At 34.4% G+C, this 72,089-nt stretch overlaps 1 pseudogene; it reads left to right on the top strand.

Annotated features, from left to right (window-relative positions):
- Positions 1-15,564: 15,564 nt before the first annotated feature.
- LOC118534169 (large ribosomal subunit protein eL20 pseudogene) lies at positions 15,565-28,556 on the top strand (annotated as a pseudogene).
- Positions 28,557-72,089: the final 43,533 nt, after the last annotated feature.

The following is a 72,089-nucleotide window of genomic DNA, read 5'->3' as shown; positions in this document are numbered from 1 at the left end:
TTATAAATCCTGGATAGATTTCAATTAAATCTGAAGAACATAGTTAAAATCACAAATATCAGGGCATCTGGGTGGCTCAGTTGGTTAAGCGTCTGCCTTTGGCTCAGGTCATGATCTCAGGGTCCTGGGATCGAGCCCAACAGCAGGCTCCCCGTTCAGCAAGGGAGTTTGCTTCTCCCTCTCCCTGCCGCTCCCCCTGCTTATACTCTGTCAGATAAATAAATAAAATCTTTGAAAAAATGAAATCAGAAATATCAAGTACTATTAACTGCATAACAAATAAGGACATCAGTTTTTAAAGTTAATTGTACATATAAACTATGTAGGTGGCTTGTGAAAAATATATATAAATTTAAGTATCAAACATCAGAGTATAAGAAAGGAAGGGTAACAAAAGAACAAAAAAGGAACAACATTTTTATTTCTAATAGTCATTTTGTCTAATTTGTATATATTGCAATAAAGATCACTTTGTCCAATACTGTTAATAAAAATATATCAGAATGCCTTAAAATATTAACATGTCCCCAAGTTTTTTAAATCAATTAAACTGATGCCTATAAGTATCATACATTTATTAAATGATTCAAATATATTTTTTTAAAGATTTTATTTATTTATTTGACAGAGACACAGCAAGAGAGTGAACACAAGTGGGAGGGGGAGAAGGAGAAGCAGGCTTCCCATGGAGCAGGGAGCCCGATGCGGGGCTCGATCCCAGGACCCTGGGATCATGACCTGAGCCAAAGGCAGACGCTTAACGACTGAGCCACCCAGGTGCCCCATGATTCAAATATTTTTTGAGTATCTATTAAATCTAAGACTCTTTTTCATTCTATCAGTAAACAAAACACTTAGAGAAAACTAAGTTTTTATTATTTTAATTATCTAAGAGTTCACAAATTAAAATATTTTTTATTAATATTTGGTCTTACATTGGTAAAATATAAAAAATTCAATTAAACAAGTTTATAGAAGATTTCTAGGTTCTAAACACTATGTTTACTTTTCTTTTTTTTTTTTTAAATAATTTATTTATTTATTTGACAGAGAGAGAGAGAGAGCACGAGCAGGGGGAGCAGCAGGCTCTCCGCTGAGCAGGGAGTCTGATCCGATCCCAGGACCCTAGGATCAAGACCTGAGCCGAAGGCAGCCGTTTAACCGACTGAGCCACCCAGGTGCCCCTATGTTTACTTTTCTAATGAAAAATGGCTACATAAATTGCAATTCATCTAGTTGTTAAAAAGCAGCCAATTCATCATACCAGTATTTCTCTTTTTTTTTAATATGGTCACAAGTTTCTTTTGCATACACACACATACACACACACACACATACATGCAATCTTTAAAACCAGGTGTGGAAATATACCATCCCTATTGTTAATTATTATATGTTAACTAAAAAAGGAGTGATATTCTAGAAAAGGATAGTAAAAGGGATTTTTTTCTCCCTTTCTATATGTTTTTCAATTTGAATTTTTGCAATTAAGCGTAATTGATTGATTGACTTAAAAGTATGATTAAACAGAAGTATATGAGTCGATTTTTTTTGGCAATGAAGAATCATGGAGAGTTTGTAGGGTGACAAGCATCATAATTATAGTTGCGCTCTATTTTGTTTTCCTGATGAGCTATATAGGATAGATTGGCAGGGGAAAACAAACAAACAAAAACTGAAGAAAGCAATCCAAGTTAATTATCCTGCTCCAGGGACTAACAGTGAGACTGGAATGAACTGGATGCATATGTGCCACAGACGGATTTTAATTCATCATTGTTACTAAATAAATGTGTGAGATCAAGGGAAAATATATTCAATACAACCATGTTTTTCAGTGTGAACGATTGGGAAGATCTTGCTAATGATAATTTAAAAACAAAAGAGAAAGAAAAATTAGAAATCTTGTTTTTTTAGACTGTGCATGTGTGTGCAATATATGGGAGGAAGGAGAAAAAGAGGCAGGTCATTTTTGACTGGCCTGTAAAATTTCAAGAGAAAGAAGAATTGAACTTCAGGATGATGAGAGCCCATGTATCATTTGTTAACCTGAGTTTTCTGTGGTAAATATAGAAAATAAAGTATAAAGAGTTCACATGTAAACCAGTCTGTGGCAACTCTTGATTTTACAGTATACTTCCATTTATGTTTCTTTTGCACATTGAATTATAATGGAAAATGAAAGAAATACACACTAATTTACACACATATTCTCATATGCTCACATTGCTGTGTGTAGAAGGAACAATTTGTAATAAAATTGACATCTCTAAAGTCATGAAGAGTTTTCTCCTTCCAACTGTATTTATATGCATAGAGTTGATATTTCAGATATTTTTGTGGTGAGATAGTCTTTTGGGACTTCAACTACTGGGGATAAAAGGAGTGTGATGTTGATAGAATTCAAAATGCTGTTTGAAGAGGCATGCAAAAGTGGATCTCTCTTATTACCTTCATAAAAATTGTGGAAAATAGCAATCTTATGTCAATTATATTAAATACACTTATTTTTATATTTTCTGCACAGGGCTTTGAAATTTTAACAAGATTTAAATGTAAATGATAAGTTATCATGATATGATTTTAATAGCACCAACACATCAGAAAAAGATAATTACCATCTTACACTTTCAACCATCCTTGGAAAATTTAAAATATGCAGTTGAGTTTAGGCATTTGGTAGTTGTCTAATATAGAACATATTTAAATATAAATGCTTTCTAAATACAAATCACTGACAGTTGAATATGCAATGTTCACAAATAAGTATTCGGCCTCCAAAACTCTGCCATACATGTGTATATCAACATCTATCTTCAGTCATAAAAATACAGGAATTGATTTAAATACGTTTAGCAAATGGCAACAATGCATTAAGCTAAACTTAATAATAAATATGCAGATCACACAATACCCAACGGTTAAAAAGAACATATATATGTAATTTTAACACAAATTTGCTATCCTCTTAGCAATCTACAATAATCTTCATTCCCATGCTGGTCTCCATAGTAATGGCATATACCTGTATAAGTCCTGTTCATCTTAATACTAGCTAATGAAGAAATGGTCAACATCTGTCAGCCAAAGTGAGCAAAACATTAGGAGAATATTAAGATATAATTGTAAAAAATTTCTGAGGATCTAGGCATACAGTGCTGTCCTTTGCCTTGTTAAAAGACTACAATCATTCAACAAATGCTTATTGAGTTCCCACTCTAAGTAGATACGGATCTATGCATTGGAATATCAGGAGAGGATAAGAAAGGTTACTGCTCTGCACAAAGTTTGTTCTAACAGCTGGAGACATACAATAAATAAGAACAGACAAGATACTTTCATCTAAGTACTATGAAGAAAAAGACTGATTTTGTGTGTGTGTGTGTGTGTGTGCTTGTGTGTACATGCACACACAGTATATGGGACAGAGGGGATGATTTGAGCTTTCATCTAATGATGAGACATGATGGAGGGAACAATGCCCATGGAGAGAATAATGTGTAAATGCCTTAGGATTATGTGTCTGTGCACTCAAGAGTGCATGCCTGCACATGTAACATGTGGGACTGAAGGGAAGATTTGAGCTCTTGTCTAATAACAAGAAGTAGGCAACCATGTAAAGATGGGGTTTTGGGAGCAATGTCCATGGAGGGAATAATATATGTAGTTATTAGTGCCTTGATGCTGGAAAGAGATTGACACGGTTGAAGGAGAGAAAGAGGGCAGTGTTCATAGAACACAGTGAGAGATGGGAAGAGAGGGAAAAAGTATAGGTGGCCATGTCTCACCCAATTCCTGTTTCTAGTATGAAGTTACTATTCCTGTTGAATTCTCAAGTAAATTCTAAGATGACATACTACAATTATTACAGCAGTATATAGTTAATTATCTCAGGAAAATTCTTAATAATATTTTGTGAATATAATAGCAACGCTTCTAAATCTTCCCATAGCTATTCAATCTTTGACTTACAAACACAATTTTAAGAAAGTAAGGTAATAATGTACACATATTGGAATTCTGTCCAAATGTTTAGTGATTCAAAAGACATGTTTAGTACTGGTGTGTTTATTTTACTAAGTTAATCCTTTACTCCACTGTAGTCAATTAAGTAGTTAGATTACATTAACTTTATCACAAATTTTGTCCTAAGAAACTGCCCAAATGGTATCTCTCATTATGCAGAGTTCCTTTTATGTTTGTTATTTAAAATTTTTGGTTAAATTTCTTATGCTATATTTTTTACTAAGAACATCTGGATTAAGAGTTGGAAGACACATTTTCTCCGTTTCCAGTTCATTTTCTCTCTCTCTCTCTCTCATCAGATAATAGAGCATATCCCAACCCTGGATGGAAATATGGAAAAGCCAAGGATGGAATTTTATTCTAAAATTTTAAGCTTAAAAAAAATAAAAGAGGTTTTAGAGTCAACTGATGAAGTTCATAGTAGACTTGAGAGCTCTACAGATAACAGTTTGGGCTAAGTATTGCCCTGATTATGTGAGATAACCATCTGCAACAGTCAGTGAAGCAAAGCAAAACCTCAATAGTTAAAGCATTCTGAAACCGTTTCAAAGAAAAATCAATCTTCCTTTTTGCATATACCTACCTCTCCTTTCCCCCAACACACTTCCCAACTTACTTGTAAGATTATATTTGGCCTAATGTTACTCAACACTTTCAGAATCACTAAAGGTTGTGTCTTCAATTGGTGTTGCACAAATGAAGGGTAACAAGCCCTAAAAGTTTATTCCATGCAAATAATTCATTGCCTAAATATGTCCACTCAGTGTTCCCCTCTGTGACATTTTTACCTTGAATGTACTCATGATAAAGTGAGATTCCATTATATAATAAAACAACACATTTGATATTATGATTCATGATACATTTCATACAATTCAGCCAGGTATCAGGTACCAAGGGGGAGAGAGAGAGAGTTTTGAGAAGTAATTTTATATACATACATATATTGAAGCTGATTTTAAGTCTGTATCTCCAACCTATCAGAACTTTTCTGGGATATATAACAAAAGTAATATAATAATTTATGTGATGTTTATATGATGAAACTAACACACATATATATATATACACAAATAAAAGTTAAAATACTAAAAACGCATTACAGAACAATTTATTAATAACTTTAATGAATGGTATCAATTATGAAAAATAATAGTTCTTTTAGGTATTTTAAAAGGATAAGCTTATGATAATGTATAATTGGAAGAGGGAGGCATTTTACATGAAGGAAATGAAAACATAGAATGAGGAATTAAGTGGTAGACGACCAAATATTTGACTGAAGTAGCAGTGTTAATCAAAGTAATGGCAATTGTTCTTGCCAAATCAGAAATTTTTCTCTCAGTCTACTTTCTTTCAATCTTCTTGAAGTCCTCCTTTCTTTGCTTCAGGGACTGTACACTTCCCAGGCCACCTTTTTTTCTAAGCATACATCTAATTTTTTACATCAAATCTTGTTGCAGATATTGCCTACTGATTGCCTCCTGAGTCAGAGTCTTTAACTTCTCACTTTTGAAGTTTCAACGTAGAAAAAGTCTTGTCATCTACAGTAACTAACAGATCATCTCTCTTCAATTTATTTCTTCAAATGTTAACAGAGTTCATAATCCATATCAGAGCAATTAATTAAAACTGGTACCTATTCCCAACTTCTCTCCTTACATTTTCTTAATCTACTCAACTTAGGAGTTGGACAATAATTTCTTACTCTCTTCCTCATCACAATTAGTATTTAACATTATTAACTTTGCTTTGAAATGTCATCCACCATTTCCAGCTCTAATATAATCTTAATACGGGCATTTATCATTTAATTCCATATTATTATAATGGCCTATGAAGATTTTCTGATTCACTTTATCTTTTCCTTTCTGGTTTACAAATTGCTAATCTATAAATGTGCTTTCTTTTCTCATCATGAATTGATAGTGCTTCAGAGTATTCTCCATTGCCAGGTCACAGAAACCTGTGAGTCAGAGCCAATTGTAGGCTTTAGGATCAAGTATCAGGAGCAGGATAAAATAGTTATCATGAGTCTGAGATCACTGTGGTAACCTCAAACTGACAGTTGAGGCAAGAGTCCAATTTTGAATATATCAGCTAGACTGGTATTCAAATATTTAAGTGTTACAGGGCACAGACAAGACTAACAATTAATTTTAGGGGTAGTAATATAGCCTTCTCACTGCTCTGTCCTCACATGCATGGGTTTGTGTGCACACAGTTTTTCTCTGTAATACTTCTATTTCTGGTACAATTGAATCTTCCAAAAGATAGCTTCCATGTATAAGTCCTTATTAAGCATATATATTTGATTTAGGAAAAGGGACCAAACAACTCTTTTCATTCACAATAGTTTTGATAAATGAATTGGAAACAGAGGCATAAAGACAAAGAGAGGTGAAATTATTTATTAAATATCTCAAAGTAGGTCAATAGAGTACAAACTAGATGCAAGTCACAGGGGAAGAAGAGGTGTGGGAAAATGCATTTAATTTTTTTAAAAAATAAGGTAGCCTAATATTAAAAGTCTCTCTCATGTGGGCCAGAAGTCCCAAACTCTACAAGATTTCAAGATGAATTTATATTGATGGTTAAACTGTGTTGCAGGTAGCCTTCTGGAGCTGCCAAGTAGGGTAAGGGTTGAGGCCAGAGGGGAAAAAATGAGAAGGAACTCCAAGCTACCTATCCTATCTTCAAAATTGCTGAATTGTTGTACTTTTATTTGTGTTACATGTTCAATTGAAGGAAAACAAATTCCATTTATTTAAAAAGAAAAACTTGATAATTATTTCAATGCCTGGGAACTTGTAGAAGTGGTTCCTGAATAATGTTGAAAACTGGGTAAGAAGTTTCTAAGATTTAGTTTAAATTCTACTCTCTGGGATTTATGTTATTCTAGTCTCATAACTCCAATGAATGTACCCATAAATTTTTAAAATGTAATCAAATATCAGGAAGTATTTGAGGAAAGCACTTCATTTTTGCCATAAAATTCCTGATGGATACCTGGTTCTGATCCTTATTATTAAGAATCAGTGAACATTGGTAAATGACCTTAGATGAAGGGTACAAAATGATCTCTTTGTAAGACTAGAAAGCCTTTGAAAAGATTCTAATCATTTAATGACAAAATCAAAATACACAACTTATGTGAAGTTTGACTCAGATGCATCCCTAAGCCAATTTAAGGAAAAATGGAACGTCAAGCAAAGGTTATCTTCAACCCTATCAGTTTGGGCTTCTATACTTCTCTCCCTTTCTATGATGGGTACTTTGGTGTAACAAGTCTTTATGGTTCTTTTCCTTCATACTTGCCAACCATCATACCTGGCATCAAAGTCAGCATTCTCATATATTTAAATCATTATTTACAATAAAAGTATTATAAAGTAACTACATATACGTTAAAGTACTTCACTTACCAGGGATATTTGCATTTTTAATAACAAAGTTTATGCTATAGAAACAAAAGGTCCTGAGCTTTTTAAATTAAATGAGGCTTCTATAAATCTGGTATACGACTATGCATAATGGTGAGGAGTGGGGAAAATTAAAAGTTTAGTGCCACTTTTAAGACACCAAGTAATACAAATCACATCTGAAGTTCAAATATAGAGCTTGGCTATACCCTGTAACTAATAAATGATTCTCACTGGTCCCTAATATATCATGCTTCTTTCAATGAAAAACACTTAGCTTATACTGCAGACCGTTCCAGGATAGTCCTTAAAATTGCCTAAAGAAACAATGATAATAATAGTAACAATAACACCGACCACAATAGCAACAATAGATAGGGATTCCTGCATGTGTTCTATCACTCAGTTACTAATCTGAATTTTAATCTCTCTCACACCTGTATCTTGTCTTCTCATACAGATTTTTCTGCTTCTAAAGGACAACATGCATACATAGACAGCAATGTGAAAACTTAATAGTGGTTTTAAAATATCACCTATTTTCTCTATTAAGAATAATTATGGCTTTTAATTTTAATATATTAATCATACTTATAAGGATTTATGTTTATTTCTACGTTTTGTACGGTAATCATAGTCCAATGATTATTTATATTTATTTCAATGATTAAAGTGTTTGAATGTATATAAACAGGACTTCTACATAACAGTTTTCCTATTTTGGAGTTTTGAATTTTATTAGCTTTTGGTTGCCTGGATGATACCTAAAATTCAGACATCAATCTGCTGAGAAATGTCTTCTTTCATTATATTTTTCATATTGTGTTTCCTCCTTTTATTCTAGTTTATTCTCCAGGAATATCAATTATTTAAAAACTGGAATTTTACTCTTTTAATCTACTGACCTATTTCTCACTATTTTTATCCCTTTTTTCTCTCTGCAGTTTGAGAGAAGATTCTCAAGTTCATCTTCCATAGTCTTTCTGATCAGACTTTCTGTAGTACAGTGTGTCCCACTTGCCCTCATTTTTTTAATATTTGAGCAGAATATTCATTTCCTAACATTCATTTTTGAAATATCCAACTTCTAAGTCATCTGTTTTTTTGCCAACTTTCTTTTGCTTTTGTAGTTAACATTTTTAAAAATGTTTCTCTTGAATGTTATAGTCTTCATATTTTTGTTGTTGAAAAAAATTCAAAGGCTTAATGACATTGTCACTATTTTCCTTTTTAAAAATGTTTATTAATCATGAACATGAGGCCTAGGTTTTCTGCTGAAAGAGAAGAAATATTTCACTGTTGCCTAGGGACTCTTCCAACCATGTGTTCAGCTACAGAGCTGTTTGATCATTTACATCAGTCTTAGGACCCAAGAGCCAGTGGAGACTCTGTAGGGTTCTCACATATGGGCAGACCTACGGAGCAAAGTGTTGTCTCTGGATTTGACAAAACTGCTACACTATTCTTTCTAGTTTTCTGTTTAACCTGACATCAACTCTAGATAAATGGTTTGACTGTATGAGACTCTCATTCTGGTGACACTGCTCAGTGGATCACAGACAAACTTCACTACATCAAGGAGATGTTTCCAACCAGTTCATGTTTCCAGTGGCCATGTGTGCTCTTGGGGCACTCACACCAACGCTGATCTGAAGTGCCTAAAGAACTTCTAAGGGGTGGACACACATCTATCCCAGTTTTCTCTAGGCACTAGATTTTACACCACCAAGTTAGTGATTATTTATAGGGTTCTGTTAAGCCCCTAATGAAAGCCATTCACAATCTTTTTTGCCAATATTTTGCTTCAGTCTGTTCCTATAGGTATTATGCATGACAAACTTATTTAGTCTATGGTATGCATCCCTCACAAAATTCCACAGTTAACATAGATTTTCTTCTTTATGTCCCTTTGAATGTTTTAGTCAGAATTTAGTAGGATGACATTAGGTTTCTATTTTACTCATAAATCCCATATGTGGATTGAGGGGCATAATAAAAGATCTCATAATCTGGGTATATTGAAGTTGGCACAAACTTCATAAAGGAAGTCTCATACAGAAGGAAAGGATAATCCAGTAAACATAAAGAGCACAGAAAAGGGTTATTTAGAAGGAAGTGACATTTAGAGATTCTAGCAGGTAGTAAAACAAATAATTACCATCAGGAAAGTCTATAAGCCATGAACAGACATTTCTCCGAAGAAGTCATATAAATGGCCAAGAGACACATGAAAAAATGCTCAACATCACTCATAATCAGGGAAATACAAATCAAAAACACAATGAGATAACACCTCACACCAGTCAGAATGGCTAAAATTAACAAGTCAGGAAACAACAAATGTCAGCAAGATGTGGAAAAAGGGGAACCCTCTTACACTGTTGGTAGGAATGCAAACTGGTACAGCCACTCAGGAAAACAGTATGGAGGTTCCTCAAGAGCTTAAAAGTAGAGCAACCCTATGACCCAGCAACTACTCTACAGGTACTGACCCCAAAGATACAACTGTAATGATCCAAAGGGACACATGCACCCCAAAGTTTATAGCAGCAATGTCCACAATAGCCAAACTGTGGAAAGAACCGAGATGTCCATCAACAGATGACTGGATAAAGAAAATGTGGTATAAACACTACATCAAAAACTAATGATGTAATGTATGGTGATTAACATAACAAAAAATTTAAAAATATATATATAATCAAAAAAGAAAAGAAAAAAGAAAATGTGGTGTATATATATATATATATATATATATATATATATATACACATATACAATGAAATATTACTCAGCCATCAGAAAGGATGAATACTTACCATTTACATTGATGTGAATGGAACTGGAGGGTATTATGCTGAGCAAAATAAGTCAATCAGAGAAAGACAATTATCATGCGGTTTCACTCATATGTGGAATATAGGAAGCGGCACAGAGGATCATACGGGAAGGGAGGGAAAACTGAATGGGAGGTGATCAGGGAGAGAGACAAACCATGAGAGACTCTTAACTATGGGAAGTGGGCTGGGGGTTGCTGGAGAGGAGGTGGGTGGGGGTTGTGAAGACTGGGTGGTAAGCATTGGGGAGGGCGTGTGATGTGGTGAGCACTGGGTGTTAAATGCAACTGATGAACTATTGAACACTACATCTGAAACTAATGATGACTAATATGTTGGCTAATTGAATTTATTTATTTATTTTAAGATTTATTTATTTATTTATTTATTTGACAGAGAAACAGCAAGAGAGGGAACACAAGCAGGGGGAGTGGGAGAGGGAGAAGCAGGCTTCCCGCTGAGCAGGAAGGACCCTGGGATTATGACCTGAGCTGAAGGCAGACGCTTAACTACTGAGCTACCCAGGCACCCCTGGCTAATTGAATTTAAATAAAATAAATAGAAAATAAAATCCATTGGAGCAATGAGAAAAAAAAAAAAAAAAGGAAAGTCTATAAGCAAGTAGCAGGGTGTTTGCCAGAAACAAATGTATAGGGTCAGGATTCAAGACCCTGGAGACTGGTAAGATCTAAGCAAAAGTGGCTTGAAATTGGGATCTAGCTACCACAATTACAGGATACAGGCCACAACAAGTCAATTTTCCAGAACAGAACTAAGAATGACTTATTATAGAATTCTGATCTAAAGTACCTTAATTCTTTATAAGTAGGGTCATGATGACACTGACAGTTTAGGCAGAAAAGATAACTTAGCTTGGAGGAGGAATGATACAGAGACAGACACTGATATTTTGCTATAATATTAACTTCTGTGATACTGGAATCCAAGTGATAAGAATCACAAACAACTCACTGGTTATAGTGAATAGTACGTTAAAAAGAAATTGAACTTTTCTGGGTTTATCCAATAACTCATCTCTTATTTTCCAAATGCTATATTGCTTCTCATATATGATTTGTATTCTTTAAAAAACACAGTTCTTCATTGTCCAAAGCTCTACTGTTTGCTTTTAGCATCTATATTATACATATTGAAATTACCCTTAAGTTATATTAAGAAAATGTTCTCTATCACATAAGTGATATTGAGTTTGCTATTCAACATGAACATAAGGGTTTTTTTCATGTTGTATCAATATATAAATTTTAATAATATGTCTACAAATGATTACATTTTCCTTATATTTTATTCCTTTAATAAGTACTTGTTTTATACTGTTTGAATGCATAATTCTATGTTATTATATATTGAATTATAAAATAGAGATGTGATTTCTAGCCCCCAAAGGCAACATTATATAAAAAATAGCTTTCAAATTCAAAACTATATATGAATAGGGCGCCTGGGTGGCTCAGTTGGTTAAGCCACTGCCTTCGGCTCAGGTCATGATCCTGGAGTCCTGGGGTCGAGTCCCGCATCGGGCTCCCTGCTCAGCAGGGAGTCTGCTTCTCCCTCTGACCCTCCCCCTTCTCATGCTCTCTCTCTCTATCTTATTCTCTCTCTCAAATAAATAAACAAAATCTTCAAAAAAAAAAAAAACTATATATGAATAACTAATATTACATAAATTGAGCTGAGAAGATTGGCAGCATGACTATATAAAATTGCTTATACACAAATGAGTATAAATAAAAAATAATAACCTATTAATAACATTATTCATAAGAAGTTTATAAAGCTAAAAATTCTTGTGGAAGGAGAAATAATAACACTTATTACCATAAGGGAAACTTCCTTAATTGGAAAATAGATGAATATATGTTCAGTGCAGAAAATCTCAAAGAAAGGACAGAAAGAATGGTTATGTTTATTTAAAATTAAATTCATTAAATTTAATGTTTATTTAAAATTAAATTCATTAAAATTAATTTCATTTTTTCTATTCCTTAAAGAATCATAAACCCATCAAATATATTTACTTTATTCTGATATTTTTTCAGAATAACACTGATTTTGATATATAATTAGATACATAGAAGGAATTAAATTATTTTATAGATCACACATAGGAGCAATATGGACTAGTCCTTAAATTATTAAGGATTATTTATCAAAACAAACTACATGAAATTAAATAATTTTGAACTAATTCTCTTTCAATTAAATTTATTTAACATTTTACTATTCTTTTCAAAAAAATAATACTGGATCTCAGGCATCCTCTTTTATGCAGTTGAATATACATTGCAACACAAGAGAGTAATATTCCTAAAACATAAATTTTTTTCATCTAGTCATTCTCTTGATAAGGAACATTCAATGGTCCCTTCATTGCCCATTAAGTAGAACCCAGAGGTGATAGGCATTTAATCTTAAAGTTTTATCGACCTTAGAGGTCATCTTGTCTGAGAGCCTACTTAATGTATATATCACCTCTGCATTTCATCAACACAAAGAGTGAAGTCAGGGGAGTTAATTTGCATCTGGGTGGTGATCATGGCTCTGATCTCAGGGTGGCTGGGGCTGTCAAAGGCTCTGTTTACATAAAATCAGCTCTTGGTACTTGAATGATGCCACTACACTATAGCAGAAAGAACTTGGTGATTCTGGAATTAAATAAAACTACTTAAATCCCAGGTTTTAAGCAATTACACACTGAGACTGGATACATGCATGCATGCTAAACTCTTCTTTTAATTCTTTCTGTGCATACAGCCTGATTGAATTTCTCAGCTTCTTTGTAAGTTACAGGTAACCAAGAGACTAATTTCAAATCAACCTGAGTGAGAATGATTTGCACCGCTTTCAGGTCTTAAAACCACCCAAATATAATCTTCCATGTTTCTCCCCATTCATTCATTGGCTGAACGCAAAGGACTTTCAGGCTATATAGGAGAGAAAAGCTACACTATGATAAGCCTGGGTCTCTAGATGATCTAGAAACTCCCTGACAATTAAGAACATCATTTTTTAATTTTACTTCATTATAAATATATTTATAATTATGCACTTAATTGTAAATAAATTACAGTAAGTGTTGTGTTTGCTATGGAAACTAGTGTCATTTTCATTAATGCAGTTGTAATGTGAATATACCACCTAAATATGGTTATTATAACATTAAATAGTCCATGTATTGCTAAGAGTAAGCATAATAATGCTCAACTTTATGCTTTATAACTTTTTACTGTTTGTTCCCAGAAATTCCTTCAACATGGCCAGGTTCAAGACTATGGTATATAATAAACCAAGTTTACTAATCCTCCCATATTAAGACAGTTTATATCTTTTAAAAATCATCATTGTTATTTTCTTCTCTGTTTCACAATGAATACTTTTAATTTCTTTTTTTTAATTTAATTTATTTGAGAGGGAGTAGCAGAGGGAGAGGGAGAAGCAGGCTCCCCACTGAGCAGGGAGGCTGACATGACAGAGGGCTCCATCCCAGGACCCTGAGATCATAACCTGAGCTGAAGGCAGACGCTTAACCGACTGAGCCACCTAGGAGCCCCCCTTTTTTTAAATTATTAATTTATTTATTTGAGAGAGAGCAAGAGAGAGAAAGAGGGAGGGGAGGAAAATTTCTTAACCTTCCCTTGTATACTATTATGATTAGCCTGAAATTCTACCTGGAATATCCATTCATAAAACAAGGATTAGTTGGGCATCAACTATATGCTATGTGCAATATTCTATGAGCACCAGGGATATAAAGATAAAAAAAAACCTGTAATTCGAAGTCTACTATAAAAGGCAATATAAACGGATATGATACTTATATAACATGGGCTATAGTAAACATACAGTTCAGTTTTTAGTATCATAAACAATATAATTGTCCAGATATACTCTGAACTTTGTAGAGTATGATCAAGGTATCATTTCCTTTAGGACATGATATTTACAGCATTCACTCAGTCACACAATAAATAAATACTCAGTCAGCATCTTCCAAGTGACAGGCACTGGTAGTATTTAGAATAAATACATACTGTTCATGCCTTTATGGGGCTCATTGATTAATTAAGAGATTACTGAATGAATAAAACAGCCTAAGGAATGTCAATAGAGTTTTGACAAATATTTTAATCCCTTGTTCTTTTCTTCCCCTTTCCTCTATCTCTTCTGGCCATAAAATAATTCTCTAACATCTCTATAGTTTTATGCACTACTAGTTCACAGAATCTGTGAGACCCAGGTACTCCAGCACAATTTAAGCTTATTAGCATTGCAATTCCCACCAAAATGTAGAATTTGTCTTGTCAAATGGTTGGACCATAGGACAATAAGAATAAAAATGAAAGACTTAGCTATAATAGATTTTTAATAAATAGTTGACATGATTTGGTGGCAGCAGGACAAAAGAGGAGTAGCAAAAATTATTCTGATTTTGAAGCATGAAAAATATTGTTATCATTAATACAAAGAGTGAAGTGAGTAAATAATTTGCATATAGGTGGTAATGATGGCTTTGGGGTCTGATTTGGGCAACCAGAAGGAAACATTTAGAAAGCAGCTCTAAAAAATGGTTTTGAAACAAGGAACATCTGATAACTAAAGTACTAAAGTGACATATCAAGACAAACTATAGAAAACAGAGATTAATAAGGACAAATCATTTCATCCAAATAAGTGATTAAGTGGGACAGTATTCAAATTTTTGTACTTCTCTAACTTAGGGCGATATACCTAGGGGTCCTAGATGTAGGTGTGCCTTTACCCAACCAGATCATACATGCTGCAGAAGTTAACTATATTGTTGTTAAATATTTAAGAATAAATTATCATTCTGTGGTCAATCAGGAAAACAAAACTATTCTAGGTATTTCACAAAAAATGATTTAATATAGGGTATTAAGTATTTACAAGACCATTCAATGCATTGTAGGAGTGAAGGTTATTAGCTCTGCAGTATCTGGACACTAAAAGTCACAGCTGTTGTAATAATAAGGCAGGACGTTCACTGGGGAAAGCCACAGGTTGATGCAAAATTTCTATCTGCTGAAACCCGCACATATACCTTTTACTATCAGAGTAAATAGTCTTCCATTCTCATTGGTGCAATCAATGCTGACAAAGGAGTTGGATCATTTAGACTTTTAGCTCTGTGTTATAGCACAGAGAGCAGGAATAGAACTAAATACCAATAGGAAATCTGGTACAGAAGCATTAGTTTGTTGGCTATTGAAGGCTATGTTTCAAAGAAGATGTGGTTCAATATGGTTGATTCACCAAAGTGCAAGCTGAAGAACTCAATTTTACCTCTTTACCCTAGTAGTGATCAGGTTTGTGAAAGCCAACACAGGAATCTCTAAAAGTTTAATTTTATAACAAGGTATTTAGTGAACTGATTATGAAGGAAGATGTAATAAGAACAGGAATTTTTAGTGGTTATTCATTCATTATGTTACTCCCCACTAGACTATATGTTCTTTGTGAGTAGGGAGCTTCTCACTTTTGATCGCAAGTTCACATGAGCTAAATGGAGAATAATAAAAAGATGGCTTTTAAGGTTTTATTCATGTTATTTATCTTTATGAAAGACCTTTTCCTTCTCTGCAAATATTTTTTTAAAGATTTTATTTATTTATTTATTTGACAGAGAGAGATAGCGAGAGAGGGAACACAAGCAGGGGGAGCTGGAGAGGGAGAAGCAGGCTCCCTGCTGAGCAGGAAGCCCAACGCAGGGGCTCGATCCCAGGGATTCCAGGACACGGGGATCATGACCTGAGTCAAAGGCAGATGCTTAATGACCAAGCCACCCAGGCACCCCTCTGCAAATATTTCTTAATATTTAATAAATAAAAATATTTAATAAATATTTTTAAAAAGTATTTAATAAATAAAAGTATTTCTTAATAAAAATAAGTATTAATAATTGCATAAATCAATAGCAAAATGGAAACTCGGGGTCAAAATTATGAACCCAGAGGGGATAATCCCTAAAAGGATTACTGAATCATCAAAGAAAAATGGATTTGTTTTTTGTATAGTTTTTAAGTATAGTGTATCATGTTTTATCATACACTATTTGAAAAACTAGGAACAGTATATTCATTCACCAGACAACTTGAATCAGAAAGCTCAATTAGGGGCACCTAGGCAGCTCAGTCGATTAAGCATCTTCTGCCTTTGGTTCAGGTCATGATCCCAGCGTCCTGGGATTGAGCCTCACATTGGGTGCTCTGCTCAGCGGGGAGCCTGCTTCTCCCTCTCCCATTCCCCCTGCTTGTGCTTGCTCTCTCTCTCTGTCAAATAATCTTTAAAAATTAAAAAAAAGAAATCTCAATTAAATTCAGAAATTTAATTGAGAACACTCAATTAAAATTCAATTTAAACTTTAGGAGCAGTGTCCATTAATAGGGGATCTATTAAATAAATTACATGCTGTAATATTTAGCCATTAAAATAAATAATGTTAATAGCAATGAGAAACATTTACTAAGTGTTTACTTTGTGGAAAACAGTTTGCTAAGTGCTTTATTTGCATTAACTCTATAAATAATTTATTAGGAATATTAATAGTATTTTATTGTATAAATTTATAATATAATAAAATCTTTTAAAATAAAGATACTTCTGTAGAGAAAAAAAGTAATACCAAATAAGCTTTTGATGGAAGGTTAAATAACATTAAGTAGGTATTTTACAGCCATTTGATATGAATCCTGGGATGTCCTCATTCCATGCAAATGGAAGTTAATTATATGCAGAATATATGTACTAAGACCATTTTGTTAATTATTTTTACTGAAAACTCTACATACATTATCAATTACATATTCCCTTACAGAAGGAGAAAATTATTACTTACAATAAGCTCACAGTAAACATTAAATATATATCATAAAAACTAAAACTGAAAAAGAGTGATTCATGCCTGTTATATTCCTCAGTTTTTCCAACTTACAAATGCTTTATTCTAAGTATCTAAGGATCCACTAGATCAAATATTGATTCCAATTATAAAGAGAAATCATTTCAAAATATAATTATGATCACAAAATGAGAATTTTGGAATTTTATTCTACATAGATTTCTATAAACAATGGTATGACATCAACTTCATTAGAAGACAGCTTACGTTTAAAGCCATCATACCTTTCTATACTTTCCTGCTTTTGCATCCTTAATTACTTGTATGATAACTCTTTGCCACATTCCTAAGAGTCCCAAAGGACTTATTCTAATGGTCCTCATCTGCAACCTTGAACATATATAACATCTTACGCTGACTGGAAATAGCCAAACCACCTACTTTGTAGGTTCAGAGACAACAAATCAATGCATGATAAATTACACCATTCTACTTTTGACTAAAAAACAGGAGGTTTAAGTGTTTCTCATTATTGCTACCAAGAAAAAAAAGAAAATTTTCTCCCTTTGAAAACAGATGTTGGTTTCTCTTCTTGACAGAATATAAGTTTGTCTGTAGAAAGCATCCAAGACATTCTTAGTACATTTTTTTCATAATAATCTAATCAGTCCTTTAAAAAATAAATGTAAGAAAAAACTTTATATGTATTCTCTATAACAAGTATTTAAACCATTTCATATATCTACAAAGAGTTGAGTAGAGAGTATATTAGGTACAGAGACTTTATTCCTATTTTGTGGTTCTTATAAGGCAGACAGATATAAACGTGAATAAATATATCACAAAGTACTGTGCATTTGCAATAGTACAGGAACAAATATAGAAAATATTAGCAGTTAATTATGATGGAGTCCCCATGGTGGTAGTGGATGGTGGGCAAGGACGCTGAGAACAGAGTATAAATGAGGGGAAAAAAGTTATGGATGAAATGGAATTTAAACTTGGTCTTGATAAATGAGAAGAATTATAGTAAATAGATGGATTATAAAAGCAATCCATGTCGACTGAATATGATGGGTGAGGTCTGAATATTCCCATGTATATAACTTAATTAGAGAACAGAAATTGAAGCATATAAAAGCATCAGGACAGGAACTCAAATATGGGTGTAGCTATCGACAACTGAGTGCCAAAATAAAGTATTCACAATTGACTTTGTAAGTAAAAAAGAGAAATTAAAGGATTCTGAGGAGGGAACCCGACTTGCAAGAGAAGATGGGAAGTCTACTAGAATTTGTAGGAATGATGTTGCAAGACAATTTTGATAGTCTAAGTAAGAACATGTAAAGCCCTGAACTGAGGGGAACTAGCTGTAACAGAAGCCTGATAGCTATTGGTATAACTCTAGCACTTGACTATAGTGAATTTCCCCAGAAACATATCCCAAAACAAACATGCTAAAGAAAATCATATGTTAGGGCGCCTGGGTGGCTCAGTTGGTTGGGCGACTGCCTTCGGCTCAGGTCATGATCCTGGAGTCCCTGGATCGAGTCCCGCATCGGGCTCCCTGCTCGGCGGGGAGTCTGCTTCTCCCTCTGACCCTCCCGACCCTCCCCCCTCTCATGCTCTCTCTCTCTCAGTCTCTCTCTCTCAAATAAATAAATAAAATCTTTAAAAAAAAAAGAAAAGAAAATCATATGTTATAGGGAAGGCCAGCAAAAGAAATTATGTGCATTTGTACGTAAAATTTTTTCTTTTGTTTTGGATGCTACTTTTTTTTTTTTGCACTATGGAAATTATCAACTTCTGTGCACCATAAAAAGATAAAAAGACAAACGTATTTTGGGCTTAACTTACAAATTAACATACAAAAAATCATCAAGGACATCTGTGTGTGATACCTCCCCCACTAATGTGTCAAAAAGACCACCTAGCCTCTTAAGAATGTGCCTGCAAAAGACAGAAAGGAAAATGTTCTCGTCAAGAATCCTTTTTCTTTTTCCTACAGCAACATTAATTACGTTGTCTGCTAGAGCCAAAGAATGAGATAGGCAGAGGTAATCTGATTCTCATCTTGTTTAAACTTGTCAGTTCTAAAATGAAGTCAAGAGTTAGTCAGGGAAAATGGAGAAGGTCTCCTTCCTCATTGAGAGATAAATGGGAAGTCCAACTCCTGAATTTTTTTTAAGAGGAGGGTCACTCTCCAAAAGACAACTGTCTCTTTTCAAAAGTATTACTAATTCAGCCCTTCACATGACAGCCTCCCAGAGGCAGAAAGTGACGTTTTATATCAGGAGATACTCCCATCTTCAGCATAGCTATGCATCATCTGTTGTGCCTTTGACCCTCTGCTAAAAGAAAATGTATCTCTAAAGTGATAAGGAGCTGCCAAGACTTAAAATTTTTAAGTTGAACTTTTGCTTCAACTCAGTGTTCTTACTTCCTAGCTCTGCTGTTTCATGTGGCCTGCTAGGCAACTCTGAAGAGAAGCTGATTTCAATAAGCACTTATTTGTTATAATTCTGACTCACAAAATGATCTTTGAGATTACATATATAATATAATATATAATATAATATTATATATGTTATATAACATATATAATTAATATAAGTTATATTATATAATATATTATATTGTATTATATATTATTATATTATATTAATTATATTATAATGTTATATTATAATATAATATAATAATCTCCAGAGGAGAGAAAGGAAGAGAGGGAAACCTGAGAGAAGAACAAAAATGAAGTATGAATGAGTAGATTACTCAATGATGGGAAGGTTAGAAAGTATGATATATAGATGTGAAATAAGAGGCTGAGAGGGCAAGATGCATATGATTTGCACCAAAGATCAAAATATTCTGAATGTGCCACGTAGTATAGGGAGTTTAAATATAGATCCTATTCAGTCAACAAATTTTTTTCCTTCTGAGTGTGAATCTCCACCCCCCCCTTCAAGTTGTGTATCCCTAAACTTTTATACCCAAATAAAGCCTTTTATTTCTTCAAGTGTTAAATGAGTGGAATGAAAAGAAAAAGGCCTTTTTTTTTATTTCTCATTTCCCAAACAGATTTGTTATCCCAAAGAAAGTAAATAGATTCAAATAATTACTTACTGAAATTATCTGAGACAATGCTTTAAAAAACCCAATGTGTGAATGATTTTATTGTTGAGATTAATATATTTCACCAAATTCCACCCACTATTCCACACTGCTCTGATTGCTCACATTATTCTTTTAATTAGATAACTTTTTAAAGTGTGTTCTTAAAAGAATCTGGTTTAAATGTCGATTTTTTTAAGAGAAGCTTAGATACATGAGTATTGACTTTATGGAAAAAAAACATCACTTGAATCAAGACATAAGGTTTGTTCTATTCACCAATGCTGTGCCTACAACTTTGATAAAACATTCCAATGAGACCAAAAAGTTAACACTTCCTAAATTCAGGTTATCTCCACATGGGCTGGGAGATAACAATTTCTCCAGTATCTTCTTCATAACCTGAATCTTAAAGGTCAGTTAATGATGGCAAATGGATAATGGAAAAAAAGCAACAAAAACAAAACCAACAAAAAAGTTTTACTATTAAAAAAAAAAAAAAAATAACCAGCCCATATAAGTAACAAAGAATCCCAATTTTTAAAAAGAAAGTGCATTTGCCAATTTTTTTTCTAATCTCTTTAAAGTTTTTCAATAGTTCTAAATTAAATCCCTTTCACCCTTATCTCTTTATCCATCAGAAAATCCGAAGGGTATTTGGATTCAGACATCCGTTGCACCAAAGATCTTTCATTACACAGCACAAACAAGCACTTTTATTGAACAAGAACCCAATTACTTAAGCTAGCTTCAGGTTTCATTCTACCCTGCGGCATCTACTTTGACAGAAGCCTACTAATCTCTTCTGATGGACGTTGCTACATATCAGTCCTGATACACAGAGATGATTTCTAACCTTCTTGTAGAGAACCACTGATTAAATAAACTGAGATGCCCATCTCAGCTTCCTTGGACCGATGAATAACAATGAGAAAGACTTCAGGCAGACATGGACCCTTTCCTCCACTGTATAAGGCACCAGTAGAGAAAGAGTTGAAAAAAGGAAGTATCTACTCAGAGAAAATGACCAGCATTTACCAAAGTTCTGTACTGACATTGTCTGAGATTCTCTCCAGTTTGTTTCTGCTCTTTAAATGACTGTCATACTTCCCACATTTTGCTATAAGAGAAGAAAATCAATTCCGTAAGGTTCTTATACCTTTGCTACTGCCATTCTTGTTTTCAAACTTATTGATAAACAATGTTAATGACTTGACTTTTATGTCAGTAATTCTCAACACTAAATGCACATTAGAATTATCTAAGAACTTTTAAAAGAGCCTGACACCCATCCCTATAGATTCTGATTTAATTCATCAGGATTGGAACCTGAGCATTATTTTTTTTTTAAAGTTCTCCAGATGGGAAAATAAAAGGAAAAAAAAAATTTCTCCAGATGATTATAATATAAAGCTAAAGTTGAGAAGCATTACTTGATGTAAATAGCAACAAACAAATTTGTTAATTTTTATATTAGAATTTTGAAGAGCTGTTAGGAACCATTTAGTCTAGCTTCACTTACAATGCAGGAATATTTTAAAGAAAAGCCTCTGAAAAGTTACACTAATGAATATATTGTTACCTCATGGCAGTCTATCTCTTTGGTTTCCTTTTAACATTAAATCTTTAGAAAAAGTCCCCAAGATACTTCAAAGTATCCATGTACAAGACTGCTCATGACAATGTTGTTCATATTAATAAGCTCAATAATATCCAATAATAAAGAATTGGAGATACAGAGAGAGAGAGAGAGATGGACCCACCCAATATAAATGAGAATAGGGAGAATAACTTCAGTGTAAAATATTTTAAGGATGTACCTATGTTCATATATGTACACTTATTTTTTTTAAGATTTTATTTATTTATCGGAGAGAGAGAGAGAGAGGTAGGCAGAGGGAGAAGCAGGCTCCTTGCTTAGCAAGGAGCCCAATGTGGGACTCGATCCCAGGACCCTGGGATTATGACCTGAGCCGAAGGCAGACGCTTAACCGACTGAGCCAGGCGTCCCCATGTTTGTACACTTATATACATAATACCTTTTTAAAGAATATGGTAAAGATTGGTTTCTAGAAATATAAGGTTAGGCTCTTATTTTTAGTTTACACCTTTTAAATTATTCTGTATCTAATCATTTGTATGAACTGCTTTCATGTATTTCAACTAGCAGAGGTTATTTGGATATTGGGATAACAAACCATTTGTGTCTCCTTTTTTAAAGTTTTCAGTATTTTCCCAATACTGATATGAAATTAGCTACTCACACTTTTTCTTGTGCTACCATTTAGAGCTAATGAAGTTCTACATGATGCCCTGTTGGCTATTTGAAAGAAAACAATAATGTTTTCCCTTGGTGTAAACTCATTTCAATTCTTCTTCATATTCTTTTAAAGATTGTGTACTGTGTGCTTAATATTAATGTGCTGGTATTAAAGGATATGAACATAATTTCACCAGTTTCTGCCATGAAGAAGCTCATATTCAGTCAAGGAGATAAAAATAAGAACATGGTGATGGGTATTGAGGAGGGCACGTTCAGCATGGAGCACTGGGTGTTATGCACAAACAATGAATCATGGAACACTATATCTAAAACTAATGATGTAATGTATGGGGATTAACATAACAATAAAAAAATTTAAAAAAAATAAGAACAAAAATTAAAAATTAAAAAATAGTAATTTCATTGCAAGTTTATTTATAAACAAAGGAAACAAACACATACGGGGAGTCTATTCTTTCAAGATGGTGGGCAAGTCTATTCCTTCAAGATACAGGGAGAGTCATGTTGGTAAATAGGAACAGAATACTTTTATAAAAATTTACTTTTCAAGTTAACAGCATTTTTATGTGTTATTTTAATTCACTTTTAGAACAGTACCAGATATTATTATTCCCAATTTATAAATGCATAAATGGAAGCTCATGATATAATGGCTTTAAGATCCTTTTCATCTCTGAACATGCTCTGATTCATCAATGTTGCTCTACAATAGCCAAGAATTAAAGATATTTTCTAAATGTGGTCTGATCAGTGCAGAGGCAAGTGACTCTACCAGGTCCATTGATTTTAAGACTAACACCTCTGATAATTTGTTTTAGAGTGAAGAGAATGGGAGGCGGGAAAAAAGATCAAAGGAGATGGGTATATGGAGGAATAAGCAGCTAAGCCTGCCTGGAAGAGTCAATGATAGCTTCAGAGAGGAAATAGGGTTGGCTCAAACTGAGATTTGAAAGGCAAGGTATAGTATTATACCTTGCTATATATATATAGCCAGGGAGGCAAAGAGTGGGGCTTTCATTCTAGGCACAGGAAGAAACACTGTCTGTTTAGGCACTAAGGATGCTTTCATACTGCGTGAAGTTACAAGGACAGGAAAAAAGGGACAAATGGGAGTGAAGTTAGAAAGGTAGATAGAAGAATGACCATTATTATCTTGGGGATTTGGATATGATTTTACAGGCAATTGATCAACAAAATAATAACACATTTTATGTCCTGGAAAATAACTGTGTATTCAGTAGAAGTTAAAAAGGAATAAAAACTTGTATAATAGAGATGCTCTCAGCTAAAATAAAACATCCACATAAATATCAGTAGTTTTTAAGTTAAAAAGCCAGTTTATCACTTTTGTAATTTTTACTCCCTGTCAGGAACACAGTCACACACTTTTGTGAGAAACAATGGTCTTCTTCGTTAAGTTATGTGTGATATAGAAGAGTCAACAGGTGCCTCATATGACTGCTTCTGGTTAGGATCATTTTCAAATTTATTTTGACATAGTATTTCCATCAGAATATTATAAGTCAGTTAATAAAAAAAAAAAAACATGTCAAACTTCTATTAGAGGTCATTTATTGCAGGTTGTTTACTATGATTTCTTTGCTTCCAATTTCTTGTCAAATGAAAAGCCGTATCTTAGCTTCTCCCGAACAATTTTGAGCTTTAGCTTCTATAGTATAGACGTCTACCGCATATTCTAAAATTGGGATCCCTACTGGGAACAACAGGAAACCACGGTAAGGAAAGAAAATACACAGAAATATGTATGAAAAGGGAATTTTTTCTCTCTTAGTTTTAATGTTCTTTAAGACAGCATGCTGGTTTCCTCTGATGTGAGAACATTCCTCAAAAGACACTAAATTTAGAGTCTTTAAACAATATTCTGTTCTATGAAATTCTTATAAAACATCCACTGTTAAGATTTAAAAAATATGGGTTAGTAAGTAGTTTCAGACAATAATAGAACAAAGCTACTTATTTCATATTTGGAATATGAGACTAAATGTTTTTGTGAGATCCAATGTTAGGGATTACACTGGTTATTTTTACTTGATAGAAGTATAATTTATGGCATCTGTATGTAGATTAATTGTGATTGTTTCATGTTTTATTGTCAAATTTCCTTTGCTAATAAAGCCATAGATAATGAAGCTGGCAGAAGAGATCATTTTCTAGAGTTTTCAAGGTCAGTATGTCAATTAAGCTCTGTGGGCTAATTCATTAGTACTGGAAAAAAATGAACATGCTGAGCATCAGGCTATTGCACGTCTGGGATATCAAACATCTGTATTGACTTATGACAGCCTCAAGTTCTCTCTTTTGTTAAGTGATTTAGAGAGGCAAATTACTTTTTCACTAATTTGACAAAGATGAGACTTTTTAAAACTTCATAATATAGGCTCAAGGATGCTGCATCATATAAATCAGTGAACCATGATACACATATTGAGCCAAATTCTCCAAGTACATAAGTTTTGCGTGTCATTTAGCAGCAGCACGAATTTGTTTCATTCATTCGACAAAGATTTATAATTTACTGAATATGTACTCTGCACAAAGTTCTATCTTAGCCATGCGGGAGGGGGAAAAAAAAGAGGTATCCACAGTCTTCAGTCTCAAATACCCTACAGAGACAGATATTAAACAATTAAGTACATGGTTGTTAATTATAGCTGCCATAAGTGTCACAAAGGGAAAGTTGTGCAAAATGTGAGAGCATACAATTGTTATCATACAGTAGCTTCAAAATGAGAAAAACATGTGGTCTGAACATATTCATGGAATAATTTATAGATATAAATTTAATAATTAAATATAATTGAATAAATATTTATTGAGAAACTACTGTATTCCGTTCATTCTGTGGGGGTTAAGGATATAAGGAAGTCATACAATGTAATTGGGGAAACAGACATAGGCACAGAAAACTGCTAAAAGCTACAGATATGAGTGGCCCTTGAGGTGAAAAAGATAATACTTTGGAGAGAGGACTCATTCATTCATTCTTAAAATATTTATTGAACACTTATCATTTTTCCAACATGGTGCTTGGTGTTAGAGATATACGTCAATAAAATATAATCCTTGTCTTAAAGGACTCACTTTCTAGTGAGTCTAACCCAAGGTGGTTTTCCCCTCAGGGGACATATGGCAAAGTCTGGAGACATTTTTCTTTGTCACAACTGGGGAGAGGACACTACTGTCATCTACTAGATAGAAGCCAGAGGTACTGTTAAACATCCTACAATAAAAAGAACAGTAGCCCCCATGATGAATAATTAAACATCCCAAAATGCCAATAATGCCAAGATAGATAAACCCTTGAGAGTCACAGAAAAATAAGTAATCAATTACAAGTCAGTAGTATTAGTGATGAATGGGGCTATGCTTTAAAAGACTGAGGAAAGTGAAGGATAGACTGTGACATGTCAAGGAGAGTAGGCAAGAAAACTCATTTGACTTGGTTACACTATTATGGCAAATTATGGTGAGACACTGGAAATAAAGATAGCAAGGTTAATAAAGAATGGATATGAGAGGGTATTTGAGAGATAAAATAAATATTAAGTTATCCAGCAATTATATGATGAAAGTTTGGGAGGAGAAAGAGTTGAAGTAGATGGAAGAGTCAATGATTTCCTTAAAATTTGTTTCATTTGGGTGGTAGGTTAGATGGTGTTAACATTCACATATACTGGAATGAAGGAAAAAGACAAAGTTTTGAAACTTTAATATATTAATAACTATGACAAAAAATATTTATATGTTATATGTCAGACAGTGTGCTAGTCACAGCAAACTATTAAATTTGTCATAACCCTTGATGGGGAGATAGAGCTATTTAAAGTAAGTACTATTACCCCTAGGTTTAAGACAGGGTAAGAGGTTAAATAAATTGTTCAAGGTCACATTGCTTATTAGTGGCACTATCCAGACTCCAACTGAGATTTTTCTTCTAAAGCCAATGTTGTCAACCTCTACGCTTTATTTGATAAGGAGAGATTATAGACAATCCAGGTAGAGTTTTCACAGTTTGGATCCAGTTTGTCTGGGTTCTTCAAAAAGCAAAACCTGGCATAAAAGCTTGCATACTACCAGTTTATTAGGGAGGACAATTCCAGAGAAGCAGAAATGAAGAGAAATTTGGGTGAGTCAAGGAGATAGGGAGAGCAAATATCCAATATTAAGTTAAACACACTTGATCTCTTGATTGTAAGACAGTCTTCAAAGAGGGCATTCGAACAGTTGCATTTCACTATAGTCCACATGGAGGATGAAAGGGAGAATATTCACTAACTCTCAGCAACATTAAATGTTTGCTCCAAAAGCTTTAACTCTCCTGCCCTTCCTAGGTTGCTCATGCAAAGATACCAAGTGGGCCTCAGTGGCAACAGAGATGTCTTGGGGCAGGACGCAAGAAAGATTCAGCATGAACGGAAGATAAGGCACTGATGAGTTGTGCGTTACACAATCACAAGGAAGCTAATGGAAAATAAGAGACCAAGTCCTTGAGACAAGTACGATTGGGAACTATGCAATGGTGTGTAAGAAATAGCTGATATATATGGTCTCTAAATATTATCAGCTTTGTTGTTCTCTTAAGTTATTTCCCCTTCTGGTGTCTTAATTTCTACAAAATGGAGAAAATCATAGTACCTATCCAGGAGTGTTGTGGGGATTAAAAGGTTTAATATATATCAATCATTTAAAATAGTAACAACATAGGCACCAAATGCACTTATCATTTGTTATTGACATCATCACCATCATTGTTGTTGAGAAGGAGAAAATCAGCCCCTTAATATCCAGCAACTGGCTGACTCTAACAGCAAGGCCTGGGTGTTGTTAGGAGCTGGCCCTGGCACTCACAGCTAAGAATATGATGTTCTCTTGTTGAATATAAACAATCTCACAGAAAACATGAGGAGCCAACAATGTCTCTTTGTGACCATGATGAAGTGAGACAAGCAAAAAATTCATCAAATAGGGAGTATAAGAGTCAATACTCCAAAGCGTATTTGAGGAAATGGGTAAAATAGAAGACAGATTACATTGGGCAAATTGATGAATAGGAGATGTGGAGATCAGTCATTTTTAAAGTATGAATGTGAATAGGACAGAGATGGAAATTTAACTTGAGGGAAATGTAAGCTTGCAGGAGAGATTACTTATGACAGGGAAAAGTAAACATTTTAGTTTGCTTTAAGAAAGGGTCTGTGGAAAAGAAGGGTTTGAAGATCCAAGAAAGTGAGGAGAAATTTGATGAATTTAGTTCCTAGAGTACATAGAAGAAAGAGATATCAAGAACATGGTTGGAGAACTAACCCTGAAAAGGAAAAGGTATTTCATTCTCTGAAATTGGAGGAGAAAGGGAGATAAATCCTAGTATTGCTAAATGTGAAGGATCTGTGATAGACGGTAAAGGGAGGAGGCAGTAAGAAATTTTATCACTGTTGACTTGTTTTCTCAGTTAGGAAATAATCCAAGACATCTGTTGAGGGTAAGGGTTAGTAGCCTTCCCACCCCCAAATGCCACACGCCTACCCTCTATCCCAGGTGAATCTTTACACCTAATCATGGTGTTGCCAAGATTCACTTCTGGTACTTTGTGTCTCAGCTGAAGATGGAAGTCTTCAGGGGAAATTGTCTACTGTGGACAGGTGTTCAAGAACTCCACCTTGCGGGTGAAGAACTTCAGCACCTGACTGCACTGTGACTCTGGCAGTGGCACCCACAACATGTACTGAGAGGACCAGAATCTGAGCACTGCTGGAGCTGTCACCTAGTGCTACTGACACCTGGGCACCTGGCACCGTGTCCAGTCCCACTCGATCCAGATCATGATGGTGGAGGAGACTGCAGCTAGCAACTACCCACTGGCAGCCAAGCAGTTCCATAACTCCAAGATCAAGCTCCCACTGCCCTGCTGGGTCCCGAGTTGCCAACACAAGCCATGCTTTACCACCAAGAGGCCCAACATCTTCTTTTACATGTAGAGCCTCCCTGTCCCTAGGTCTGCCCAAATAAACTCTTTGGGAAAACCAGGGGAAAAAGAGAGAGAGAGAGCAGTTAAGTCAGAAGATTCTATATTCATAACCTTAATGGACCTGATCAGCGGGGCTAGTAATGTTTCTCTAGAAGTCCTCAGCAGCTGAGATGAAGAGAAGACAAATCAAATGCTTGAACTGATTCCTGTTCTCAGCGGCAAGTTTTCTGTGGTGGAAGGTTAGTTAAGAGGAACAAAGTAATAAAAGTCTGAAGAGAGCCTAGTTGAAATGAGCGTTGAATGTGTCCAGGCTCAATAACAGGTAAGCAAAGCCAGCTACAGACTGACTTATTAATGGAGCTCAAAGTTCTAGGTCACTGGAGGTGCAGGATGGAGCAGGCAGGTGGATATCCAGGGGGGGAGGAGGGATGATGGCTAGGGTCAGTAGCAGTGCCAGTAAGGGAATTGGAAGGTTGAAAGGATAGATGGTTTCAGATAAAGAGTTTAAGATTTTGGAAACTGAACAGTTGTAAAGGATAGTGAGATGCATAAAATAATCTAGAAATCTGTCTTGAAGTTGGGCAGGGGTGTGGAGGGAAGTAACTAGAGAAGAGTTCCAAGACCCTGGCTGCCAAAAAAGGTATTAAATGTTAATGAGACAAATTTTGAAAAAATTATCAAATATTAGTTATTCTATTTTCTCAGGGAAATAAGATTCCTAGTATACCATAAAAAGAAAGAAGAAAAAGAAAACCCCTTTAATGTTTCATATTATAATTCAGAAAATTTACACTATTGTATGATAACAGTTTCATTAAACTGCAGTGAGAATTATTTTTACAGAATGCTCATATGCTACATATAAACATTATGAATAAACTGCTGGTATCTACTGATAAAACTTTAAAACAGATTCAAAAGATTTAAAAAGCTACATTGTTAAAAGAATGGCATATAATTCTTATGCTGCTTTTCTATGTATGAAACTCTTTTTTTTTTTTAATTTTTTTTTTTTTTTTTTTTTTTTTTTTTTTTGCGAGAGAGAGAATGAGAGACAGAGAGCATGAGAGGGAGGAGGGTCAGAGGGAGAAGCAGACTCCCTGCTGAGCAGGGAGCCCGATGCGGGACTCGATCCCGGGACTCCAGGATCATGACCTGAGCCGAAGGCAGTCGCTTAACCAACTGAGCCACCCAGGCGCCCTATGTATGAAATTCTTAATAGGAAAAGTAACTGGATAAATCTGCTGACCCTTGTAAATATTTGGTACTTACACTGAAGCTTTACTTAGCCCTGAAAAGAAATTCAGTATTCTCACTCTTGGTGAAATTTTAAAGAATGACTCATTACACCTAATTGTTCTTCCAGAATGTCTGGCTGTTACAGGTGATTTAGTAGGGCAGAAAATAAAACATACCCATATTTTACTTGCTACAAATAAGACTGTAATCTCCGTCTGTATTATGAAATATTAAATCCCCTTCCCACAGGGAAAAGTTACCTGATTACATCCCTGAAAAAATACATGTGGGTTAATTCTTAGCATCTTAACTTTGCTAACATTTAGTAAGACCTTATTTTAAGGTTTGCCTTTTTCCTGCTGCCGATCATAGACACTAGGGAGAATAATCAGAACCACTAAGATAAGATAGCAAAGAAATGCCATAAAAAAATACTTAAGTAGGATATATTGGGGAAAAAAAACTTGTGTTATCTGGGCATTCTTAACTGTGGTATATAGAATATTCTTTTACAAAAATTAAGTGATTCTGAGTGGTGTTTACAACTAAAAGATAGGAAAAGTCAACATTTTTTAATTTAATTTTTCTTCTGGAATCCCCAGGCAATATTATAACCGACTCATTTAACTCATCTGAATTAGTTTTTAATAAGCTACCAAAAGGTGAACCAATTTTCTCTAGTTTCTCCTGGGAACTGGAGATAATTAAATGAAGGTGCAATCCTAACTCCTAAAGCTATTTTTTGGTTAATTTTTGAGACTTCTTCCTTCTAATTTTCCATGGATCTATATACCATTCTGACCCCCCAACTCCACCATGGATGATTAAGAGTTCTGCTTACTACCTTCACTATCAAATATGAATAACTCTTATTTCACAGTTATGATTTACCTGCAAAGCCAAGAACCTTGTCAATTACCTAGCATTATACTCTGTTTTGTTCACAAACAATTCATTTATTGATTTCATATGTAAGTAATGAAGCTGAGTTTTATGTTCTTAGCAATTAACTTCTCCTTTTGGTTTTGGTGTATATTAGATTTCAATCCCGAAATCCTTACTCTTGTCTCTCAACTTCCACATATCTATTGGGATAATCAGAAATTATGAATATGCCATGTTTGAGTACCTAGAATTCTGCATGCCGTATAACAGCTACTAATCATGTGCAGCTATTGAGCCCTTGAATATGTCACTAGTCTGAACTGAGATGTGCTATAAGTTTAAAATACAAAGCAGATATTGATGTCTTAGCACAAAAAAAAGGTAAAATATCTCAATTTTTATATTGGTTAGATGTCGAAATGGTAATATTTTAATATATTTGTTAAAATAAAACATATTAAAATAATTTTACCAATAGTATGTATAGTATAGTGGTATGGCTATAAAAACTTAAAAATTACATATGTGATTCACATTTCCATTTCCCATTACAATTTTATGGGACAGTACTGCCCTAGCACAAAGATCGAAATTAGTACTCTCAGTAAATGTTGTATCCTACAAAAGAATGCAGATATGGAGAATATTATAGGAAACCCTATTATCTGCCCCACCATTTCTCATGGGTTTTGCTCATTCTTTCTCTTTGAAAATAACCAAGATTTTAAAACAGCTGTTTAAAGGTACGGATTGACAAGAACCAAGTTTTAAAGTGTTTCCGAGTGCAACCCAATAATTATATAGTCTTTCTATTGCTTACAACATAATGTGTTATTCTGTAGTAATAACATTCAAAATAGCTGATGAAGTATGAAGTTGAATAGAACCTCTGTATCTTCTACCTCTAGCATTCTTTAGGCATTAAAATGGTTATGGAAAAGCAGACAAAAAAAAAAAAAAAACTATGGCTCTCACATATTTACTCTTCTGGTCACAAATGTGCAATGATTCCTCATGCAGCATTTTATAAGTACCCCACTGCTGAATGCAGTAAATGATTCGGCACTCCTCTGGCCATGAATAATTCATAGCGAAAGAACAAAATACCAAAACCGTTGGGTTATGTGATGTTTACAGTGGCTTTTAAAACTTATCTACAGACTTATTCCCATTGCTCTATTTCTTACCATATCTTTGTGGGAGGACAATTACTATGATGGACATAAAACCTAAAACAGTTAAATGATACTGCAAAATGCCCCATAAAATTTAAGCGCAACATGGAATAATTTCTCCATTTCTCTAAGTATGATGACTAACCCTGGGATTCATGGAAACATCAAACCTCTGTTTTAAATAGGGACTTTTTAAAGTATGGCAATTTTAGCTTTGTAACTACGGATGGTATACAATGTTTAAAAAATCACTGACTTTTGGGGCACCTGGGTGACGCAGTCATTAAGCGTCTGCCTTTGGCTCAGGTCATGATCCTGGGGTCCTGGGATCAAGCCTCGCATTGGGCTCCCTGCTCCACGGGAAGCCTGCTTCTCCCTCTCCCACTCCCTCTGCTTGTGTTCCCTCTCTCGCTGTGTCTCTCTCTGTCAAATAAATAAATAAAATCTTTAAAAAAAAAATCATTGACTTTTGTCAAGTTTCTTCTTTTTCTTATTTCTTCCTCTCATTTTATTTTCTTTTAATCATCACTACTAATCTTTTAAAATAATTAAAGAATCCATATTCCTTCTAATAAGTTACAAAAAACAAAGTGAAATATTTTATTTCTTTTTATTTTATTTTTTTAAAGATTTATTTATTTGATAGAGTGAGAGAGAGAGCAGGGGGAGGGGCAAAGGGAGAGGGAGAAAGAGAATTTCAAGCAGAATCCACGCTGACCATGGAGCCCCCACGTGGGGCTCGATATCACAACCACGAGATCATGACCTGAGCTGGAACCAAGAGTTAGTCACTCAACCGACTGAGCCACCCAGGCACCCCCTTTTGATTTTATAATAGAAATAATAATACCAGGTTTAAAAAAGAATCGTCAAAGTCTAAAACTCTCTGGTTGTCTAGTCTTTGATATATCACATATGTCAATGAGGAATTACCACCTCCAAAACTAATTTCTTACTCCTAAAGCCATTAGGGTCTAAAACCTTTTTTTTTAATACTTATGTGAAATTACCTTATCTGTAATTTATACCTACTGGTACTAATTTACATTAGAACTATGAGGAACAAGTATAATCTCTCTTCCATGTAAATTGAAGTACTTTCTTAACATTTTTTTAGCTCTTTATCTTTGTAGGTAATCTCACTCACAATCATTTATATATTATATATGCACAGTTTAAAACATTTCTCTCTGTGCTATAGTTCCATTCAACTTTTTATTTGATATCCAAAACTCCATGCATTGAAAATTAAACCTCTATGCCCAAATTTGATGAGTGACTGTACTCAGAATGGAATCATCCTTAGATCAGCTTCTTCTTCACTTCCCATATCCCATCAATCACCATGTCTTATCAAACTCATCTCCTAAATATTTCCTAAAACCAATGATTTCTCCCCAGGAATCTCCCCAGCTCTCTGGATTAATTTCTATTATCTCTCACCCAGCTGGAGGTAATGGCTTTCTAAATGGTCTTCCTGCATCCATTCTTGATACCCTCTGTTCATCTCTGAGCAAAGTGTTTACTTAAATATATAAATAAGATGAAGTAACTCCCTGATCAAATTTTTGCATTGTCTTTTCCAGTTATTTAGAAAAAGCTCAAAAGACTTAATAGTGGCAGACTACCGGCTACAAATTCTGGGTTCTGCTTACCATGCCCTTGCTTAATTAATTACTCCTCACAGTTCAGATATCAGGAAAAAGACTTTTGCTCAAGAAAGCCTTCCCTAACTTCGCTGAGCACTGTCCATTCCCTCATACAATTTTTTCATCATACCATGTATCTCAACTTCATGGTGTTTAATGTTACGATTTCATATTAATTCTGAAAGAAGGAATAAAACAGTACATTAAAATTAACCTTTAAAATACTTAACGAAAATGTTTATGTCTAGATCTACACTGTAGCCCTGGTATATATTCATATTTAACATTATTCGAGCAAACAACAAGAATTCAAAGATTAATTACACACCCAAATCTAAAAAACACAGGCACACTAAACCACTATAACTCCAGGCAGCATAGAAAAGTAACACCCTTAGCCTAAAAAATACTAAAATCTGTATAGAGACAGGGGATACTTATTTTCAAGACTACCATTATAATATAGTTGTGAGTGAAGGAAAGAACATTACCCTGAAAATAGTCAGAAATATAATATATAATATAGTCTTTGCTAGATCAGAAGCTCAGATCCAGATCTGCTTCTGCTTACACTACAGATAATGTGATAGGATTGCCTTAGGGGATGTCACAATTTCTCCATAAAGTCATTTTCATGAACAGATGTTTCAGGTGGATGGAAATTAAAAAACAAAAAGCAAAGAAAAAAGTCACTTTCTCAGTGGGCACTTTCTCAGATGGTCACCAATACATTCACTTTAAAATACAGAGTAATCTGGAAAACCATCAAAATAACCATCTGTTAGAATGATCTTAAAGGGGTACATTTTCTTACAGCCAAACTTCAGAGCTGACCCAAGAGAATCTGAGAATGGGAGTGGCAGATGGCTCCTGGAGACTACATTTTAATAACTTTGTTTTAACCTGTGGATATATAAGAAGTTATAAGCAGGAAAAAAGAAAGAGATAAACTGGCATTTGCTGCATTTACTGTGACACAATGGAGGATTTAAGTTATTCTTTAAAAGTCCTCATATATGCTTACACACATTATAAATTTTAAAATAAAGTGCACATTTTGCCTAAATTTGTCCACTGCATTGCATTTTTTCTTAAGCAAGAGAAGATGCCATAGAACACTGTCACTCAGAGTTATGTAAAGCTCCCACTTGTTGAAATAAACTGTGCATGGTGGGAAACAGAGTCTTGTTTATTGTACTACTCCACTTATTTTGATATCAATTCCTAGTTAATATTTTAGAAGTTTTACATATTACAAATCTAGTGCCCCAGAATCTTTTCTTTCCCTTAAAAATTATAAACTGGTTTAACAAAAGCTGTAAATATCTGCTATAGACTGAATTGTGTCTCCCCAGAATTCCTATGTGGAAGTTCTGGCCCCCAATGTGACGATTTGGAGCTGGGGTCTTTAAGGAGGTAATTAAGGCTAAATGAGGTCATAAGGGTGAGCCCTAATCCAATAGGTCTAGTCTCCTTTTAAGAAGAGAAAACTCTGTCTCTCCCTGTCAACAAGAACACAGAAAAGAGGCCATGTGAAGACTCAGTGAGAAGGTGGCCCTCTGAAAAACCAGAAGAGGCCTCACAAGAAACCAAATTTGCTAACAGCTTGATCTTGGATTTCTAGCCTCCAGAACCGTGAGAGAATGAATTCCTGTTGTTTAAACCACCCAGCCTGTGGTATTTTGTTATGATAGTCCCAGCTGACTCATACACTACAGTATCTTTAGAGGACCTTAAGTTCTTTGGTTTGTTTCTTTGGCTTGTTTGTTTTTGGAACAGGCCTGTGATAATTTGGACAAATACACAGTTTTGAGCATACCTATGAATATAATTACATAAACTTTTTTGATGTGTCAAAATTATTTTCACCCCCAAAAAGTTTTTGTGTCATCTCAATTTCATGTTAACTAATGTTTGATACATTATCAAAATACAATAGCAAATCTGAAATTCTAGAAAATATGTGACAACAGCTTACCTTAGATTACCTCCCCAATGATTAATAATGACTTGTCCCTAGCAATACCACTACAATCACGTTAGGTAGCTTGGACAAGATCAAGTTTTGCAAATGATGTCTTTAGCAAAAGGAGTAAAATGGCTACTAGCTCACAAATTGGGTATGAATGCTACTTATTTTTTATTGAAAGAATGCTATAGTCTTCATAAAACCTTAAAGTCCTAGTAGATCTTAGAACTGAATATGGATACTAAAAAAAATACTAAAAAGCAATAAAAAAATAAGGGAAATTATATAAATATGCAATTAAGAAACAAAATTCAGAATGAATAATACACTTGTTTTAAAAGTTCTTTTCTGGGGCATCTGGGTAGCTCACTCTGTTAAGCGTCTGCCTTCAGCTCAGGTCATGATCATAGGGTCCTGGGACTGAGCCCCGCCCAGGGCTCCCTGCTCAGCAGCATCTCTCCCTCTGCATGCTCCCCCTATTTGCGCTCTCTCTCTCTGTCAAATAAATAAAACCTTAAAAAAATAAAAAATAAAAGTTCTTTTCTCATTTGCTAGAAGTATAATGCAAATTAAAATATGATAAGATTTTTGCCTATCTAGTCAGCATTTTTTTTAAAATTTAAACTTTACTTTTTAGAGCAGTTTTAGATTCATAGCAAAATAGAGGGGAAGATACAGGAATTTCCCATTTACCCAATGGCTCCCCACACATAAAGCCTTCTCCTTTATCAACATTCCTCTATAAAATAATGATACATTTGTTACAACTGGTGAACCTACATGGACACATCACAATCACTCAAAGTCTACAGTTCCCACTGCAGCTCACTCTTAGTGAAATATTCTATGGGTTTGAACAAACGTATAATGACATATATCCATCATTACATTGCCCTAAAAATCCTCTGTGATCTTCCTATTCATCCCTTCCCTTCCCAAAATGCCTGGCAACCACTGATCATTTCATTGCCTACATAATTTTCGTTTTTCCACAATGTCATATAGTTGGAATCATACAGTATACATAATTTTTTCAGATTGGCTTTTTTCACTTAGTAACACGTGTATATATTTCCTCCATGCCTTTTTTATGGCCTGATAACTCTTTTTTTTTAAGTGCTGAATAATATTCTACTGTCTAGATGTACCAGCATTTGTTTACTCATTCACACTGAAGGACATCTAGGTTGCTTTCAAGTTTTGCTGAATTCTGAGTAAAGTTGCTACAAACATCCATGTGAAGGTTTACATGTGGACATAAGACTTTCACATAAACTTTCAACTCCTTTGGGTAAATACCAAGTAGTAGACTTTTTCTGAAAAATTTTATTTTATTTATTTGACAGAGAGATAGAGAGAGAGCACAAGTAGGCAAAGCAGCAGGCAGAGGGAGAGGGAGAAGCAGGCTCCCCGCTGACCTGAGAGACAGATGTGGGGCTCAATCCCAGGACCCTGGGATCATGACCTGAGCTGAAGGCAGATGCTTAACCATCTGAGCCACCCAGGCACCCCACCAAGTAGTAGATTGCTGGAAATTATGATTAGTTTTGTAAGGAAACACCAAATTGTCTTCCACAGTGGCTGCATCATTTTGCATTCCAACCAGCAGTGAATGAGAGTTCCCAATTCTCCACATCATTACTAGAGTTTGGTGTTGTCTGTATTTTTGGATTTGGGCCATTCTAATAGACATATAGTGGTACATCATTGTTTTCATTTGTAATTCCCTGATGACATATGATGTGAAGCATCTTTTCATATGCTGATTTTCCATCTGCATATATTCTCTGGAGAGGTGTCTCTTAAGGTCTTTGGTCCATTTTTTAATGAGTTGTTTATCTTCTTACTGTTGAAATTTAAGTGTTCTTTGTATATTTTAGACAACAGTCCTTTATCAAATATGTCTTTTGTAAGCATTTTCTCCCAGTGTTTGGCTTGTCTTCTCATTCTCTTGACATTATCTTTCATGGAGCAAAAGGTTTTAATCTTAATTTTAATCCATTTTGTCATTTATTTCTTTCATGGACTGTGCCTTTAGTGTTGTATCATTATCAGTTAGCATCTTTAAGGTTGCTTTTATATATATGGATATATATTAAAATGATCTAATTTATAAAGATTAATGTACATAAATACTTATAATTCTGTTTTAAAATGGAAAAAAGAACAACATACCCAAATTCTGTGGAAATTTTAAATAAATTACAGCATATTCAAAGACTGAAATATCATGTATTCATTAAAATGATCCTGAGAATATTCTATGATATAGGAAATCATCTATAATAAAATTTTAAAATAAAATGCAAAAAAACAGGGGTGCCTAGGTGGCTCAATTGGTTGAGTGACCAAGTCTTCGTTTCAGCTCAGGTCATGATCTCAGGGTCATGAGATCGAGCCCAGTGTTAGGCTCTGTGCTCAGCAGGAAATCTAAGAGATTCTTTCCTTCTCCCTCTGCCTCTCTCTCTCTCTAATAAATAAATAAATAAATAAATAAATAAATAAATAAATCTTTTAAAAAATGCAAAAAAATATATGTAATATAAATTCAATTTAAATAAAAAATTGATATTTATACAAAGGTAATAATAAAATATATAAAATGTTTTCTCTGAATAGCAGGATTATGGATGCTTCCAATATTATTTTCTTCCACAATTTCATTTTCAACTTTTCCAATTTTTTTAATTATAAAAATACAAAAAGAAACTCACCTTTTAAAAAAAAACAGATTTAAGACAAATCTGATGAGATCAACTGATGAGATAGTATTTTCTAGGTTATTACTGGATTTATATTTGAAATCTCTGAACAATGCTGATGATATTCCTGAGAGATAAACTTCAAGTAATCCCCCAACTTTATCAAGTCCATTTTCAGGGAGAAGAAGGAAAATTGAAAATTCTAATTATATTAAATATTTGGTCACTGTAGATCCTTAAATTCTCTGAAACTTCTGTGTCTGACCCATGCTTTTGTTTCAAAATAATTACACACATAAATTTTGTTCAAATACATTAATATAAAAATACCAGAAGCAAAGAACAAACAAAATATTTTTCAATATGTACCAAAATTGGGCAAATTTGATTTAAACTTCTAAGTTCCCAGGAAAAGGAACTATTCATTTGCTTACCAGTTTTTGAGAGTGTGTGTACAGTGCGTGACATTTTCTAATTTTCTCAGCTTTAAAATCTTGTCCTCAACACTAAATGAGTAGATCTTCAAGAGGTAGTTCTTACGGAGTAATAACTACTCTCAGCAAGCCCAATCTTAAAACACGTCAACACAAGATTATGCGAATTTAAAAGAAAGATAAAATACAAACACTACACATATCCATATATACACACCCAGTGAGAAAGATGTTTTCTTAAAGTTCAAGTAATATATTCCTAAGTTTAAGGTAGATCATATACTAAAATAAATTAATCCTTTGTTTCATTCATCTCATTATTTAAATTTCAATCTTTTCCAACAGTTAAAATAATTTTTAAAAATTAACTGACAATTCTAATTATATATTACACAGTTGCCTAATATGCTAAATAAAACAGACTCTGAGGCCCATTCAACCTCCCTTTAAGAACAATAGATAAACTCCAGTACTTCCCCACAGCTGATACTCTAAGCATCTATTTTCTTTCCTTTTAATTTTAACCACACAATGTTGCCTTGTCTTCCTTTACGTTTGTTGTGAAATCTCCTGCCACTTTCTTTTCCCTTTCTTGTTGAAGTTGTCAGAGTCTATATTTTCCCTTCAGTATTTCACTCAGCCTTAATGAAAATTAACCTCACAGTCAAAATAAAATGGAGCTTAATGGAAGAAAAGAAAAAGGTAATAAGTTTATAAGAAAACTGATGCCATACCTAGGAAAATCAGTGTCAAAAGCTGTGATCATGTTATCACTTGATGATACAACATCATTAACACAGCTGATGTAAAGTTATCCTGAGTGTAAGTAATTGTGTCTGAGAGAACACAGGTGTGAGTGTACATACCACCCACTGGATTTCACTCAGAATCTGTGAAGGTCATATGTTGTCATCACATTTCAGGACCTGATACCAAAATAGCAGCACCTTTGATGATAAAAGATAAGGCTGAAGCATGAATGGAAAACCAATCGCCTTCTTATAATGCAGAAAGCTCACACTGCAAGGCATTTCCATTCTAATAGAAATACACTTCACACATTCCACAGATCAAAGGTATTTGAATCTCTCATATCTGGCATATGAGGATATTTCATTTCATGTTCCAGACTATTCTTTTTCTCTCTCTCTTCCTCTCCCTTCACTCCCTTCCCTGTTCTCTCCTCTTTGACCCCTGACCATGTTTCCTTACTAAATCACACCACAAGCAATAGTTTTAACTTTGCCTTAATCAAATACACATAAACCAATCAAATACACATAAACCAATCAAAGTGATTAATGATTGAGCAACCAAGATTTACAACAGGCTCCGTAGAAAATAAAACTAAGGATACAACATCTATAGCATAGCTTACATTTTCAAAGTGGCAGACTTTCCTTCTATTCACTTTTAGTTCACTTGATTATTTTTGTAAACTTGAAGTTCAGGAAGCCAAAGAAAATCCGCAAGAGATTTTAGAGTACAATAATCTGGTGTTTAAATTTTAACTTTTCCGGGCGCCTGGGTGGCTCAGTCGTTAAGCGTCTGCCTTCGGCTCAGGTCATGATCCCAGGGTCCTGGGATCGAGTCCCACATCGGGCTCCCTGCTCGGCGGGAAGCCTGCTTCTCCTTCTCCCACTCCCCCTGCTTGTGTTCCTGCTCTCACTGTGTCTCTCTCTGTCAAATAAATAAATAAAATCTTTAAAAAAAAAAAAATAAATAAAATAAATAAATAAATAAATTTTAACTTTTCCTAAACAATTTAAAAAATATATAATTAAAAAGAAAAATAATCAACATCTTTCTCTAGTTTTCTGGAATTCAGAAATAGTTGATTCTGGAATAAATTATTTTGTAAATTATTTTTTACAATTGATTATGGTTTCGTAAAAGTTTTATTAGTTTGTCTGCATTTAGTATGATCTTTCTTATTTTTTAAAAGCGTTATCTTCACTGACAGTAATTCTATTTGTGGCCATAACATTCAAGATTCTGAATCCTTCTTCAGTTTCCGTTTTCTTATTTATTAGAGTCATGTCCATCCATTCTTCAAGGCCAAACTATTCCAGGTTCCTTTATAAAACTACCCAGGTTATTCTAGATCTGTCATGTAGTAGATAATATATGTTTTTGGCTATTCATTCTCATTTTGGGAAATATTCATCCCCTATTCTCAATGCATGTGGTTCCCATGAAAATGATTCCATTTGTAGTTACATGCCTGGCATGTGACAAACCTGGCCAATAAAAGCCTCACATTTTTCTGCCTCAGTGATTAGCTCAAAGATGGGTACATAACCTCATCAGAACCAACTGAGCAGGTTTTACTAAGATTTCTCATACAGAATTCATCTGCTTTCTTTGCAGTAGTTGACCTAGTGGTACCCAAATTGCAAACACAAGGAGTATGTCTGTCTGAGAATAGAGCTAATATGAAAGAGAACCAAGATCTAGAGAACAAATGGATTGAAGGACATTGTTTGACCCTCTGACTCAAGCAGCTAATGAGTTTGTATGTATTGTTGGAAGTCTCAGTTTCCAGGGATAATAATTTTGCCTTTTGTTTGAACCAATCTAGGTTAAATTTTCTGTACCTTGCAACCAAAAGTCTTAATTGACACACAGCAATGACCACTGTCACTTCAGATTTCCTGTAGAAATTGAAACAGTACAAATTGTCATTTAATAATATCCAGGCTTAAATTATTTAGCATATATTGAGGAATGCTTGTTTTTAATCTCTCTGATAGGATTTAATTTCTACAAGGAAAATTTTATCTTATAATTAGCCATGTTCTCCCATATAAAAAGGAAAACAGAGACACATTAAAATTTTCAAGAGCTTGTTTGAGCACATTTCTAGTGGAATCACATAGGCAAACCAAGAATGGTTGAAAGCATTCCACAGACGAGCTAGGGGCAAGGTTTTTATAGAGAAGACAATGAAGCAAAGCAATTATTTGACTGGTTATAGCTTAAGCAGTTGCCTGATTTGGGAAAGCCTTGGCGTCTGTTTGTGATTGATTGTTGTTAGGTTTCATTTTCTTAGATTCAAGTGCATTGACTCTGGTGTAGGTTTGGTTTGCTTAAATAGATTACTAAGGCATTAGAACCACCCCAGTCTAATGGCCTCCTTCTTTCAATACTTTAACACCAGCGTATATTCTCCATATGTTTAAGTTTGAATATAACACATAGAGACAAAAACAAGCCTTACTGAAACCAAGTTCTGTTAAGGATACTTCTAACCTGACCTTCTCACCTTAACTACAATAATAAGAGAGAGAAGGGAGGTTCACCATATCCAAATACCTTTCCTGTTTAATTATCGCAGATTATTTAGGAATGAATTTTATCATAGTAACAACACAATTGATTAAGAATGACAGCATTCCCTAACAGGACATTTTATTTAATTTATTGTGTTATTTACTTAAAACATAATTACATGTATTTTCATTATAAAAAGTGGGTTTCTGATATAATTCTTAGTACCATAAGCATTGGAAATCCTTACACCAGTCTAAGGATTATTTTTGAAACTATCAGGTCAAATTTTCCCTCTGTATCACCTACTTAATGCTATTTTGTAACTCTGGGTATTACAATCATCATTTTATGCCAGTCTCTGTTGAGAAGTAACTTCTATGTATTTGGTCTAAATTACTGACTGCATACATGTCTGTCTATATCTACCATTTTTTTAAGTTGACTTCTTAGGTAGAGTCTTTATCATTGGTTTTTACATTTTTCTAATGCTTTCAAACAAATTTATTTTTGTTTTTTACATTTATTTATTTATTTGAGAGCAAGAGAGTGGGTGCAGAGGGGAGGGGCAGAGGGAAATGGAGTGAGAGAATCTCAAGCAGACTCCCCTCCCCGTTGAGCACAGAGCCCTACACAGGGCTCAATCCTCTGACCCTGAAATCATGACCTGAGCCAAAATCAAGAGTTGGAAAGTTCAACCTACTTAGCCACCCAGGTGCCCCTCGAACAAATTTCTATCTCAGTTATTATCACTTAGGATTTTTTCTTCCTAATTGGATGGCTGTGAATGTGGTAAAAGGTACTATCTCTCCGCCCAAAACCCGCATCTTCTCAGTTCTCTGATTACATGGCAACACTTTTTCTAACTCTTACTTCAGTTGCTTTAGTGTGACTTTATACATAAGCCATGTCATTTAACTGAAAGAACCCTTTCTGCCTAGATAAATGCAGATCCAACTGAGAGCCAAAAAACTAGATATGAAGTTATTTTCTATTAATTACATTAAGCATTTCCTCCACTTCAAAGTTACGAATATTTTATTTTTATTTAAATGCCATAAGATATGTGTTCACCCAGAGTCTTGCACTTCAGATGCACTCACTGATTATGTTGACTGATTAAGAAAAACTGGCTGATAAAGGTAATGGGCACCATTCATTTTCCATTCTCAGTTTTCTAAATTGTGGCATTCAACATTAAGTCCTATTATAGGAAGTATACTAAGTGTAGATCTATTAGCTGAAGTAAGAATTTCCAGGCTGATGATCAGTAATTCAATAAATTACTAAATTCAATTGAATACATGTGTCAACACCTAATTAAGAAGGTCATCAACTCAACAGGAATTATGCTACCATCTTCATTGTGTTATTAATAACCTCTCAAAGAGCAGCTCTTCACCCTTCAGGTTCTGCACTGAATCCATGCTTTGAATACAATTCCTAATCCAAGATTAATTCATTTAAACTTTACCTTTGTGTAAAACCTATCAACTTCAAGCAGGCTTCAGTGGGACTATAGGAACTCAGGGACTCTATGGTATCAAAGTGTAACAGTACTGGATTTTAATATAAGAACATTTATATTTTATTAGAACATGTAAAAAGTCATCTTCTTCACTTGTATTTTGGTTTACCAAATTATTTAACAAAACTATTTCTCCTGAAAATCAACTTGCCACAAAGCTTTTCTGTATAACCTGTTATATACAACACCTTAAGTAATAAGAGATTTACGTTATAATGGTTACTTCTTTTGAGGAATTTCCATTATTACTTATAAATATTTGAAAACCTCTAATAACATAAAATGGGAAAAAATAATAATTTTATTTGGTCAGCTCTCCTAATGCTAGGGAATGGAGATGTTGATGAAAGGTGAGAGAATGTTTCATAAAAGCAGAATTTGAAATTTTAAAATTGATAAAGAGCATTTTTGTAAGAGAGTGAAATGAAAGCAACTAAAACGTGATCATAACTAAGAAGTTTATCAGCACCACATCATTACAGAGTAGTCAAGGAACTAAGCTTAGCGTATCAGTGAGGTGGATGACACAAAAAATTAAAATACAGACAGATAGTTTAAAAACACCATTTTGCAGGCAATAGATTCACAGGAATAAAAGCTTTATCAAATGTGGTAATTAGTGGGAATTTCTTTAGAAACTCTAAAGTGTGGTCTAGTTATCAATTGTTATTACCATCACTCCTCTTCTATAATTTGGAAACCAAAATAACAATGCAGTATTAAGTAGCAAGAATTTAGACAGAAAATAATCAAATAAACTTAGAACTTTAGGTAAGAACTGTAGTTAAACAGGAAAAGAACTCAAGGTAGGCAAAAAAAAAAAAAAAAAGGCAGATGAAGAGATAGGAGAACTAGTAGGATGCAGGAGTTTTAGGAAAACAAAGGGGAGAAAAGGATGTTTCCTCTCCTGTTTTTTTCTTGCATGAGAATGCACACTTACGGCTTTATCACAACTGTTATTTTTATTTCACAGTTCTTAATAGACAAGCTAACCTATAATTACCAAAGAATAACTACAGTAGTTCTTCAGATAGCAGGACACTGAAAACACATTTACACTTAACAGGAGGTGATTAGTTAGTGGAATGTGTTAGAAAAGCTGCAAATCCCATACAACAAGTATCAATCCTCTTTTCAGGGGTTATCACTGACTGAAAAATATAGTCAATTCATTAAACTTTCTTTCAAGTTCTAAAATTGTTCCAGGTGAGTTATCAGGTGTTTTTCCCATCATGTCATCTATGGAGGATTGGCAAAGACATATGGTCAAATATAACTGAATGAACTGAAGTCTTTCGGAAATATTTACTATCAAACAGCAGTCTCTTAACATAAAAAAAAAAAAATGTGTTTTGGATTCAAAACTACATTAAAGAAACAATTTTGACTTAATTATGTGCCAGACACTGAGGTAGACACAAACATACACCCCACCCCATTTAAAACCAAAACAAACAGATTTACTCCAGTCAAGCTTCCATTTAATAAGAAAATAAACAGCAACAAACCAAATACTAGTGATACAATATGGTAAGTGGTAAAACATTCTGAAAAGATAGACGGGGATGTGACTATTTTGTAAGGTGAAAAAAGGCAAGTTGATAACTGCGTTGGATCTTAAAAGAGAAGTTGTTTTCATTTTTTGTTGTTTTAATTTTTGTTTGTTTTCTTGCTGAAAAGGAGAAGCAGGTGATAGGCAAAAGGGAGCAAGTGTTAAGGTATGAAAAAAAAAGGTGGTGTTTGGTAATGCTGTTCTACTTGAAATAGTCACTGTATCAGTCAGGGTTCTCCAGAGAAACAGAACTAATAGGATATAGACAGAATGATTAGATAGATGATAGATGACAGATAGATGACAGATAGATAGATAGATAGATAGATAGATAGATAGATAGATATAGATAGATGATAGATAGATAGATGATAGAAGATAGACAGATGATAGATAGATAGATCATAGATGATGGAACAAAAAGAAGGAAGGAAGGAAGGAGGGAGGGAGGGAGGGAGGGAAGGAAGGAAGGAAGGAAGGAAGGAAGGAAGGAAGGAAGGAGGAGGGAGGGAGGGAGGGAGGGAAGGAAGGAAGGAAGGAAGGAAGGAAGGAAGGAAGGAAGGAAGGAAGGAAAGAAGAAGGAAGGAAGGAAGGGGAGGGAGAAGGGAGGGGAGGAGGAAGGAAGGGGTGATTTACTATAGGAATTGACTCATACAGTTATATAGGTCTGCAAATCCCATAATCTGCCCTCTACAAACTGGTATAATTCAATCCAAGTCCAAAGGCCCTTGTACCAGGGGCTCTAATGTCTGAAGATAGGAAAAGATGAACATCTTAGCTCAAGAAGAGAGTGAATTTGCCCTTCCTTTGCCTTTTTGTTCCATTCAGGCCCTCAACAGATTGAATGAGGTCCACTCACATTGGTGAGGGCAGACTTCTTTACTTAGTCTACTGAATCAAACACTAATCTCTTCCAGAAATACTCCTACTGACACACAGAGAAATGTTTTACCAGCTATCAGGCATTCTATAGCTTAGTTAACACATAAAACCAACCATCATAGTCACCATTAGCCCCCAGACTTTTCACAAATCTACAGCTGTCTTTTCATTTAAGTTCCAGTTTAGATATTGTAATTCCATTGAGATCTTCCCTGACGCTCTAATCTAAAGCAAAATCACACCTCTTCTCCAGTCCTATTACATCACCTTATTTTACTTTTTATTTTATTTTCACCCTATTTTTCTTTCACTATAAAACTTGTGACTTCCTGATATCTTTTTGTTACTTGCATGTTTATTTATTTTATGTATCTTTCCACTAAAAATATAAATTCCATAAAGCAGGGTCCGTATCTTTGTACTCACTGGAATATTCTGAAAGACTAACCTAGAGATGTATCTTATATGTGCATGAGAGCAACAGAGGAGCACACAATATTTCAAAGATCATTTAGGAGAGTGATTATTTTAAAAATAAGCAAGCATATAATCTTAAATAGATATCAAAAGCTTAAAGAATGAAAGAAATAATGATTCTCCAAAGATCACAGTCTCATTCAGTAGGGCTTAATTTTCTATTATATATAAATATATAATATTCACTCAAAAAAGTAATATCAATGCATTTATTTTATTTATTTTCAGGAATTAAAAAGATAAAAGTTTGAGGAAAATGAGTTATTATAGTGAAAGCAAAAAAGATTTGATGCTGAAAGCTTAAATTCCAAATCCTCTTTTCAAGTTTCAAAAATTAGATACTTACTAATTTCTTAATGGATCAAGGAACTTTTTTTCCTACCACTCCCAACACCCAGTAATAAAAATCATATAATTATCTATATTAGACTACCAGAAAAATAGCTGTTCCATTAGTATCTGCCTTTACAATTTTATAATTGTCTTTCAAGACTTCTTTTGAAGAGAGATTGGTCCTCCAGTGTTTGATGGTTTGAAAACATGTGTGCAAGCTCTCTGACACTCCTTCCATCAGGAGGTAAAGTCTATGTTCCCCCCTTCCCTTGAATCTGGGTTTGTGATTTGCTTGCAACTAATACAACAGGGCAGAAGTGACACTATGATTTCTGGGGCTAAGTTATAAAAACCAATGCAGCTTCTGTCTTACTCACTGTAACACTCACTCATGGAACTCTGAAACGACATGTAGGGTCTAACCATTCTGAGGAAGCCATGCAATGAGGAAGCCCAAGACACATGAAGACACTAGATACAGATGCACCATTTAAGAATCCAGATTAAGGTCCAAGCTAATAGCTAAAATGAACAACCAGATTTATGAATGAAGACAACTCCAGATGATATTTGTCACTCACCCCCAAGTGTTAAGTGTTAAGCCTGAGCCCCAGACGTCACTGAAGAGTGAAAATCTATTTCTGCTATGACTTTTCTAAATTCTTAATCCACAGAATCAGTGAGCATAGCAAAACTGCTGTTTTAAGCCACTAAGTATTAGAGTAATTGTTATGCAGTAATGGTAATCACTATACAAAGATTCTAAGTTTCATCAGCATAAATAAGAGATCCATACAAGCATGGAGTGAAAAATACAATCCTTCAAGAGAAATCTCCAACACAAGAGCTTATCCTCAAATAACCAGTTACTTGTTGTTAAAAAGAATTCCATTTGGCCTCAAGAACCCTGACGTTTGGAAATTCTAAAAAGTATTTACCAGATAGGGTATTATTGTGCTCTATCAAGTCAAGAACTCTATAGAAACTTTATGTGTTTAAGGACTTTAGCTAAAGCTGGGTTTGTCTTTTCTACTTACCCTAAACTGGTAATTGTGAACTGGTATATTTATCACACATATAATGTTTTACTTCTGACTATTTCTGCCTTTAAAATATGCCTCACAAGCATGGGAAATGGCTGTGTAAAACAAGCAAGCAAGCAAACAAGTGACAACAAGAGAAGATAACCTCTTTCTCATCAGAATAGTTTCAACCTAGAGAAAATGTTTTTCTGACAGTCCATATGGCTGGTTGAATTACTTAGACCAAGGTCTGTGTGCAAAAGTATTTGGATCAGATGAAAAATATCACTGCAATTTCTAGTTAGAATAACTTCATTTATGAAAGTAAAAATTTATTTTTGCCCAAAGGTGGTATCTGAAAAAGACATCTAAGTTTTAGTGCAGACTGTACATGATCATGAAGAATGAAAATCCATTTGACTTAGTCAATGTAGCTAGGTATTCTAGAAGACATTCTATGTCTCCCAACAAATTAGAATGTTCTTTTTCCTAACCTAATTCAAAAATCACTAGATTTCAAAGATTATTTTGTGTTAGCACATCATTTCCAAATATTAATAGACATTGGTCATAATATAACCTCAGTATTATTTTGTCTTAAATTCTATTTGGATTTTGTCACCTAAATTGGAAAATATGCCATCTTTCATGATCATTTAATTCACTTAAGGGACACTTGGCAATTCTACAGAGCAGTGTTGACCAGCAGGAAAAAAATGTGACCACACACACACTCAAAAAAAACTGCATATAGAATTTTAAATTTTCTGGTAGCCACATTTTAAAAAGCAAAAAGAAACTGGTGAAATTAATTAAAAATATATATAATTACAACTAATCTGTCCAAAATATTATCATTTCAACCTATAGTCAATTAAAAATTTTGGTTTTTGTTGTACTAAGCCTTTGAAATAGATTGTTTATTTTACGCTAACAGCACATCTCAGTGTGAAATATAGCCGTATTTCAAGTGTTCAATAGCCACATGTGACTAGGGTTGACTAGTTGGAGAGTGTAGCTATAGAATATTACCCAGAGTGGAGCAAATCTCAGGTTTTGTGCATTTATATCTACTTCATTTTTTCCCTTTATGGCAAGGTTCTAATTATTTCAAGAGCCTCAAATAATTAGTAAATATATTTGATTTGGATCCTTTTATGGAAATTAAGAAAATTATTTATTATTTAAAATAAACTTTCATGTCTTCCCACTAGGTTTAATTCCAAATACTGGTATGCTACTTTAATTCAACATGCAGATTTAATCAGTTTCCCAAAACTAGCAAGAGAAAGACTAAATGTAATAAATGAATAATTCTTTTGGCTGAATTATCACCTGTGCAAAGAAATCTCTGACCACTTTCTCTTGTTGTCCCCACCCTCCATCCCACCAGTCACTCCATCATGTAATCCTGCTTAATTTTTTCAAGTTTCATATAACTATTAACTATTTAAAATGTTATTTAAATCAGTTTACCTGTTTGTTGTTTATCTCTGTTACAATATTGTAATACAGGTTCTATTGAGAGCAGGCACATTTTTTCCCTCAAGCAACAATGATGTTCACTGCTTAGAACAGTGAGTAGCACATCAAAGGTGTTCAATAAGTACTTTTCATTGAACTGATAAAGATCCTCATTGCATTTTAAAAACATAGGCACTCTTCAGTATAATTTACACTAAGCAAATCAGCTAAAATACTGTTTAGAAAGCTTCACCTGAGAGTGACTGGCTTCTTAACATCTTTCTAGGAAGTAGCGCAATTTTTATGGTGGTTCATATGGTGGAATGTCTCCTTTAAAAGCAAGAAATTCAGAGATGGAAAACATCACATTTCTGATTCTAGGATAAGAGAAAAGCTTATCCTTCCCCCACAAAATATCATCTATAGTCTAGTGAATACAGTGTTATTAATCCAACATACAAACATGTTTCTTTCTTGTTACTGAAAAAGCCTCTCAAATTTAATTAAAGTCAATAAAGAAATTAAAAGCTTAATGAGAGCAAGAATCCTCTGAGTGTATTCATGCTGTTATCAGCCTGTGATGTTGTAAAAGATAGGATTATGATTTCATTGCCAGACAACCAAAAGAAGAGAAAGGATAACAAAGAGAGCCGTGAAAAACCTCCTGGTGAGAGAAATCTTAGAGAGAAAAATTGTTGCACTTAATCAAGTCAATGGAGAAATTAAATACAAAAGGGATGGCTTCTGAACATAACCATCTATTGTTTAAATCCAAATTATTTGGAAAAATAAGGGAAAATAATTTGAGATCGACCTAAACAAGATACCTGTACTCAATGTGAGATTTTGTGGGAAACTCCAGGATAGTGACCACCATCCCTTCCCAAGTAATCTCAAGAGATTACAATTGGCCTGGCTCAGAATATATGTATTTCTTTTTATTACTTCACCTTGAAAATGAGTATTATATGAACTATGAATTCACTACATACTTCTAATTTTTCGCACCCAGATTAAGATAACTCCTTATCAGGTGTCAAAAGCTTCCACAATGATGGTCAAGAGAGAGATGTGTGGGTAAAATACTGGACTTTTCCTGCTTCCCACTGCCTTGAGAAATAGTGCAGAGAGTACCCCAGATACCAAAAAGTTCTCACCACTTCTCCCTTCTATGAAACCACCACCCCTACAGCCTTCGTTCTGGTTTATTTCAGATTACTCTAAGAAGCTCCTGATTTCACCTCTCATTTCTCACGTTTTCACCCCTTTAGACTCTACACAGCCCCTGTTTATTTCCTCTCTCCCAGCCTTCCACAGTTCCTAAACTTGCCCACTGTGCTCTGTGTGATTTACAGAGCATCATCTTCAAAATTCATAATGCAGTATCTTCAAACTTGACTCTGAATGTTTCTTTCATCATCTTGCTCAAAGGAGCCTTGGATCTTCTCTGAGAATAGTGCTTTCTCAATGGATCATTTTACATTTTTTCTTCCTCTTTCCTCACACACATAAGCCTGTATTCCGCTAAGTGTCCTTTCTAAGCCTTATCTCCAATTCTAGATTATTCCCTCTTCCTTCTCTCTGACATGCTCTAGCATTGAATCATGTCATCAAATATTACCACATTCCATGCTTTATAGTGAGCTTCTGTCCCTCATTTTATTCCTAATTTATTGAAAATTTTAGTTTCTATTTCACCACTCTCTCAAAGATCTTACAAATCTTAGTGATATCAGTTTATAGAAGATGATTCTTCCAACATTCTAACTTCATACAAATAACAATAAGATTTCCATATTCACGAGTTCAAACATTTTCTTTCTGGTCATATACGTATATATAGGGAAAGAGAGAGAAAGAAGAAAAGAAGAGAGAGGGAATGGAACAAAGAAGAGAAAAGAGAGAAGACTGGTACTCTTTTTAAATGTTTGAACATGAATCTAAGTGATTCCTTAATACTTAATAATTCATTTAAAACTTAATAATTAAGTTTCCCATAGACAACTGTAACATGCCTTTTCATTCTTTAAATCTTCAACTTCTCCTCCCTCAATCAGATTTTCAGTTGTCAATCTTATCTCTTACTTCACTGAGAAAATCAAAATAACTTCCACCAAAACTCCCACCCTCCTACCAACTTCTGTACCCATTTATTCTTTCATCCAAATGATACAGATGAAACCTCCACACCCCCATTAGTAAGTGGTCCTCTGCAATGTGAACCAGAGTCCATGGCTTCTTATCCACTCAGGAATATCGTTCTCTTTCATCATCAACCTTATTCTCTCCAATAGATTGTTCCCATTCCCACCTCCCCTCTAGCTAACACTTCTTTCATTTGCTCTCCTTTACAGAAAGATACTTTGAGACAGTTTTCTGTGCTCACTGTTTTCAATTTTTCTCCTTACATTGGTTTTTCATCCTCACCTGGTATTACTTAAACCAAGAGCAGCAAGTGACATGTTTGACGGTTCCCTCTCCCTTGAAGCACTTTCTTCTTTAATGTTCAGGTGATTTTCCTACCTCAATGTCCAACACTGAGGTATCTCAGTATTTGGTTCTTAGATCCTTTCATTTCTCTTTCTGATCCACTCTCTTGGTGACTTCATCCTGTCTCATGACTTTAAATCCTAAGGTAAATATTTAAATGCTTACTTAGCATCTCCACTCTGATGTTTAACTGGCATCTGAAAATTAACATGTTCAAAGGAGACTTTTTATTTTCCTACTGAACATGTTTCTTCTTGTGTCTTTCAAATTTCAGTGAAGGCTACTCTATCCTTTTGGTTATTCATATCAGAAAACATGGAAGTCATTCTTGACTCCTTATTTTATCTCCAATCTCTCCACTGATTCACAACTAATTTTATTCAGTCTACCTTCAAATTACATCTAGATTCCGACCACTTTTCACTTCCCTACTGCCACTGTCCTGCTCCAAACTGGATTTTTTCAATTTTCTCCTAACTGGTTTTCCTGCTTCAACCTTTGCTCTCACTCCTCAGTGAGTTCTCCACACAAAAGCCAAAATGATTCCATTAAAATTCAAGCAGTATCTTGTAACTCCTATACTTAAAATTCTCCAGTTTTTACTCAAACTAACTTATTTAGCACTCCAAAACCAATATGACGTATATTCAAATATTAGTACCATTTTACAGACCAGGGAGTTCAGATCAAACAACAATATTTACTTGCTCAAGGTTATAGGCTGGTAAGTGGTTGTATGAAGATTCAATCTGGCTTCAGAAACCATATTTTCAGCCATTATTATTTACTGAAAAAAATAGTTTAAAAACCAACAAGATCCTAAAGCATCCACATGTCTGGCTCTATGAAGGACCTCTTCCCCTACAATTCTCACCTCTGCTTACGTCTTCAACCATCCTAGCCCTACTGCTATTCCTTAAACTATTCAAATGAAATGCTTACAGTTCCTTCAACTATGTAAAACTTTCCTTGCTTCTTAGTTTACATGTCTATGTGGCACTTCAAGTTTCCTGTTCTTCCAGCTGCTGATTTCTGTGTCATTCTCTAGTAAATGCAGTGTTGTCTCTATCATGAAAATTGTATTTATTGTCCATTTAGTAAGTGATATCAAGGTGGTGGGGTGGCATTTGACTAATGCTGCCCATTAGGACTTTGGCTCTAGAAACCAGTACTCCAGACAATTTCCAAGACTGAGAGATCTTAATCTATAGATCTTTAAAACAAAGTCCCCTACCTCTTTCCCATCTTAAGGTCTTTGCATTTGTCATTCCCTCTACTTGGAATATGCTAAGTCTTTGTTTTTGCATTGCTGACTCCAACTCAGCATTCATATCTCCACTCAAGTGTTACCTGCTCAGGAAGGTTTTTCTGACTACTCTAGCAGACGTAGCCATCATCACTCTCTCTCTAACCACTCAATCTACTCCACCATCCTGTTTTATTTATCAATCATTAATGCATCTATTCAACAAAAATCTAGCATAGGTCAGACATTTGTCAGTAAGTAATAGAAGGTACCTTCTAATGAGAAAGATAGTCAACCAAGGTATAAACAAATAAAAATCAGGTGGTGATATGTACCATAAAAAAATAAATAAACCAGGTTATGTTTCATAAACAAATAAATAAATTAACCAGGTTAATGGGAAAAAAGAATGCCTGTAAACAGGAGCAATCTACTTTTTCTCAGCCCTTTGTATATGGGCATTGTTTGAAAACACAGATAATGTCAAGCAATAAACATGTTATGATCATTTTATAAAATTTTGATTGATTAAATGTCCTTACCGTAAGAAGTTCTTCATAGGGTAAGATCCCAAGAGATGATTTCCCTGGTGGGGGAAGAAAGAAACAATGAAAATTAGAAATACTGAGTATCACATCTTTTGTGTTTAGGTTTATTTAGGTTTCATTTTCAAATTCAGATTTCTCTTTTTTCTTGAACTTAACCATACTTTTTTTTAAATTAATTAATTTATTTATTTGTGAGAGAGAGAACGCACAAGCAAGGGGGAGCAACAGGCAGAGCAGGCAGAGGGAGAAGCAGGGTCCCTGCTGAGCAAGGACGCCCCCCCACCCCCGATGCGGGGCCTCGGTCCATCATGACATGAGCCAAAGGCAGACGCTTAACCAACTGATCCACCTAGGTGTCCTTCAACCATACTTATAAAAATAAAACTACCATAACTATTTGAACAGCCAAAATACTTTTACATTTGTTGTAATACTATTGGTCTTTTAGCAAGTATAAAAGCACGCCAACCATACTTGGTGAAAATACTTAAGAAATTTCCACTTTTAATTCTAATATTATCATTTAACTTTTATTAGACTCAGTTTCCTCATTTTATAAAATCATATAATCTGTTTCATATCTAAAATTCTAATTCTGTTCAAAGCTAAGCTAAAGTAATTTTCAAGTTTTATACATATTAATTTTGAGATACCAATTGCACACACACCAACACACACACAAATTATCAAGATGTATTGCATGTATCTCATGTTTATACTGGAATTTGAAGTTATTGAGCAATTTGCAACTATTTAATTTCAACCAAAAGAAGAACATATTTTCCTTAAACTTTAGTATTCTGAACACTTGAAGCCTGAGATGAAAAAGAAGAAAGAAAATTCTAATTTGTCCCTGAGTGATTTAAATGGTTTTAAAAGAATCTTTTGCTCATAGAAAATATTTGTCTATCCATTAATTTTTTTTCAATCCCTACCATGTTTTTTCCAATACCATACTTCAATTTAAATTTTGACTACCAACTTAGAATTGAGCAAAAGCAATAGATTTCCAAAATCAGTGGGCTGCTGTGAATCACTTTCAATAAGAGAAGAAAAACAAATGAATTACAGCTAGCATTAGGCTCTGGAATTGAAATTACAAGCACTCTGAGGAGTAATTATAGTATGTGGTCCAAGGATCCTGCTTCTCAGGTCCATTAACATTGCAGACCCTGCTGAATTATGAAAATGTTCCTAAGATCTAACATTTTTACAAAAAGATGCTGAAACCAAATCCCCAAAATACTCCCTTGATAAATACAAGGTTATATAAAACTCAATATTTATATTGTAGTCTTAAGAAAACTTTAAGACATACAGATATATTTCACATGTTAAAAGTGGTGAAGTGTCTGGTTTTAAAATGAATGTGCAGAGCAAGTGAAAACTCCATTAAATAGATCTGATTTTAAATTCCATCACCAATAGAAAATGATTCTGGTACTCCCAAAGTAATAAAGCCCAGAGTTCTTTCTCTGCAGCTCAAGAATGCAGACCTGGGGCAGGTGAAAGTTACAGAAAGGTTGATTTCATCTTAATGTAAGGGGGGGAAAATGCATCATGAGATAGAGTGTTCCCAGCGACTAAAAATATTTAAATACAGAATAGGCTCATGTTAGACCATTCTAGAAAAGGTTTCTGACCTGAGGGCCCCAACACTTCTTTCCCACATTTGGGCCATATAATTCTGTGTTTCAATAACCTTTGTAGTGGCCCTACCAAAAAATCTGAGATGCAAAACCAATCTGTATCAATATATTTTAAATATCAAGTCCATATTAAACATTTCTTTAAAAATGTGCCATGCTGTTCACGAAAGTATCATAATCACAAGTAGGACCTCACATTTGGAGTTTCCTAGGTCTAAAGACCCTTTCCCATCCTCTTTCCCAGTAATCCCTGAGTATCCTATAGCTTCTAGCAACATACTACCTTTTCCAGAAATTCCTTCCTGTCCCTCCCCACCATTGAGACAACTTGTGTTTTACCTATTTCCCTTACTAGATCATAGGCTCCCATAGGCAGTAGTTGTGATTATAATTAAAATGTATACAAAAAAATTAGTCCTGTGGAAGCACCAGTTCCAGACTGTTGATGTACTTTAAAAAGATTATTTTGGGGGGTGCCTGGGTGGCTCAGTCAGTTAAGTGTCTGCCTTTGGCTTAGGTCATGATCCCGGAGTCCAGGGATCAAGTCCCATGTCGGGCTCCCGGCTCAGCGGAGAGTCTGCTTCTCCGTCTCCCCCCTGCTCATGCTCTCTCTCTCTCTCTCTCTCATAAATAAATAAAATCTTTTTAAAAAAAGATTATTTTTTGAGATAAATTTGGAAAATGCTGCATGATACAAGGTTAAGCAAACTCACTCACCAAAAGACATCGCAGAGCCATGAAAGTGTTCTATATTCTGTGAATTATTATTAAGAAGTTAAGTGGATACAGAATTTTTCAACATTATTTTACTTCAGACTCACTTTTTTTTTCCCATGGAGCACCTTATAAGACTAAGTTTCCTTCACATTTATTTTATTTTTTATTATTTTTTTCCTTACATTTATTTTAGAGAAGACTGAATTATTTTATTCCCCATTCCCTTTATTGTACCTGGCACAAAGTAGGCAGGTAAGAAAAACTAAGTGTAAACTAACTGTTTTTCGGGTTTCTTGATAAATGCCATGCTACCTACCCCAATTTTTTTTAAAAGGGACTTTGTGATCATCATCTTTGTTCTGAATGCAGGAATCCTCTGCCTGATACACTTGATCACTTAACTTCAGTGAGAATAATTCAAGGCTGGAGATATTACATCTGCATGAAGCAGTATGTTTCATTTTTAGATAGCAATTGTTCAAAGAATTCCTTTTCATTGAATTTATAGCTGAGTACTTCTAACTTTAGTGCTATGACTCAAGCTCTTCCTCTTCAAATAACCAAAAAAAGTTTATTATACTTTCTTCTACATAACACTTCATAGGCATTCCTTTTTGGTTTCTCCTCTCTGAGATAAACATCTTAGTTCCCTTATTCTTACTGCAGTGTGGTTTCTAGATTTCCAAGTTAACAGCAATCTTGCTATAAAATTTTAGTTTGTTAATTCTGGCATATTCTTCTAAAGCATACTTTAAGTCAAAATAAGATAGAATCTTAATATTTTGGAAAGATGTCACAGCTCAATCCTGTGTTCTCTATTCCATTCATATTCCTCCTGTTGCTCAGAATGCTTTTCCTTTTTCCCTTCACTTCTGCAAATATTATTTACCCTTTGAGATAAAGTTCAACCCCATGGCATGCCAAACTACTTTAGCTGTCCTTTCTTCCCTCCTGCTCTCAGAAAAATCATTTGGGACTCAATCTATTATCACAATTCAGCCTCCCAATTTTCTGTATTATTCACTGACATTACATGTATATTTTTCTTCATTCACTAATAAGTTATAAGAGTTGTGAGGGCAAGTACTTTACTTTTTTTTTTATTTCTCTAGAGCACTTTATAAAGTGCTTACACACATGAAACTTTGATTAAGCAGTTGCCTGAAAATGTTGATACACTTTTATATGCAGGTATCTATGGCTATCGCCCTGATGAACCTCCTTGCTCCTTGATGTTTAGAGGGCTAAGGTAAAGGGTCCTGGGCCAGATAGATAGTCAGTAGGCAGGTAAGAAAAGGAAGGTTGGGTATGCAGTTTGCTTCCCGACCTTCCAAGCTTTCTCTTTACTGGGAGGGAAAGGTGGTGTTCTCGAAATGACACTTCCAGATTCTCTTGGCTGGTTTCCTGATAGGTCCTACAAGTGGGAGGCACTGGTAGGAATTTAGAAGGCAAAAGCAAGACAAAAGGTCCTTCTGTTTTCAACTCTCAAATTAACAGAAAGGCAACTACGAAGGAAGTGTAGACTCCAGCATTTTCAGGTACTAACAGCAGCAGTTGAGACAGCCCCATTTCAGAAGCAGTGCCTCAGCTTAGCTATGAGTGCTCTCCAGGGCAGAGGCAAGGGCATCTTCCTGATTTCAGGTAACACCCACTCATCCCCTTTCCTGTCCACCCATCACTTTTTAAAACATTCCTTTGCATTCCTCTCTTTGATGGCATACAAATGGCCATTAAACGTATGAAAATCTGTCAGGGAAATACAGACTAAAACCATGATGAAATACCTCTCAATAATCACCTGAATAAGCCATTTAGAAAATACAGAAACGGCACCTGACTGGCTCAGTGGATACAGCGTGCAACTCTTGATCTTGGGGTTGTGAGTTTGAGCCCCACATTGGGTATACAGATCACTTAAAAAATAAAATAAAATCTTGAAAAAAGAAAAGAAAGAAAGAAAATACCAAGTATTGATGAGGATGCAGAACAACCAGAATTCTCAAACACAGCTTCTGGAAGTGTAAACTTGGTACAGCCTCTTTGGGAACCCAGTTGGCTATTTCTACTGAAGGTAAACATTTGCCATCTCTATGATCCAGGAACTCCATTTCTAGGTATATGCTCATCATAAATGTGTACAAATGTTTACCAAAAGACATGGAATAAGATGTTCACAGCATACTATTTGTGGTAGCTAAAACCTGGTTATTATTCAAATCCTCATTAACAATAGTAGAATGAACTGAGGTATATTCACATAATAATAGAGCAATGATGATGACTGTCTACAAGTACATGCAACAATATGAATGAATCAGACAAACATAATGTTGAGCTAAAGTGGTCAGACATAAAAGTGCATATACTATATTACCCCTTTTATATGAAGTAAAAACAGACAAAAGTAATCTGTGCTGTAAGAAGTTAAGATAATGTACTGCCTTTGGGGGAAGCAGAAGAGGGCCTAATGGGGTATCAGAAATGATCGGTTTCTTTATCTGGGTGCAAGTGACAAGGATATTCAGTTGGTGGAAATTATTGAGGTGCTTACTTTCTGTTCATACATTGTACTTTAATACAAACTTTTAAAAAAAGGTTTTGGTCTACTTCAGACCAGGAAATACCAGTGACTTTGTCACTGCATAGCTGGGGTAATATTAGCCTGGGAAAAATGAAAGCAAGTATTCTAAACATCTCTTTTGGCCATTAAAACAAATAAGCAAACACTAATCAAGTTTCTTCAGAACCTCTAACTATAAAAAGAAATAACATAACCGAAAAACCTGGAGAATCTTCTGTCTTCTTGACTTAATGCATATAGATGTAGCTTTTGTTGCTTTCCAAGTTAACATATGTAATTCTTATGTTCTATTTCAAAATGACTTTAATCATTTATGTAAAACAACTAAATATTCCAGAACATATATGTTAAAAATTTCTGCCAAATCCCATGAAATATTCCAAATCGATAAGAAATAATTCAGGTTTTAAAAATATGAAACACATACCAGTGGCATTTTCACATATTTTTAAACACCACACTTTATCTTCCAGATCCTATTTAAACATTTTCATTCATTATCACTGTTTTCATAAAATTTCTTGAGTCTTTCACAAGAATAAAAATTTCCTGCTTCCAGACAAGGAAAAGGAGTTATTAAATAAAAAACTTGAAAGAAGATAATTTGTTTTATTTGTCTTTCATTATTAAATAAAATCCAGAGACTCAGACTATTTAATGGAATTTTTTTTAACATACAGGAAGCACACTGCCTAAGTACAATTAACAAATGTCACCGTATTTCCTTATTGAACTCCTCATTTATGGAGATAAGATTATAGAAACAACATACCTGCAACTTTGCAAAGCAATTATAGCAGGCAATGACCCAACTAGTCAATTTCTTAGCCATTTTAGAAAAGTGCTCCAACAGAATGGGAACCATTATCATTTGAAGTACTCAAACCGAGAAACAAATCCTATATAAAGTACAGGATATGCTGATCCCAAGATATTAAAAGCAACCAAAGACATATAGATCAGGTATGAATAGCAGGATCAAGCTTTGTATGGATTTATACTTTACATGGCTAAAATTTAAAAGTCCAATCTTTAATTCCTGGGTTTACCAAATAGCAAAAGAGCCAAAAATCCTTCGCACACTGAGTTCTTTAAGTTTAATCATTTACTGTTTATCATCTTTAAGTAACCTTTTCAATAAGAATATGTTGTTCATCTATATATTTTGTGTCTTGTAAAATTTGGAAGTATTTCTTTCATTTTTGCTCATGAAAAACACCTTGTTTTGGCACGAAATTGTGATATACCATGTCCTCCTGAAATTTAATGTTATTGAGGAGAATTCTGATGCTGAACACCTCTTGCATTTTTAGGTAACTCTATATTCTCTCTAGAAAAGTATAAGATTTTCCCTATTTTTCCTTATAATTAAAACAAAATCCAGATGTGTCCGTATAGGTCTTTTTTTTTTTTTAATTTTACTTGGAGTGCCACAATATATTCTTCATGAACTTTGTTTTCATTTCATATTACATTTGTGAGTAAATCATTCTATAAATTACACCAAACATATAAAAGAGGCAACAGATTCCTTTTAGTTTTTTTTTATTTAGAACATTTAACTCTGTAGTCACCCTGTCAATACTCTCTTTCCAAACTTAAGAATAAACAAATGAGTCTAACTTCATTCCATAAGGTACTATTGTATCAGCATCCTAAATGATTTTATTGTTTCAAGTATCTCTCCAATTCATTGTCTGTATCAGAGTTTCTCACGGTGAGCCCTATCAACATTTGGGGTTGGATATTTGTGGTGGGGGCTATCCTATACATTATAAGATACTTAGAAGCACCCCTCTCCCTACCACAAGATGATAGTAGCCACCTCCCAACCTGTCGTGACAACCAAAATGATCTCCAGATATTGTCAATGGTCTCCTAGGAGTCAAAATCACCCCTGTTGAGAACCAGTGATCTTTATTAATGCTAGTTATCTTTCTAAAATACTCATTATTTATTCTACTGCTTAAGGAATTCCTTTTAAGATTATTTTTATTCCTCTTTTAGATAAGCATATTATGGGGCACCTGGGTGGCTCAGTTGGTTAAATGTCTGCCTTCGGCTCAGGTCATGATCCCAGCGTCCTGGGACTGAGCTGCTCAGCGGGGAGTCTGCTTCTCCCTCTCCCACTCCATCTGCCCCTCCCCCTGCTCATAATCTCTCTCGATCTCTCTCTCTTTCTCTCTCTCCCCCCAAAATAAATAAATAAATAAAATCTTAAAAAAAAAAAAAAAAGATCAGCATATTATCCAGAACTTACACAATAAGGCTTGGTACTTATTTCTAAAATTAAATCATTACATCACACACTTTTGCTTCAACCACAAAGAATTATTTGTCTCTCAACACCCCTCACTCTTTTATGCTTCTGTGTTTTTGCTTATGTTGATCCCTCCACAAGGATTGCCTTTTCCTCCATTTCTACTTGAAAAATTACAACTACACTATTAAAACTACTAAAACAAGTTAAAATATCACCTCTGCGAGGCTTTCCTTTCACGGATACATAGCATTAAATATTGTCACATATAGGAAATACTTTCTTCATCATTTATTTGCCCAAATTTATTTTTACTATTTTGAGCTATAACCAAACTTTGTTATTTTGGAGAAGAAAACACGTTAAGTAATAAAATCAACATTGGTCAATTGTTTACCAGGAAAATAGAATCCATAATCCTATAATGATGAAATCATTTCCAACTCTATTTGTCACATTTATACTTGCTTGGAGAGAAGTTCCTCTGATGCATATCTGACCCCTCATAAAGCCTTCAGGCAGTTTTTCAATTTGGCATTTCTACTCCCAGAAGAACTTAGTTTCATCTGCACACTTGAAGATTTCATTGGGTTCTGTCACTTCCAACTCATTTATAAGCCCATTTGATAGTACCAGTCCCTAGTGAACTCAGTAAGTAAAATTCTGTAAAAAGTAAGAAACACTTTACCTAAAAATGTAACTGAGGTCACAAGCGTGCACATTTGCACTGAACAACTACTGCATACTTTGGGTCAGCACTGTCCAACAGAACTTTCAATGATGATGAAAATGTTCTATATTTGCCCTGCTCAGTATGGTAACCATATGTGGCTACTGAGCACTGGAAATGTGGCTAGTGTGACTGATGAACTGAATTTTGAATTTTATTTAAATTTTAATTTTAATTCAGTCACATGAAGCTAAAAGCTGAGGATTCAGGCTATCATCAAACTGTTTTCCTGAGTTTTCACAAAAATGTAATTTGAGATTTCTATCAATTACTCCTTGTACTTTCAGAGTTCAAGAAGAAAAAGGTAAGCTTTATACTACATCATCCTCTCTCTCTCTCTCTCTCTTTTTTTTTAAGATTTTATTTTTAGATAGGCTCCACGCCCAATATGGGACTTGAACTCTCAACTCTGAGACCAAGAATTGCATGCATTACTCACTGAGCCAGCTGGGCACCCCTATGTCATCCTATCTCTTATCTTGTATTATCAACTCCAGTTGAAGTTATGAAAAGTAAGAAAAGTGAGTCTGAACAACAGTATACATAATTCAGAACCATCTCAGCAAGAACTTATTTTCTTCAGTTATTTAGAAGAAGTTGAGAAAACAAGAAAAAGTCTGATTAAACTATACTCATTGAGACATTACACATTTCCCTAAATGATAGGATTTCTTGGAGTTATTCTAGAAAAGCTAAAGAGAAAAGATTAGTATTTAACAAAGTTTTGCAGAAAAAAATGTTTTTGACACTAAGAGGGAATGAATAAAATTCCAATGAGTCCAATGAGATGAGTAGCAAGCACTTGACAGTGGTCAATAAGAAAATGGCATGGTCACAGAACCAGAGAGGTAACTGGTGACCATAAAAGCCCATGATTTAACAGGACTTAACACAGCCTTTCTAAGCTCTGATAAGGGAAGAAAAATGGCTAAAATGAAACTTGAGATAAATGGTTCCTGTAGTTTTACTTAACAAGACTAAAATGAAGAGAGAATTACAAAGGGAATGTTTCAATCATGCAGAGTCAAAAGAAAGGGCAAAAAGATGAAACAGAAAAAGGAAAATTGAAAAAGCAGAGTACTTTATAAATCAATTATTTCCCACTGCATATTTACTCGTTTTAAGAACACAAACCTGCTAACTGCACCATGATGTATTCTAATTTATCTTTCTTCTACAGTACAATTTCTCCAGCTATGATTTAAAATTTAATTATGTTCTTAATTAGCCATTTCTGCTCAAGGAGTGATATGCCCCTAGGGTGGCAGAACACAATTATTCACTCGCCACATTCATATTGAGCATATTCCATGTACTTCCAGTGATCCTTGGCCTAGCTCCTTGGACTTCCAGCTGGGTGATCATAAAGACCAGAGTGGAAGTGTGATGTAAATTGACCATAATGGATAGATACGAAATAAGGCAAAATGACATCTGTGTGTTCCATCAGTGTTATCCTGGGAAACAGTCCAACAGGCACATTCAATGATTATTTATTATTTCATTTTCTAGGAGGATACAACTTTGTTCAACATACTATTAACAATTATTTAGGGACCATATTCTGAGGTTGCACATTAACTTGGAGCTTTTCATCCTGTAGGATAATTACCGATTTTGCATCTCACCTAGCAAAAGAATCTTATTCTAACATCATCCTTTCAAGCCCCGTGCTTATTTGGTTCCTCAAATGCTCTTTGAATTAGCTTCACCATCTTGTCAGTTCTCTCATTAATAAGGTAAACAGGATCATGCATATAATTTTATAGAAATTACATTTTGACGATATGGGTAAAAAAAAAAAAAAAAAAGCCTAACAGTTCGGGGGGAGGGAACTGAGTGATAAAATGCAAAATTGGTATATATACTTGATCCTTGAACAATGATGGGATTAGGGGTGCCAACCTCCCCACGCAGTTGAAAATCCACATATAACTTTTGACTCCCCAAAAACTTAACTAATACCTTCTATTGACAGGAAGCCATAGCAAAAACACAAATGGTCAATTAACACATATTTTGTGTAAACTGTATTCTTACAGTAAAGTAAGCTAGAAAAACGAATGTTACTAAGAAAAACATAAGGAATAAAAAATACATTTACAGTACTGTATTTATCAAAAAAAAAAAATCCACATATAAATGGACCTGTGCAGTTCAAACCTGTACTGTTCAAAAGTCAACTGTATAAAAAAGATCAGGGAAAAGCCTTTTTTTCTTCACTAAATCCACCCAGTATCTGCTCTAGGATGATACAAAGAATAGTTTGCTGCCACAACATTGGATGACCTACAGTTGGATGAAGTAAACATTTTCAGAAACATGGTACAAGAAAGAAGCCAAACACAATAATATATATAATTTATGTATGTTACAAAAAGAGGCAAGGCTAATTTATACTGTTAAAGGAAGTGGTTATTCTTCCAGAATGAGGAGCAGTGGGTGAAAGGAATAATAGGGGGACCTGTTCCAGTTCGCATAAGGCTCTTTCTGATTACACAGATGTATACAGTTTATGAAAATTCATCAAGCTTATATGTACATTTTTCCAAATATTATAGTCCAATAAAAAACTAACTGTACCTACCACAAATGTTTGAAAATGTTCATAATAAAAAGGAGCATGTTTGGTTTTTTAAAAAAGTTCTAGATTTGGTACAACCTCCTCTGCATCATATTTAGAATGTCTTTTTCTGTCACCACATATATGATGTCTGCATGATCCATAATTTCTTTCCAAAAGAATTGTCACCACTAATCCACTATTGTACACGTCTTCCTATAAATTTGTCACCTTCCTTGCATAAGCCACACCCAAGATATGTGACTTTAAAATTACATTTTCAATTTCTTTAAAATGTCACAAGTGAAACCTAAAGATATTTGACTAGAAATATAAACGCAGAATCTTTCCAGTTTGCTGTGATTTTCTCCGAATATTTTACAGCTACCTTGGCACAACTGATTTGACAGAAATATTTTTTGAGACATGAATTTATTATTATTTTCAAAGTATATAACTCAGTTTTCACAGGGAAAAAAGTGATTTTCAACTTATAGTTATCAATTATTATATAATTAATTATTGTAATTATAATAATAGCAAAATGTATAAATAGGCTTGGGCACAATCCTCTCTCAGTAATCATATTGTTCAATTGGTTGATGAAATGGAGGTGCAAATAGCAATTAGCCTACCATCTGCGTGTGAGGAACATGTGATGAATATCAGGCATATATTTTGGAGAGGAGAATGGAGAGCATGGTTAAATCTGCTACACTAGTTAAGCAGAGGTAGGTTAAGTGGAGATTGATGGAAGACACTTTTGCCATACTGCAGGTTTGGTTGTAAGGGCATAAAAACAATAATTAAAGTGAGGTCTACAGCTGTATCAAGACCAGATCATGGAAGGTTCTAAATTAGAGGCCACTGAACATTTGTATTATTTTCATTGCATCAAGAAACCAGAGAAGATTTTTGACTAAGTGACATAAGATCCTGCTTCAGATGTCATCTGGAAGTACTGGGCAAGTTGGAAAGAAGTTTTCAGCTTATCCATGCATAAGGCTGTCCAGAGGATGAAATATACTTCAACAGATGTATTATTACTGAAAATGAAAGAACTTGGAAACCAAATCTACATATAGTGATTCATCATACAAAACATGCAGAAAAAAAGTATTTTGTCTTAATCACCAAGGAGTTCTTCTTCTATGAATGAAAATATTAACAACGAATCAGTAATCAATTTCTTCAATGATACTGGCCAAATGTTGCAGCTCAGTTAACAGTTTACGTCAAACCAAAAATGCAGATGCATGCACTAGAAGCTCTTTCAACATTGTGCTTTTTCTCCAACTTTATAAAACCGAGTGGTTCCGTGAAGGATATTTGTTCAAGTTTTTTTTTTCTCCCCAAATATAGTATTGCTATGTTACAACTCCTTTTGTAATAGATGGCTTTACTCAAGTACAGTGTATTATTTTCTAATATCTTTAAGGTAGAAGGATTATTATTACTCGTGTGACAAAGAATAGTGAGGAAAAAAACTTTTTAAATACTGGTGGGCTTTTCCAATGATTTCAAGTATGTTCCAAAGAACAATTAGGCAAATAAAATGCCAGGTAGAATTAAAATGGCTGAATGCGTACTATTATCCCATTAACTAAAATGAAACACACAAGTTGAGGATAAAGTTTAAAAGAAGCCTCTCAGTGTCAAACAATAAAAGACTGTTTGTTTTACATCTTATAAGGTTGTCTGGAGCAAAAGAGTATGTAGGTTAGATGCTTCATGTGGGGCTCAGCTCACATAGGGGGTACTCCCTAAGTGGAGTTTAAAGATGTTTATCTTTCATTACCAACGTTTGTATTGCCAGTCTATTAAACTTTTTTAGAGTTATGTCGGCTCACTGGACTTTTTTTCAGCAAACTAAATGTGGTATTTCCAAAGGAATTAATCTTAGGTCACCAAGAAGAGATGGAGTGCTGATTTACTTTAAAACTCATTACTACTAGAGGGGAGAAATGAAGGTATAGAATGGGAAACCACTCTTTTTAAATTTTTACATAATAGGGCATAGGAGTCTGCGAAAGTGAAAACAGTATTATTCTTCTTATTTTCATTATTATAACAAGATGTGACTGGTCCCTAACAGTGTGACTCTTCCGAGTTGTCAGGGTTTCGCCTAGACTGAATCATAGTGCCCTGGAGCCCTGTTTTGTAAGCAGAAGCCACTAATAAAAATGACCTTCATGGCTGATTTGGGTGCTTACGATGCACCTGTATCCTCAATGGGCCAGCCTAAAAGAGCAGCAAGCTGAGGTGGGCTCTGCTGTGAGCATTCAGGTGTCATTAATGGATCATCGAGTCAACAGATCCTAACAGCTCCCTTGGAAAACTCCAGCTCCATGTTAGCACTCTCTGTCCAGAGAGTTAGAGAGAGACTTTAACAGCCCACAGTGGGACTTAAAGAAATTCAAGAGGAAAAAGGGATGTGTTTCAGTAAAGTCAAAATGACAGATTAGCTAAGAGACTACATTACCAATCTTAAGTAAACAGGGGCTACTGGGGCATGGAAAATTTATTTAAAATTACATTTTTCATGTTAAGATATTTTTAATACATAAATATTTATCCTTAACAGGTAAATGAATAAATAAAACTTTGAGTCAGTTTTCTTATAGATGTTTAAACTATGTAAACACTTTTCTCCCCTTTACTAACTGATGAAGTTTTGTTTTTGATCTCCCTCTCTGAGATACCAAACCGTACACACCTTAATTCTTTTGGCCTAAGGTCATTTTGCGGATGAGATTGCAATATTTTAATAGCTTCAAAAGCATTTTTAGAAATTCATGTATGAAGAATCTGTGCTAAACTAAGGTAGAACTAACATGGAGAGATTCGTCTATTAAATAAATCCATCATTTGTAGGCCTCTTGGTTTGCCTGAATGGAAACTTACCATCTTCTACTTTTGTGTATTAAACATAATTTCCATGACTAATATTTAAACATGGGTATGTGAGGTGAATTAGAACTAGAGAACCTGACTCAGGCTTCAGGAAAATTTTTTTAACTCTTCTTAAGAGTCTATTTATTCTCTTGTTTAATAATATTATTTGGTTTAACTATAGCAAACATTAATAATAGCCTGCTTCTGAATGACACTAACAAGTTTTTGCACATATTATTTTTTATACCCCAAATAACCTTATATATATATGCATATATATAATATGCTCTATATATGTGACATTTTCTCCATGTTATAAATAAGAAAGATAAGAAAAGCATCTTACCTAGCCTCATACTCCTAAGAAGTGCAAGAGCAAGATTTCCAGCCTAGTTTATAACACTGAAGTTTATGATTCTGAATCAGGATTTACAGCAGTTTCATTTTGTTCCACTCTCCGTATCATGGCGTTAAAGCAGTGGTTCACAAATCTTGAACCAGCATCAGAATCACCTGGAGGGCTTGTTAAACCCCAGATTGCTGGGCCCCACCCCTAGAGTTTCTGACTCAGTAAGTCTTGGTGGTACCTAAGAATTTGCATTTTAACTAGCTCCTCGGTGATGTTAATACTGCAGGACCACACATTGGGAATAATTGCTTTAAAGTCATGCAAAAGGTGGAGTGGATATTAGTGAGTCTCCCTGCCACCTGTTCAGATTCATCAAAATATGCCCTTTTTTGAAGCAATGGGTTTCATTATCTTGTCTCTTATTATAAGAGGATGCTGATATTTCTTTGAATTAAAAAAAAAGGAAGGGGGTTATGATTCTAGGTTTTTTTTTCTTAAGGATTTTATTTATTTATTTGACAGAGAGAGAGACAGCGAGAGAGGGAACACAAGCAGGGGGAGTGGGAGAGGGAGAAGCAGGCTTCCCGTGGAGCATAGAGTCCAATGGGGGGCTCAGTCCCAGGACCCCAAGATTGTGACCTGAGCCGAAGGCAGACGCTTAACAACTGAGCCACCCAGGAGCCCCGTGATTCTAGGTTTAAGCAATTCCTTTAAATGTCTTATGAAAAGCTTTTCAAAATTTTCTGATGGACTAAGGGGAGAGGGGAGATGTGAAGATGGACAATAGGGAAGTTTGTGCTTCCTTTTTACTAAACATTGGTTCTTGTTATTGCCATCTTTTCTGTTTTCTTTTTTTTTAACAAAGGAAATAATATATCCTGATAAATAACATTTAAACTTAAGCTATGTCAAAAGATAAAGTTTTTGTTTGTTTTTTCTTTTTTTACAAATATGATATCAAGTTCTTAGGACATATCTTTGTTTATGCACAGAACAAAAGTATGTAGAGCAAGACTAGTCCTGAAGCAAATTATTAGACTTAAATCCCCATAACCATTTTGAAAGGAGTCATAGTCCTGTGAGAAAGTACTGTACCACAGGTGTAACCTTGTTATATAATAGGAGAAACATTATTAAATGGGCTACCTTGCCATGAATTTGAAGGAAAAGTTTTTGAACTAGTAACCATTAAATTTTTTTGCACATCACTGTTAATTTTTTATCATCTAAAAATCTTTATTGAGAAATGTCACTATAAATCTGTGGAGGAAAAATAATGGTCAATTGTTTTCTACAGAATGGTTAGATTCTTGTTTAACATAAAAACTAAAAAAATTAATATGCTTTTTGGTACATTAAATTTATATGATAATTCTTACAAAGAAATCTATTTTGTAGATGATAGTTCTTTGCAAAATAAATGGTAATTAGTGTTGTTTTTCAACAATTAGGGTCCAACATCTTGGCCACTGTATACTTTTACAAGGAGTAAACTATAAAGTATGAGTAAACTATATGTTAGTATTACAGCTTTATATTTGTACCAAAGGTTATGTGCAGAGTAATTTAAGACTTTGATTTTCTTTTGTTATTACCTTACTTTTAAAAGCTGAAAGTTTAGCTTTAAAGCCCATTAAATTTTTTCCACATTTTATTTCTATTCATTAAGAATTTAGTGGTTTGATTTTTTTATCTTCAAATGACTTTCATGAAATAAGTAATTCTATGAATTTGTAATAATATCATCCAGTGGGATAACAAATTATATTTTCTTTTTATTTTCTTGCTTGTTCTTACTTTTAAACTGATAATTTAAATGTTATAAAACCAATTCTTCATCACTCAAGTGCTGATTTAATATTACAAAGAAATTGTTTTTTTTTTTAATTGCCCTGTGATTTGTCTCCTCATTTCTCAAGTCACTGAAAAAAATGTATAAAAAGTAGGAATTCATCCATTTTTTTGTTTGGTTTTCGTTTTCGTTTTCCACTGTATACCTTTCCTGACCACACCCTCACCTCCACCTATACCATTTGAGATAAAAAATAAATTTGATATTTTAAAGATAATGACCATCCTATTTTATGTGTTGTCTGGAACCAATATGACTTTATTTTGTATAGGAATATTTTATAAGGACTGGAAAACACCACAAACCTTATGTTTAGTTTATCATGATGTCTTATGTGTGTAGTAGTTATGCTGGCTATAGTTCAGCCTCCCTTTAGTAGCAACTATTGCACTAGGTTTGAAAGTAGTAAAGGTTTGTTTAATAGTGTAGTATAAATTATAAGATTAATTACAGAGAACATTATAATTTCTAGAAAGATGTCATAGAATCTAATTTTCAAGGAACTACCACTGCAGAAAGTGATTTTATTTTTTATTTTATTTTTTTACAGTGGCTAACTGAACATAATAAAAAATAAATAAAACAGAAAAAAAAAGGAAATGATTTTAAATCATTATTCTCACTTTTCCCCCATTCATGACCACTCACTACGTCAAAGTCAGTAGTGTTATATATATATATATTATTTTTAAAAGATTTATTTATTTATTTGAGAGAGCGAGAGAGACAGTGTGGTGGGAAGGGACAGAGGAGAGTCTCAAGCAGACTCTGCACTGAGCATGGAGCCCTAGGTGGGGCTCAATCTGACGACTCCCAGAGCACCACCTGAGCTGAAACCAAGAGTTGGACACTTAATTGCACCACCCAGGCACCCCAAAGTAAGTAGTATATCTTTTAAAAAACAAGGAAAAAATGTGAAAAAAATGCAAAAGTTGAAAAAAAAAATCTTGACAACCTTGTTTTATAATGAAGGAATTTGCATTATCAGTGGTGACCTGTGACTATCAAGGCCAAGTGTTATTTATGTTGATGACCTATCCCTGATGTACTATATAAAGGGACTGGCATCTGCAGGGTATGGCCTATAGAGTACATTCAGATACATGTGAAATTATTATGAGTGGACAATAGGAGAAACCAAAGTTCCTGGGTAGAATGCATCATTTTATTGAACTTGGTAAAAGAGCGACCTGATAGACATTTTAGGCAGAAATCAAGTAATTTTCAGTGTTAATAGGGAAGGGGTAGAGGAGACACTCCTGTATTTCTACAATAAAGTTAATATGGGTTAGTTCAACATTCAGAGTAGCACTGGGTAGGCTGAAAGCTGTACTTCCACTGTCCACTTAATGGTGAGATCAGATGTTTTCAATCAACAAAAGTAACACCATACACAAAAAAAATTCAAAGCAGATGCTAGACCAAAATATAAGAGTAAACTATCATAAGAAATCTTTGTGACCTTGTATTAAGCAAAGTCTCCTTAGGTATATGAGGCAAAAAGGTGGTAAGAGGTGATAGGTAATAGGCGATAGGAGAAAATATAGATAAATTGGATGTCATCAAAATTAAAGCTTTTGTACTTCAGAGGACATTATGCAGAATGGAATACATTTGCAAATCACATATCTGATAAAAGATTTTTTAGCCAGAATATATAAAGGACACTTACTACTCAATAATAAATAATTCAGCTAAAAAATGGGCAGAAGATCTAAATAATTTTTTTTTAAAGATTTTATTTATTTATTTGAGAGAGAGAGAATGAGAGACAGAGAGCATGAGAGGGAGGAGGGTCAGAGGGAGAAGCAGACTCCCTGCTGAGCAGGGAGCCTGATGTGGGACTCGATCCCGGGACTCCAGGATCACGACCTGAGCTGAAGGCAGTCGCTTAACCAACTGAGCCACCCAGGCACCCTCTAAATAATTTTTTTATGAATGCCAAAAAACATGAAAATGTGCTCAATATCATTAGCCATCAGTGAAATGTAAATCAAAACCACAATGAGATACCATTTTGCACACTCTAAGATGGTTCTAATCAAAAGACAGATAATAAAAAACATTGGCAAGATTGTGGAGGAAATGGAAGCCTCATATACTGTTGGAAGGAATATAAAGTGCCACCACTTTGGAAAACAGTCTGGCAGGTATTCAAAAGTCTTAATATAGTTACTATATGGTTTGGCTATCTCATTACTAGGTATATTCCCGATAAAAATGAAAATATATGTCCACACAAAAACTTGTACATTAATATTTATAGCAGCATTATTCACAATAGCCAAAAACTAGAAACATCTTAAATGTCTATCAACCTATAAATGAATAAGGAAAATGTGACATATCCATTAAATGTAATATTATTTAGCCATAACAAGATCAAAGTACTATAATTATTGCAATATGAATTAACCTTGAAAATATGCCAGGTGAAAGAACAAATCACAAAAGACCACATGTTGTATGATTCCACTTATATGAAATTTCTAGAATTAGGCAAATCTATAAAGACAGAATAGATTTCTGGTTGACTAGGGCTGGTAGAATGGGGAAAAAATGAAGAGTGACTGCTAATGAGTACAGGGTTTCCTTTTTGAGTGATGAAAATATAAAACTGATTGTAGTGATAGTTGCACAACTCTGAATATACTAAAAACTACTGAATTGAAAAAAGAAAAAGAGACTTGAGAGACCTATCAACAAATTTCTTACAACATACAGACCTTGTTTACATGCTGATTTGAACAAAATATGGAGTAAAAAATGTTCACATCCTGATTTGAACAAAATATAAAGTAAAAAGGAGAAAAAAAAAAAACAGTTGTAGAGGGAACACATAATATTGAAAATAATGCCTCCAAATTGGTTCAAACTGAATCATCAAAGGTAGCTCTGTGTGTGCGTGTGTGTGGGTGTGTGTGTGTTTGAGTGTGTGAGTGTGTGTGTGAGAGAGAGAGAGGTGTTCCTGGAAGCAGGTTTACCCATTCACGATTTCCATAGGCTCTGGGTCCATCACTGAACGTGAATCCACTTGCTTAAAAGGCACAAGAATTGGTCCACCTGGCCATAATGGTGACAC

The sequence above is a fragment of the Halichoerus grypus genome, chromosome 2 (genome assembly GCF_964656455.1).
Source record: "Halichoerus grypus chromosome 2, mHalGry1.hap1.1, whole genome shotgun sequence".
In the NCBI taxonomy this organism is placed as follows: Eukaryota; Metazoa; Chordata; class Mammalia; order Carnivora; family Phocidae; genus Halichoerus; species Halichoerus grypus.
This window is presented reverse-complemented; position numbering and strand designations above follow the sequence as displayed.